Source organism: Haliotis cracherodii, unplaced genomic scaffold, assembly GCF_022045235.1.
Source record: "Haliotis cracherodii isolate W230 unplaced genomic scaffold, xgHalCrac1.p SCAF_23, whole genome shotgun sequence".
Taxonomy (NCBI): domain Eukaryota; kingdom Metazoa; phylum Mollusca; class Gastropoda; order Lepetellida; family Haliotidae; genus Haliotis; species Haliotis cracherodii.
In genome coordinates this window covers 1,801,340-1,863,828 of record NW_027266279.1, presented here as the reverse complement: position 1 = coordinate 1,863,828, position 62,489 = coordinate 1,801,340, and the positions used below count along the sequence as shown (strand labels likewise).

General features: G+C 41.7%; 3 protein-coding genes across 3 annotated transcripts; 2 read left to right on the top strand and 1 right to left on the bottom strand.

The window, feature by feature from the left end:
- The first annotated feature begins 12,513 nt into the window (after positions 1–12,513).
- On the top strand, positions 12,514–22,684 carry LOC139471904 (uncharacterized). Its single transcript, XM_071254417.1, has 3 exons — positions 12,514–13,095; positions 22,207–22,364; positions 22,561–22,684. Exons 1-3 carry the CDS (start codon positions 12,535–12,537, stop codon positions 22,682–22,684), a joined length of 843 nt encoding a protein of 280 aa, XP_071110518.1. The 5' UTR covers positions 12,514–12,534.
- A 164-nt stretch (positions 22,685–22,848) lies between these two features.
- LOC139471903 (toll-like receptor 4) lies at positions 22,849–53,833 on the top strand. Its single transcript, XM_071254416.1, has 2 exons — positions 22,849–23,292; positions 51,181–53,833. The coding sequence occupies exons 1-2, from the start codon at positions 22,849–22,851 to the stop codon at positions 53,749–53,751; spliced, it is 3,015 nt and encodes a 1,004-aa protein (XP_071110517.1). The 3' UTR covers positions 53,752–53,833.
- Positions 53,834–55,802: 1,969 nt separating this feature from the next.
- Positions 55,803–57,899, bottom strand: LOC139471902 (motilin receptor-like). The gene is made up of 2 exons (XM_071254414.1): positions 57,396–57,899; positions 55,803–55,904 (listed from the first exon to the last, which is right to left on the bottom strand). Exons 1-2 carry the CDS (start codon positions 57,897–57,899, stop codon positions 55,803–55,805), a joined length of 606 nt encoding a protein of 201 aa, XP_071110515.1.
- Between the last annotated feature and the right edge of the window lie 4,590 nt (positions 57,900–62,489).

Genomic DNA, 62,489 nt, shown 5'->3' with positions numbered 1-62,489 from the left:
ATCATGTTTCCTTTACACCCACTGTTGGATTACTGCAATTCACTTTTCTTCAACATCTCATCGGCTTGTGTCTTATCCTTGTCTGCAATCCCTTCATTGGCACCCAGTCAAGCCAATCTGTTCTGCACATCTTCTTTTTGTGTAAATTGTTCTATATATTATGAGGATCGTTAAGCATCTTATTATTGATATTGGGCACTATATAAATAGTTTTATGAACAGGTATTATTAATTATTGTTATTATTTACAGAGTAAAATAAATGCAGCAAAGAGGGTTTGGGTGATCCTGGCACAGTCAGACTGGTTAGGCTCAATATCAGCTCAGGACCCTTGCCCCCTCTTCACGCAGCCCGGACAGCGAATGGGACTTCTCCCAGGAAGCGCTGCCTAGTCAAACCCACCCAGAACTTTTCGGAGAATGTGAAGACTCCCCAACAGTGCAGCCTTCTGCATTACCCAGAGTGTCAGAAGGGCTGTAGCAAACCTGGGTACTCTCCTGGTGTCAGTCAACAGATTGGGAGGTACCAAACCTAAGGCACCGAGAACAATGGGGAGTCGGACACCTTTGTACTTTGGATCCAAGCATGACATTTCAAAGGCGAGTTCCGCGTATTTGCCATGTTTTTCCTCAATCTTGTCAATCACATAAGGGTCAAAGGGGACAGAAAATTCAATGATATCAATTATTTCATTGGATTTATAAAAAAGGACAAGATCAGGTTTGTTGGCCTGGATACGTCTAAGGCTGTAAATGGGCCTATTCCAAAGAATGTTGTGTTATCATTTTCCATGACGCCCTATCCATATTCCGGGTCGTACCGTGGGTGGACCTCTGTATCAAAACCACAAGCATGGTGAAGACGGTAATAAAATGATCGAGCTACACCATCATGTCCTTTAAGATACTGTGTTTGTGCCAAAGCTGGGCATCCACTAACAATGTGTTTGACAGTCTCATTAAATTCATTACATAATCTACATTTCATATTTACATTTTGATGTAAAATCACACATTGACGGTTTCGAGTGGGAAGTGACTGGTCCTGAGCGGCAAACAGAAAGCCTTCTGTTTCACTTTTCAGGCCAGACGACTTCATCCAAGCGAAGGACTCTGCATGATTTCTCATCTTCTCAACACACTGCACATACACTCCATGCAGTGGTCATTTTTCTTCTTCTAATTATTATTATTATGATGATGATGATGATGCAACTGACAATTCAGCAAAAAATAACAGTGCACTACTGGGTCATCTAAAAGTGATCATGAAGTTCAAGCAGTTGAAGTGGTAAATGCAAGAGATTTGAGAAAATACCATAGAGCCTTTTTTATAAATCCCTCTATAATGCCGAGATGCAGGTCTTAGGCTTTTACCACTTTACTGCAGCCAAGAGTGGTGCTGACAAACCTTTTTACATAATCCAGGCGCAACTGGAATTCGAAACCGCCGTCATCGGTTTCTTTCACGCCGCGTTGACGCATCTCTGCCCGGAGTGCGGCGCCTTGTACGACTTGGTCACCCGTGCCTCCAGTTACACACCGATCTGAAGTGATTTTGACACATTTAGGAGCATGTGTAGAAACGCAAAACCACAGCCATGTACAGTATTTATTCTGCTCGAAGAGAAATAACTGACGATCGTATAACACTCTTAAATTGGTGTAATGGAGGTACGCATCAGAACAAACCATTTATAATTTTAAAATAGTTCATCTTGTACACAACGTTATCACAGATGCTGTGAATGCTGTTGACACAATGTCAGATGTGGTTGAAAACTGGGAATTCCGTCTCCCGTTTGCCGTTGTATCATCATTTAAACTAGATCTGCTGATGGTCCCAATGACACTACGCCTTGGCAGAGCACGTTTGTGGCAACACAAGATCTGTTTAAGTGCCTGTCTAAATCGTCCCCCACTTACACAGTACAGGTAGAAGTTCGCACACCTGTTAATGTAAAGCAAATAAAACGATATCCCAAATAACAGATTGCCTAACCCTTGTTGTTGTGGAGAGCTGCCAAAATCTGAAAGCGTGCTTGGGCGTGTCGTAAAAATAGAGAAGGGGACTGTGCATGCGACAATCGTAAATGAGTCTATTATCAGCATGACGGACAGTTGCCGACCGCGTGAGTCTATCTTCGTCTTGTTCCTAACACTCTTCTGACCTCTGCCGGAAACGGTACTGTTTCCCGATTTCCTCACGTTCTTGAAAATCACGAGGTTGCTCACCATGATTATCGCAAAGGAAAGAAGAAGAAACATGTTGTGGACCCATGGCCAGACACTTGAATAAAAATATTGATAATGAGGGTTGCTCAGGTCAACATAACAAAGCACATCTGTCTGATCTTTCGGGACGATAACAGACTTGAACAAGAAATGAACTTCCTTCACCACAATAACGAAGAAGAGCACGACTATCACAACCCTTGCCCGTCTCCTGCTGCACCATTTACTGGCTTGTAAAGAAAATGTAATGGCGATTGCCCTTTCAGTTGTCATAGCAACGGTCAAAATAATTCCAAAGTCACTAGATCCCCATCCAAAGAAATTGAAAAATTTGCACATATCGTCAAACTCAGGATTACGAAGAAAGATCCATGGATAATTTACGTACAGCCAATGAACGGGCAGAGCGATATCGAGGCTTGCAATGTCAGTGATTGCATTTACGCTCATGTAGAAGGAGGTCGACACATTCCTGAAATAACGACTCTGCATTACCATGACAACCAAAACGTTACAAATTGTTCCCATTACAACCAAAATTGGAGGGACATATAAGTCAATATATGAAGCTATTATATATTCGGTGGTGTTGACAACTGATGTATTTGACATCATGGCACTTGCATATAGGTCCTTGTAAAGAGTTTTTTCAATCCCTTGTATTGCTTCTAGCTAAGGGTTCTACGTGGATGATTTGTTCCTATCAATATCTGGTGTTGACCTCGACATTGCTGAACACCATTGTAGGTACGTTTCAGGCGCTGCAAAGACTCAATGGCTCAACACAGTTTACTTCTAAACCGAGTTTTTGTTACGTTGAAACTTCATTTCTAATTTAATAATATTCAGATGACAAGGTAAACAATGATGTGTCACGTTCACGACTCCGTTTGAAATTATGAGGTATAGATTGATGTCTTGGCGTGGATCGTCAGGTTTTGAACACGCATGCCTGCAAAGAAAAGCAGAAATAAGAATGTCATCTTAAAGTGATACTTTGTAAGGGAAACTGGTGCAATAAATGGTGCGGATGTTCATAGTTCACTTTCAGTGACATCATGGCGGGGGTCACCTAGGAAGGGCTTCATGTGGGTGTTGTACATGAACTTGAATTGCAATCAAATGTTTAAAAAAAATCATCTTTTACCGAAAATGCTGTAAAAGAATTTGTCCTTAGGGTTTAAACGAAATATTTCTCGTTCTCTGGACATGTTTAGTCGGTCCCAAGCAGATTGTCTGGCTCCTGTCTGGCTCATGCTTTAAAGCTCTGACTTCTCCCTTTGCTCTGCAGAGTTGCATGCCTTGGGTGTGAAATCCACATATATCATTGTCGAAAAAACCCACTTTGATCAATATTCTGTGCCAAATCCAAAACGCTTACACCACACCACATCCACATCCATATTCACACACAAATACAAACACAAACACCCACACAAAACCAACACACCACCAACACCACCAACACCAACACCAACACCAACAACACCAAACACCAACACCAACACCACACCACACCACACCACACCACACCAAAACCACACCGCACCGCACCGCACCGCACTGCACCGCACCGCACCGCACCGCACCGCACCGCACCGCACCACACCACAGATGTCGATCCCTGAGATGAACATAAGTCTTCCCAATGGATAAGGGACGCATATATTTTTCATCGTAACTAGTTCCCTTCATTTTTATGCATACCGACTAAGGGGATCGGCCGGTAAGATTCGCTGACTTGGTTGATGCATGTCATCGTACTTGCGTGGATCGGTGCTCATGATATCAGTCACTAGATTGTCTGGCCTAGACTCGATTATTTACAGACCGCCGTCATGATGATAAGGCTGCAGACAGACGAACCACGTTTTGCAGAAGAACATCATTAAAAATGGCTGATGAACAGAATATCATGGCAACAATGCCATTTGTATGCTGCCCAGGTTGCCATAACAGACCTTTTCCTTGCATGACAAAACAACCTGTTTTGATAACGGTTAGTTTGAAAGACACCAAACAATACATTGATTAGGATTGGCGATAACCTGAATCATGAGATTTGCTTGAAGCTAATATGATAAAAGAAATGAAGCCGTGCATCCACTGGGCACGTGGACACGGACACGTTTATCAATGTTTGTTAAGAACTGATATCAAGATTAAACAGAACACCGGGATTATGTTTCTCAATAAACGCAAGTATATATTGAAGTCATTTCTGATAATAAAAAGTAAAAACAAAAAGGTGACACTATGAAATCATGATCAGTGTAAGAGTTCAGCGCAATAATGCAACGCAAGCCCCGCCCTCTCTGTTATCAGCCAATCAGGTAGTCTGTCAGGGAGAATTTTTTTGGCATATGGACATCCTAAATAGCCAACCCGTGAATAGCCGGATCAGAACAGGTCAACAGCACCCCATGCGACTACGCTTGCCGTAAGAGGCGACTAATGGGATCGGGTGGTCAGGCTCGCTGACTTGGTTAATGCATGTCATCGAATCCCAATAGCGTGGAACGATGGTCATGATATCAGTCACTGGATTGTCTGGTCCAGGCTCATATAACTTGAATATTGCTGAGTGCGGCGTTAAACAACACGAAAACAAACTAACAAGATCTTAAATAGCCAATGAAATACCACGGAATCACTTGCCGATTTGAATTTTAAATATTTATCAAAATTTTCGACAGCGTGCGCAGAAAAAACATGATATTGTACATACGTGTGCTTTTGGCCACAGATGTTTCTAGTCTCTTGTCTTGGAATCACTTGCAGATCGTTTTTATCACTCCTTAACTCACTTGAATAATCAAATACCTTTTGCACATGAAAGTCAGTACGTGTATCATGTCAGATGTCCCTTCATCATTGGTTTTTGTCTGTCGACTATATCATTATTCAGTCAAACGTCTAACTAAATAAGGCGTGAGTGAGTTGGGTTTTACAGTCATAGGTTTCTGGCGTGTCCAAGGGCGGACGTCTGCACGGCCAATTGCGGCGCCTTAGAAGACAGGGCCAGCCTGCCTCCACTAATTCAGGAATAAATCAACAGCGTATTGTTGATTATTCTATAATTTCTACACATCTTGGATCAACATGTATCTTTATAAATATTAAAAAACCATAAGATTATTAGAGAAGCAATATCCATACTTAAGAGTTAAAAATGTGGAAAAAAGTGTTAAAAAGAATCATGATAGTGATACGTTAACGGTTTAATTTCACATGCAAAAATATGAATGTATTGTTTATCTATTTTTTTCTAAATTGAAAATTGATGTTATTGAAGCAATACCGCAATATTGTAGAACATCCCCGTTGGTACCCCGGAGAGGAATAAGATAAAAGCTTGCCTGACGGACATAAAACTACAATCACTCACGTATTCATTGATAAATCTGTCTTTACACACATACTAGGGGCAGTGGGGGAGCCTTTTTGTTCAAGTGTTCGCTCGTCACGCTGAAGACCTGGGTTCGATTGCCCACATGGGTCAAAGTGTGAAACCCATTTCTGGTGTCCCCCGCCGTGATATTGCTGGAATATTGCTAAAAGCGGCGTTAAACCATACTCACTCACTCACTCACTCACTACCCATGTGTTACTCAAAAATACATGGATTTGAAATTTAAAACGGGATTGGACTGAACGAGATCGAGTATGGACTAGACAATCCAGTGACTGATTTGTGAACAACGATCTACGAAAAACGACCACGAGTTTAAGAATGTTGATAAAATGTTCTAGCTTAAAAATATTTACCCAAAGTTCAATAATGAGGACTCCCTGAATAGAATCCGTCATCGGAAATGTCGGACAAGTCCTTTCTACGAGCTGTTTTGTATTTCCCGTATATTCTCACAATCTTCTCGTCGATTCTCCTGATACCGATTGTCATATCTCTCCCACTTTTGGATTCGATCGTTCGGCCACTGCGTTTATATGAGTAGCCCAGCTAGATCTGTGGGCGACAACTCTCAAGACACTTCCCTCTCAAAAATATCGTCGTCCAATATATGACGAGCGCATATTCGAATCTCCAGAATTGGCTTCATGATATAACACTGTTTTATCGTGAAATAAACTATATGCAGCTTCGTTCTTCATTCCTTTTTGCGATTTATAGCAGTGTTTAAAATAAATATATTGCAAGTGATTCCTTGGCATATTAGTGGCTAACCAAACAAGTATTTTTGCGTTTATCTTTGCTTAACCGAAAATGATGGGCCACGCCTACTATCGAACGCCCGTTTCCTGAATGGCTGACAAAAATGGGTTGGGCTTTTGCTAATTCGCGAACACCTGGTATTGCCACTATTTGACAGTGATTCATCAACACATGCTCATGATATAGTCGGAATCGTACAATCGAAAATGATTTTGTCGCTGAATTGTTTGATAGGCATTACTTAGAAGTTGGGGGATGACAAAGTAGAGATAATTTATGGATAACAGCTTCTTTATTTACTGTAAAGGCGACGTCGCTTTCCTTACACAGTCAACCTCAGGTGTTTGTTTCATAATGTCGGCATCAGTTCCTTTATACATTCACATTGGTACCTTGTGTATATCTAGCTTTAGCATTGTAATTTTATTTTGTCTACGTGACATGAGCAATTATTTTGACACTGTGAGTTAAATTATCTTTACATTGTATGTGTACAATCGTTGAAGTGAAATATATGTTCGGATTCATTTGGCTTTTGAGTCCTAAGTAACTATTGTGAATTTAAGTCGAAAATACAGACCAAATACTTTTTCATTAAAGAAGATCCGTTTTGCAAAGAAATCAAAATTGATTGCTGTGATCTGAACTGATTTGACTATACAAATAGATGTAGCTGTTACTTTAGAACAATAAAATACACCTATGTTAACCAACCATGCATACACCCAACAGGCATACACCAACAACACATTCAACCAAGAATATCCACGGCTACTTTATATTATGTATTCGGTTCAATGCAGCTCTGATCACTTATTGGTCTAGTCACGAGAAATACAATGGGTACAGCTACTGCCATTGATATAAACAAACAAATGTTTCTGAAGTGATTTAAAATAATATCTGTGGTTTAATGATACATTTATAATTCAAAGAAGTGTTATAATTAGTCAACATAGATTGAATTTTAAATGGCGTTAATGATTTTGTCGTTAAAATTTGATTGACTTGAATTGAGTATGGTTCTACATTTTCGGCCTTCTGTAGGCGCTGGTGGCCTAGTCACCTTATTCGCCGCAATTCGTGGTGCAGAGTTGCGCCACTTAGGCGTGCCAGGAACCAATGGTCATGGGTTCGAAATCTGGTTCGCCCTCATTATGATTCTTGGTTTGTGAGCACCATATCTGTACTCGTGGGTTTCACTAACGAGGGAAACGTGTGAGACCTGCCTCACTTCGGGTTTTGTGGTAAACGCCAATAAATAAAGTTGACATTTGTCATGTGTACGTGTGTGTGTGTGTGTGTCTGTCTGTCTGTCTGTCTGTATAATGTGTTTGACTTTACTTTATTTCCACTGTACATAGTTCTTAAGTGGCTTTGTGTCTTCCTCATTATTATATTTTCTGGATTTTTTGTTTTACGTCGCACACAGCAATTTTAATGTGGTCTCACAAGCACAGGCTGCAGGAGATAGCTTTTATATATGCTCATAGATTTGTCCCCACCACACCTATGCTCCACAAGAATGAATGAGGGGTAGGATTTGTTTGTTTGTTGTTTAAAGCCGCAGTCAGCAGTATTCCATCTTTATGACGGCGGTGTCTGAATAATCGAGTCTGGACCTGACAAACCAGTGATTGATATTATGAGCAACGTCCCACATTATCAGGGTACGATGACACGCTTACAATTAGGTCACCTGATCACACGATCCATGTTGTCGCCTCGCACGACAAGCACGGGTTCCGGGAATCTCCACATTTCTGTTATTGATCACGAACAGGTGTTTCCACCAAGACGATCAAAGTTGGACCAATTTTTCAGTGGCGGCAGCCCTTTCACGCATTTAATTTTCGTGAATCAAATAATTATAATCAAACAGCTCGGTCGAAATGACCATTACTATTTTAATTTATTATCCTTCTTAGTCGAATGAACCTCGGTCTATATCGTCGGGAGTTGAAATAAAAGCGACAAAACCCATTCCATATTCATAAGAAATTGATGCCACCAACAGAGTTGATTGTACGATTCCGACTTTATCATAGGCATGTGTTTATGAATCACTATCAAAATAGTTATGATACGTAAGCGTATGGTTATATGGCAGTGTATTAACAATGATTGTAACTGTATAACATTGGTTCTGTTTCGATTCAGTAGAAGTTCATTAGTTATGAGGAATGTAGTACTATTTTATGTTAGCAGTGGGGAGGAAGTTATTACATTTAGATGTTACAATTATCTGTAAACATCCGCAATAGCATGGACGGATATCAAGCGTTATAGAAACATGTGGAATATTCTGTGATGTTCGAGTAAGACTGTGCTAGTCTAGCACTGTGTGGAAAGTTCTGGAAGCAAGGTAGACTATACAAGTGGAGCGGACGCGAACCTGTATCATCTCACATTTTATCTGATATTACATCAAGATCAGCTTTCGTGTGAAGATCACTTATCATCCCGGATACCCAGCCTAGGCCCATGGTGAGGTGGTGACGTGACATGTGGTTTAACGTCGCGTTCAAGATTGTTGCACTTAAATAGCGACGTGCATGCACGTGTTTGTTTAGGTGTGGCTGCTTGTACTACTCGGGACTAATGCCTTTGTTTAGTGCTAGCCCTCTGAGATACCTTTAGCACCTTTAGCGCCAGACAGGGTAACAAAAAGTGCCATCGTTTAATGTCTTTTGGTATGACGCAGCCGGGGATCAAATCGCCGACCTTCCGCTCTCCGGGCGGACGCTTGACCACTAGACCACGGTGGCGGTCCCCTAGGCCTATTTTGGAAGCTTGACCACTGTTGCGGAAAGGTGAATATTATTATCAATGAACTTTCCGCTATCACCGCTGCCATCATCTTTTGTGTTTGATATTGCCATTGAATATTGTACTACCACTCTATTGCATACTACCTTTGTAATTGCAGTGCAGTAATTTGTATTGATTTGTAAACCTAGTTAATTGTGGAATACAATTGTTGATTGTATACCATATGTTGGTTGTATGTTGGTTTCACACTAAATTATTTTACGTACAGATTTCTGGATTGACATATTGTTTCAATTTGGGAATCGACACGTAACAGTATCCTGCCCCACCGGTGGTACCCGTCATAAACAAATAAAGTTGAGTCTAGCTGGACTATAGCATTTTTAAGTGTTGATATGTCAGTAGGGTGCAGTTGGCCAAGTCCTCTAAGACTACTATTTTGCAATTCCCGGTGCAGAGAAAGCTATGATATTGGGTACGAGACACAGGTTTGTCCTCATTGTGTTCCTAGGTTTGTCAGCACCCCACCCGAGATAGTGGGTTTCACCAAAGTAGTAACTGTCTAAGACCTGCATCACTCCGGGCTTTTCTCCAACATGAAGCCGACACTCATTCTACGTTAGTCGGAACCACACAGAACATACTGGTTAAAAGGAAAATGTACATGAAGTTTATTATGCTTTAACAAATTCATAAAGTTATTTGTCTATATAAATGAACAAAGTGAGTGATTTACTTTGGGTATTGCACGAAGCTGTCAGCATTATTCAATACGCAACATGGTCGGTATTTCAGCATACATGTACTACAATATATCTCATCGTTTAAAATATAATATTTCTACTCTTACACAGACAGTAAATAATAATCAGACAGTTGTTATTGCATGATTCGTTTTTAATAAATGATATTAGTCACAATGCTCTCAGAAATATGGCAGGGTAAAGCGACACGCCATAACACTGTCTTACATTTGAAAATCAGTGAAATATCTAAATATCTCAAAATGTAATTTAAACTGCATTGTATTCTAAAAGATAATCTGCAAACGGCCAGTATGTATATCATGATGACTATGGTAAGTTTAATATGGTGACTATGGCCAGTGAGTTTATCATGATGACTATGGTAAGTTTATCATGGTGACTATGGCCAGTTAGTTTATCATGGTGACTGTGACCAGTAAGTTTATCATGGTGACTATGTCCAGTAAGTTTATCATGATGACTATGGTAAGTTTACCATGGTGACTATGGCCAGTGAGTTTATCATGATGACTATGGCCAGTGAGTTTATCATGATGACTATGGTAAGTTTATCATGGTGACTATGGCAAGTAAGTTTATCATGGCGACTAGGGCAAGTAAGTTTATCAAGGTGACTATGGCCAGTGAGTTTATCATGGTGACTATGGCCAGTGAATTTATCATGGTGACTATGTCAAGTTATTTTACCATGATAACTATGTCCAGTCAGTTTATCATGGTGACTATGTCCAGTAAGTTTATCATGGTGACTATGTCAAGTTAGTTTACCATGGTGACTATGTCCAGTAAGTTTATCATGGTGACTATGTCCAGTAAGTTTATCATGGTGACTATGACCAGTAAGTTTATCATGATGACTATGGTAAGATTACCATGGTGACTATGGCCAGTGAGTTTATCATGGTGACTATGTCCAGTGGGTTTATCATGGTGACTATGGCCAGTAAGTTTATCATGTTGACTATGGCCAGTAAGTTTATCATGGTGACTACGACCAGTTAGTTTATCATGGTGACTATGTCCAGTAAGTTTATCATGATGACTATGTCCAGTAAGTTTATCATGGTGACTATGTCCAGTAAGTTTATCATGGTGACTATGTCCAGTATGTTTATCAAGGTGACTATGGTCAGTAAGTTTATCATGGTGACTATGTCCAGTAAGTTTATCATGGTGACTATGTCCAGTAAGTTTATCATGGTGACTATGTCCAGTAAGTTTATCATGATGACTATGGTAAGTTTACCATGGTGACTATGGCCAGTGAGTTTATCATGATGACTATGGCCAGTGAGTTTATCATGATGACTATGGTAAGTTTATCATGGTGACTATGGCCAGTAAGTTTATCATGGCGACTAGGGCAAGTAAGTTTATCAAGGTGACTATGGCGAGTGAGTTTATCATGGTGACTATGGCCAGTGAATTTATCATGGTGACTATGTCAAGTTATTTTACCATGATAACTATGTCCAGTCAGTTTATCATGGTGACTATGTCCAGTAAGTTTATCATGGTGACTATGACCAGTAAGTTTATCATGATGACTATGGTAAGATTACCATGGTGACTATGGCCAGTGAGTTTATCATGGTGACTATGTCCAGTGGGTTTATCATGGTGACTATGGCCAGTAAGTTTATCATGTTGACTATGGCCAGTAAGTTTATCATGGTGACTACGGCCAGTAAGTTTATCATGGTGACTATGTCCAGTAAGTTTATCATGATGACTATGTCCAGTAAGTTTATCATGGTGACTATGTCCAGTAACTTTATCATTGTGACTATGTCCAGTATGTTTATCAAGGTGACTATGGTCAGTAAGTTTATCATGGTGACTATGTCCAGTAAGTTTATCATGGTGACTATGTCCAGTAAGTTTATCATGGTGACTATGTCCAGTAAGTTTATCATGGTGACTATGTCCAGTAAGTTTATCATGATGACTATGTCCAGTAAGTTTATCATGGGGACTACGTCCAGTAAGTTTATCATGGTGACTATGTCCAGTAAGTTTATCATGGGGACTACGTCCAGTACGTTTATCATGGTGACTATGTCCAGTAAGTTTATCATGGTGACTATGTCCAGTAAGTTTATCATGGTGACTATGGCCAGTAAGTTTATCATGGTGACTATGGCCAGTAAGTTTATCATGGTGACTATGCCCAGTATGTTTATCATGGTGACTATGGCCAGTCAGTTTATCATGGTGACTATGACCAGTAAGTTTATCATGGTGACTATGGCAAGTAAGTGTATCAAGGTGACTTTGGCCAGTAGGTTTATCATGGTGACTATGTCCAGTAAGTTTATCATGGCGACTATGTCCAGTAAGTTTATCATGGTGATTATGGCCAGTAAGTTTACCAAGGTGTCTATGTCCAGTAAGTTTATCATGGTGACTATGTCCAGTAAGTTTATCATGGTGACTATGTCCAGTAAGTTTATCATGGTGACTATGTCCAGTATGTTTATCATGGTGACTATGGCCAGTAAGTTTATCATGGTGACTATGACCAGTAAGTTTATCATGGTGACTTTGGCCAGTAAGTTTATTTCTCCAGTGCGACAACATTGGCCAGATGTACATCATCCAATGTCCGTCGGGGTTGACGTATAACTCGGCTACCACGTCGTGTCGGTCACCTGTTGTCCCCCAAGTCACACCCGCCGCTATCACCATCACGTCTGGTTTCTGCACCAAAGCCAATTACGCGGCCGGGCTGATCTATTTTGCCATCCCCAACATCAACACAAAGTTCATTGAATGTGGCCCAAATAGGGGAGCGACAATTCTCTCATGTCCGTCAATGCTAATATGGAACCAGCCCCGCCGAGCTTGTGAATACGCCACCACTGCAGGCGTTGTTGTGACGCCACCCCCGACCGTTGGCACGGTAACAGTAACAGGACCTGGAACTGGAACTGGAATGGGAACGAACCCATGCTTGTCTAAACAGGCGGCAGCTGGCAAGCTCTACTTTCCTCATCCAGATATCCATAAATTTATCCAGTGCGATAAAAATGGCGACGCCTTTGTTGGTTCGTGTCCTGGTGGACTTATTTGGAATACGGTCCTTGAAACTTGCCACTCCCCATTCGCATCAAAAGCAGCAGAAATGGGCTTCACACATTGTACCCATGTGGGTAATCGAACCAGGGTCTTCGGCATGACGAGCGAACACTTTAACCACCAGGCTACCCCGTCTCAGCAAAGGGGTTCAAAGGTGTTACCCTGTTTGGCGTTCGGCATGACGGAATAAAACACATATACAAGGACTGGTCGGCTCGGGTACAATGTTATCTGAGTGGGATATCGTGGCAAACTGCGGAATTGTTTCTCAGAAGGCTATCACTCTCAAACCGACAGAAGTCTAGAACAAGCACACACAGATGCATGCATATGTTTTTTAAAAGTTAAACCCTATTTCACTGAACGTCCTCTTACGAATATGACTTTCCTGAAATACCATGATCTGTTAACATTGCCAAAAGCCCTTGATGTTTATATACGTCTTGGGGCACGGCTTTACCACTCGTCTAAGATGTTGCAGTTCGTCGTGGAGACTCGTGTCTACATAAAATCTGTTTAGATAGGTGGGAATCACAGGTTTGCACTGATAAGGTTTCAACGTATGTCAGCACCATACCCTTGCTCGTGGTCTTACCAAATTGGATATCGTTCAAGGTCAGCATGAGTCCGGACTTGCCTCCACATCAAGCTGACACACCATCCTATAACTGCAATACAGCTTAAAACGACGTTAACCCAAACCCACTACTCAGAATAGCTTCTGTTCTTGTATCCCGACCTATTCATTCATTGGCAGGAGATGCATGTCCCTAGCACGCCAGTATGAGGAGGAGAACAACAATGAGGATTGGATGCTCTCAGTATGTGACCTGACGTCGGGCATGGTCACTCATGCTGGCAACCCAGACTCACTTTTGTTGCCTCGATTGTTCATAGGCATAGATGAGATATTGCTGCCTGAGACGGAACTAAACATTCATGTCCACACTTATGAACACATGTAAATCCCTTTGAGGCTCTGTTCCCTGGTTTGTCAGCGCAGTACCCTTGCTCAAGGATTCATATGCAATCCTGGACTTCGTAATTGATGACCTCCGTGTTGGATATGAGGGTAGGACATTCAGGCAAGGCGTGGGCACCTCGATCGTCACGAAATGTGTTCCCACTTATCCTTGCTGATATGTTTCTTTGTGCCAACAGAATGTCTGCTTGGATTGGCAAAATGAATAATGGTCAAATAGACACTTTCCACCAGGCTCGAAATAAAAGAAACCAGTTTCAAGAGATATGTTTCCTATTTATTTCTTTGCAAAAAGGGGTCACGGGTGGCCCAGTCGTCTAAGGCGCCGCGATTCGCAGTGCAGAGTTGCGTCCCTTGGGCACGATTGTGGGTTTGAATCCCGGTTCGCCCCGATTATGTTTCTAGGTTTTTCAGCACCATACCCGTGCTCGTGGGTTTCACCGAAGTGGTAAACGTCTGAGACCTGCATCACTTCGGGCTTTCCTCTCGCATTAAGCTGACACGCCACGATATAACTGGAATACTGTTAAAAGCGGCGTTAAACCCAACTCACTCACTCACTCTTTGCTAAAGATTCAGAGGCTGTATGACAAGAGGGGATGACTTCCAATTTCCAAAATTCAACTTTCCCTTTATGTCGAGGAATGTTCCCTCAGCTCCAGCCTTTGGTGTCCACATTTCACAATTTTTCAGATACAATAGAGCATGCTCTTTCTACCACGAATTCAAACGGAGGCTTGTCCAAAAGTTGTTTGATCAACATTCCAGGCCTTACTAAAGCTTTAAAGATGTTTAATGCGGGGGACATTTCCAAATTTGACACATCATAGGCAAATATGATGTCCGATGCAATTCCCTATTTTGGCTGGTTCAATATGTTCCCGTGCTTTCTTCGGGTGAACGGTTGACTTGCCTTTGCATGTGTCTATAACGGGTACCACTGGTGGGGCAGGGTACGCTCACCTTGTTCAATATCAAAATAACAGATTTCCTGGAGCTTAATCATCAGGGCGAAAAAAGGGTCAAACCCTAATTGAATGATTATTCTTCAGTTGCGTCAGATGGAAAGTTATCCGTCCTGATGCCCCATTTTCCTTGATCTAGGCTTTTGTGGAAAAATGAGCTTTTTCAAGACATGGAAAAAGTCAGTGTTTGTAAACATTTATGATCAATTTACATCAATTACATTCATCAATATGAATAATCCTAAAATGCTGTCACGTATTTCCGATGAAATAATTCATTCGTGACACGAAGGCTACAAAGTCAACTCGATTACGACAACCCAAAAACCCAGTTGACTTGCCCTTGCATGTGTTTGTAACGGGTACCACCCATGGGGCTCACCATTTCGTGAACACCTGGTATCATCACTATTTGACGGTGATTTATAAACACATGCTCATGATATTGTCGGGATCGTACAATGAACCCTGCTTTCAGCAGATATTTTTTAACATAGTAAGATTATGGAATGGATTGTGTTTTTACATGTTTTCGGACTTTCCTCACGCTTTAAGGTGACACGACATAATAAAAATCGAATTCCTATTTACATAAAGAAATTGGATATGTAATCGTCAATCCATAATATTTGGAAGCCTCAAATCCCCCGTTTTAGGGTGCAGCTTTACTTCCTGCTTGTACAACAATGTAATATTATTCCTTGTACGTCGCCTTTTCAAATCACACTTCCTGAAATCTTATTTAAATCATCACAGGTTCATATGCTACAAACATCAACTCTGTGGTGATATCTAGCTATGATGTCTGTATTACGTCTGTCTAGTATATACTTGTCAAGAGACGCGGTGGGGTAGCCTTGTGGTTGAAGAGGTCGCTCGTCACGCCGAAGTCCCTGGTCGATTATGCCCATTTTTTGGTGTCCCTTGTGATGTTACTGGAATATTGCAGAAAGAAACGTAAAGCCATACTCACTGCAGCTCACTTGTCGGTAAGGTTGTTTTATGTGAAACAAAAACGCCATTGTCTCCAGCTTTACCTTATGGCCGGATATATGTGTTGACGTCTTCGTAAAACCAGTGACACTGGGGTAGCCTAGTGGTTAATGCGATCGCTCGTTTTGGCGCAGTCTGGGTTTGATTCTATACGTGGTACAATGTCTGAACCCCACTTTTGGTTTCGAGATATTGCTGGAATATATCCAAACAAAAGCGATAATACCCTTTCCATATTCCTAAGAAAGAGTTCATTTTGGGTAAAATATTGCATTCCTTCAACACAACCGTTTCTTACAATCAGAGATATGTTCAGTGAGAAGTTTACATGTTACAACAGGATCTTGGAGATTTAATTATCAACGTTCCTTTAAATTTACATGTCTCTATGAATTCTTATCATTTTGTAAATAAGCAGTATTTATTGTGCATTATCAAACAGGAAAGCAGATTATTACTTAAGTCAACAGAGATGTCATATTATTCGATTCCCTATTTTAGTTTTAAATGTTAATCTTAATTTATCTTTGACCCGTGAAGATCCGGGGTAGAATAGGCCTTCAGCAACCCATGCATACCGTAAATGGCGATTTTGCTTGTCGTGAGAGGCGATTTATGGGATCGGGTGGTCAGGCTAGGTGACTTGGTTCATGCATGTCAGCGTATCCCAATTGCGTGAATCGACGCTCATGCTGTGAATCACTAGATTGTCTGGTCCAGACTCAATTATTAACAGACCGCCATCATATAGCTGGAATATTGCCAAGTGTGGCGCTAAACAACAAACAAACAAACAAATAATTTATCCTTATTGTTTGCTTTTTGCTCCTGTATTAGGTGTGAATGTATTGATTGGGTTCGAAGCCCTTCAAAGTCATAATCCGACTCAGATAGACAGGTGCGTGACAAGTTCTTAATTGGACTTTGAAGAGAGAACATGCCAGACCAAAATTAGACTACTCGCCTCTTACGACAAGCGCGGGTTGCTGAAGTTATCTTCTAACCCGGATCTTCACGGGTCGGCATTGAAATACGGGAGTAGCTCCCTCACTTGAAATAAAACAACATCAGGGCGAATTATTTTGACAGCAGGAACGGTTGCATTATTTTGCGCAATTTCGTTTAAAAAAATCACCGCGGGTTCCGTAAATCAAGTAAGTGATTTGGTCTGGTTTTTACGGTATTCTTGTTCACCAAAATATTCAGGCATACATTTGTATCTTTGTTTTCGTATTCTATTATCTTCCATTGACAATCAATATTCTCATTAAACTTCAATATGCTTGTATCCAAATGTACGGATTGGTCTTATTCTTGCTAACTTTTGTCATTGATTCATATGTGTCCCTTTAATATCGAACGAATCGAACAGGTACATTTAAGGGTTCCAGTGGGGATTGAGTGATAGAATTGGTTCAAGCAGCCTCTGCTGTCATAGGAGGTGACTCACTGGATGGGTTTGTCTCGCGTCAACAAACCCCGACGGTGTGGAATTTTGATCATAATATCAGTCACCGGGTTATCTGGACAACATTCGGTTATTCACAAACCGACGTCTCAAAGCTGGAATACTGAATAGCGAAGCGTTGACAAACATGTTCTGAGGGTTTGACAATTAAACGAAACGTCGTAAAATCATGTATCGTAAAGCTTGAGCTCCGATACAATCCAGCACGAAGACAAGGTGAACTTGGTGAACTCACCCGTGTTTGAGAGTGGGTAAATACTGAGACAAACACGGAAAGGTTTTTCGAGGGTGATGAATTTGATACGGGTATCACAGTTGTGTTTTGTTATATTATAGTCAGATCAAATTTTGTGTACACTTTCTTTTGCCGGGCAGTTTATATCCCAGTTGTGACGATACACTGATATAAATATTCACAGAGCTTCACGGAACTGTTTCCTCTCCGCATTGTGACACCGTGGGGACTCCGAGACTGTCATTGTTGTCAAACAGATTTCGAAGTGTGCTGATTGCACCGTTAAAACACTCCGAGTGTCCTTACTGCCGCGTCATACCAAAAGACGTTAAAAGATGGTATTTGTTGTTACCCTGTCTGGCGCTCGACATTAAGGGGCTAAAACAAGGACTGGTCGGCTAGGAGTCAGTATACTGTGTCTGAGTGGGGTATTCATGTTAAACTGAGGCATGGTATCTCAGTGTGCTAGCACTATAAATCGGCATCAGTCCGGACTAGTACAAGCAGCAACACACACACACACACACAAACGTGCATGCACGTCGCTATATAAGTGCAATAATCTTGGACGCGACGTTAAGACCATATTCACCTCACCTCAACTTACTGCACACAATCAATTTCAAGAATGTATACCAAATATATCACCTGTTTCATGTGAAGATTATACAATGTAATTTACATCGAGGATATCGTTTCACTTGCCACAATATCAACTTCCACGGGTATTCAGGCATGAGATAATAAAACACAACGATGTCAGTGGATGTCTCTTTGGAGATGGACTTGAGCACAAAAACACATCTTTTCTGATTCGAGCTAAAGTTGACTATGTGTTTTCACAGTTCAAATAAATCTTGGCCTATTTGTGATAGAAATAAAGATGTATTACTTTGCAAAATATGCCAGGAATAGGGATGTCATGATAAGCCATGGCACACATATATCGTTTGAGGCACACCTGAAAAATATCACGAGTGCCTTCAAGCACACTTGAGTGAGTGAGTGAGTATGGTTTTACGCCGCTTTTAGCAATATTCCAGCAATATCACAGCGGGGGACACCAGAAATGGTGTACCCATGTCGGGAATAGAACCCCGGTCTTCGGCGTGACGCGCGAACGCTTTAACCACTAGGCTACCCGACCGCCCCCAAGCACACTTGAAAACAGTTGCATTTCGATCGCTGTCAAATAAATGTGTCGGTGTTGGAATATATATTATGATTTGGAGTAAAGCTTTACAGATTGATCTACCGTTTGTCATTGTCCATGTATGTTTAGTGCAATATTTCTCCCAACCTTGATTCGTTAATCCGCGAATTTGTTAATCTGGAACTAAGCCGTCCAGACTAAGGATATTTTCACTGTATCTCGAACCATTCATCCAGATTAAAGAGGATGTCTCTGTTCCTGGAACCATACCCCCAGGTGAAGGAGGATATCACGGCATCCGGAACCATACCCCCAGGTGAAGGAGGATATCACGGTATCTGGAACCATACCCCCAGGTGAAGGAGGATTTCACGGCATCTGGAACCATACCCCCAGGTGAAGGAGGATTTCACGGCATCTGGAACCATTCATCAAGATTAAATAGGATTTCACGGTATCTGGAACCATACCCCCAGGTGAAGGAGGATTTCACGCCATCTGGAGCCATTCATCAAGATTAAATAGGATTTCACGGTATCTGGAACCATACCCCCAGGTGAAGGAGGATTTCACGGCATCTGGAACCATTCATCAAGATTAAATAGGATTTCACGGTATCTGGAACCATACCCCCACATGAAGTAGGATTTCACGGTATCTGGAACCATACCCCCAGGTGAAGGAGGATTTCACGGCATCTGGAACCATTCATCAAGATTAAAAAGGATTTCACGGTATCTGGAACCATACCCCCAGGTGAAGGAGATTTCACGGCATCTGGAACCAAACATCCAGGTGAAGGAGGATTTCACGGCATCTGGAACCATTCATCAAGAATAAATAGGATTTCACGGTATCTGGAACCATACCCCCAGGTGAAGGAGGATTTCACGGCATCTGGAACCATTCATCAAGATTAAATAGGATTTCACGGTATCCGGACATACCCCCAGGTGAAGGAGGATTTCACGGCATCTGGAACCATTCATCAAGATTAAATAGGATTTCACGGTATCTGGAACCATACCCCCAGGTGAAGGAGGATTTCACGGTATCTCGAACCATACCTCCAGGTGAAGGAGGATTTCACGGTATCTGAAACCATACATCCAGGTGAAGGAGGATTTCACGCCATCTGGAACCATTCATCCAGATTAAATAGGATTTCACGGTATCTGGAACCATACCCCCAGGTGAAGGAGGATTTCACGGTATCTGGAACCATTCATCAAGATTAGATAGGATTTCACGGTATCTCGAACCATACCCCCAGGTGAAGGAGGATTTCACAGTATCTCGAACCATACCTCCAGGTGAAGGAGGATTTCACGGTATCTGGAACCATACCCCCAGGTGAAGGAGGATTTCACGGTATCTGGAACCATACCCCCAGGTGAAGGAGGATTTCACGGCATCTGGAACCATTCATCAAGATTAAATAGGATTTCAAGGTATCTGGAACCATACCCCCACATGAAGTAGGATTTCACGGTATCTGGAAACCATACCCCCAGGTGAAGGAGGATTTCACGGCATCTGGAACCATTCATCAAGATTAAATAGGATTTCACGGTATCTGGAACCATACCCCCAGGTGAAGGAGGATTTCACGGCATCTGGAACCATTCATCAAGATTAAATAGGATTTCACGGTATCCGGACATACCCCCAGGTGAAGGAGGATTTCACGGCATCTGGAACCATTCATCAAGATTAAATAGGATTTCACGGTATCTGGAACCATACCCCCAGGTGAAGGAGGATTTCACGGTATCTCGAACCATACCTCCAGGTGAAGGAGGATTTCACGGTATCTGAAACCATACATCCAGGTGAAGGAGGATTTCACGCCATCTGGAACCATTCATCCAGATTAAATAGGATTTCACGGTATCTGGAACCATACCCCCAGGTGAAGGAGGATTTCACGGTATCTGGAACCATTCATCAAGATTAGATAGGATTTCACGGTATCTCGAACCATACCCCCAGGTGAAGGAGGATTTCACAGTATCTCGAACCATACCTCCAGGTGAAGGAGGATTTCACGGTATCTGGAACCATACCCCCAGGTGAAGGAGGATTTCACGGTATCTGGAACCATACCCCCAGGTGAAGGAGGATTTCACGGCATCTGGAACCATTCATCAAGATTAAATAGGATTTCAAGGTATCTGGAACCATACCCCCACATGAAGTAGGATTTCACGGTATCTGGAAACCATACCCCCAGGTGAAGGAGGATTTCACGGCATCTGGAACCATTCATCAAGATTAAATAGGATTTCACGGTATCTGGAACCATACCCCCAGGTGAAGGAGATTTCATGGTATTTGGAACCAAACATCCAGGTGAAGGAGGATTTCACGGCATCTGGAACCATTCATCAAGATTAAATAGGATTTCACGGTATCTCGAACCATACCCCCAGGTGAAGGAGGATTTCACGGCATCTGGAACCATTCATCAAGATTAAATAGGATTTCACGGTATCCGGACATACCCCCAGGTGAAGGAGGATTTCACGGCATCTGGAACCATTCATCAAGATTAAATAGGATTTCACGGTATCTGGAACCATACCCCCAGGTGAAGGAGGATTTCACGGTATCTGGAACCATACCTCCAGGTGAAGGAGGATTTCACGGTATCTGGAACCATACATCCAGGTGAAGGAGGATTTCACGCCATCTGGAACCATTCATCAAGATTAAAAAGGATTTCACGGTATCTGGAACCATACCCCCAGGTGAAGGCGGATTTCACGGTATCTGGAACCATTCAAGATTAGATAGGATTTCACGGTATCTCGAACCATACCCCCAGGTGAAGGAGGATTTCACAGTATCTCGAACCATACCTCCAGGTGAAGGAGGATTTCACGGTATCTCGAACCATACCCCCAGGTGAAGCAGGATTTCACGGCATCTGGAACCATTCATCAAGATTAAATAGGATTTCACGGTATCCGGACATACCCCCAGGTGAAGGAGGATTTCACGCCATCTGGAACCATTCATCAAGATTAAATAGGATTTCACGGTATCTGGAACCATACCCCCAGGTGAAGGAGGATTTCACTGTATCTCGAACAATACCTCCAGGTGAAGGAGGATTTCACGGTATCTGGAACCATACATCCAGGTGAAGGAGGATTTCACGCCATCTGGAACCATTCATCAAGATTAAATAGGATTTCACGGTATCTGGAACCATACCCCCAGGTGAAGGAGGATTTCACGGTATCTGGAACCATTCATCAAGATTAGATAGGATTTCACGGTATCTGGAACCATACCCCCAGGTGAAGGAGGATTTCACGGCATCTGGAACCATTCATCAAGATTAAATAGGATTTCACGGTATCTGGAACCATACCCCCAGGTGAAGGAGGATTTCACGGCATCTCGAACCACACCCCCAGGTGAAGGAGGATTTCACGGCATCTGGAACCACACCCAGATGAAGGAGGATGTCTCTGTACCTGGAACCATACCCCCAGGCGAAGGAGAATTTCACGGCATCTGGAACCATACCCCCAGGTGAAGGAGGATTTCACGGTATCTGGAACCACACCCAGATGAAGGAGGATATCACGGTATATGGAACCATACCACCAGATGAAGGAGGATTTCACGGCATCTCGAACCATTCATCCAGATTAAAAAGGATATCACGGCATCTGGAACCACACCTAGATGAAGGAGGATGTCTCTGTACCTGGAACCATACCCCCAGGCGAAGGAGAGTTTCACGGCATCTGGAACCATACATCCAGGTGAAGGAGGATTTCACGGCATCTGGAACCATACCCCCAGGCGAAGGAGGGTTTCACGGCATCTGGAACAATATCCCAAGGTGAAGGAGGATTTCACGGCATCTGGAACCATACCCCCAGGCGAAGGAGGATTTCACGGCATCTGGAACCATACCCCAAGGTGAAGGAGGATTTCACGGCATCTCGAACCACACCCCCAGGTGAAGGAGGATTTCACGGCATCTGGAACCACACCCAGATGAAGGAGGATGTCTCTGTACCTGGAACCATACCCCCAGGCGAAGGAGAATTTCACGGCATCTGGAACCATACCCCCAGGTGAAGGAGGATTTCACGGCATCTGGAACCACACCCAGATGAAGGAGGATATCACGGTATCTGGAACCATACCACCAGGTGAAGGAGGATTTCACGGCATCTCGAACCATTCATCCAGATTAAAAAGGATATCACGGCATCTGGAACCACACCCAGATGAAGGAGGATGTCTCTGTACCTGGAACCATACCCCCAGGCGAAGGAGAGTTTCACGGCATCTGGAACCATACATCCAGGTGAAGGAGGATTTCACGGCATCTGGAACCATACCCCCAGGCGAAGGAGGATTTCACGGCATCTGGAACCATACCCCCAGGCGAAGGAGGGTTTCACGGCATCTGGAACCATATCCCCAGGTGAAGGAGGATTTCACGGTATCTGGAACCATACCCCCAGGTGAAGGAGGATATCACGGTATCTGGAACCATATCCCTAGGTGAAGGAGGATATCACGGTATCTGGAACCATACCCCCAGGTGAAGGGGGATTTCAGGGCATCTGGAACCATACCCCCAGGTGAAGGAGGATTTCACGGCATCTGGAACCATACCCCCAGGCGAAGGGGGATTTCATGGTATCTGAAACCATACCCCCAGGTGAAGGGGGATTTCACTGTATCTGGAACCATACCCCCTACTACTTTCTACATCAGTATAAATGAAACGTTTGATAAACTGAAAAAAATTCCTGCAGCTCATCAGTCATTCAATTCATCATCAATACACATCGTAAAGTCGAAGGCTGTGTTACGTATTGTCGTAACTGCGTCAGGTGGGACCCTACTACAGTTACCTAAACGTATTGTCGTTCCGTGTCGTCATGGCAAGATAGGTCATGACTTTGCAGCTCGGCTGGTCAGAATCGGGTTATCTGAGTCTAGGAGTGATTTGTCTATCGATTCTTTCTCCGAAAGTCTCAAACAGCATTCATACGCATAATGACCGCAACACCAGGCTTTATACTCGCATAGTTTTACTTACTCGTCAGTCCACCTATCAAGACACGACAGGATCAGACCGGCCAGGCTCGTCACTGCGTGGGATTAGACTCAATCGATTTTTAAACCGCACTCTCCTCTCCAAATGTTTAAGGTGTCATTTTGAAGTGTTCGGGCCTGTCTTTGTCACATGTCCTCAAAGATATTTTTAAATTGGTTATGAACAATATCAGACCATGAAGTCTCGTCTGTGTCGTGATTGGAAAACTACCAGAACCTACTAACCTATTAAAGATGTCTATTGATTAATTGGCGACAACAACACAGAAGCTATCTCGAAATACCCAGTAACTGTCATTGCTCTATTGATTTCCTGCTTGTTTGCGCCAAGTCGGCAGCTCTGTGTTTCCCTCGTGTTAAAGCTATAACCATCAATTTAAAGGTTGACCTTGTTATAATTTTCTAAGGTTTGGGGATGCATTTTTACCTTATAACAATATACCAGCAATATACACGACTATCAATATACATGGTGATGTCGTAGACGGTGTTAAATATACCAGCAATATACATGACTATCAATATACATGGTGAAGTCGAAGACGGTGTTAAATACACTATCAACATACATGGTGATATCGTAGACGGTGTTAAATACACTATCAATATACATGGTGATGTCAAAGACGGTGTTAAATACACTATCAATATACATGGTGATATCGTAGACGGTGTTAAATACACTATCAATATACATGGTGAAGTCGAAGACGGTGTTAAATACACTATGAATATACATGGTGATGTCAAAGACGGGGTTAAATACACTATCAATACACATGGTGATGTAAAAAGATGGTGTTAAATACACTATCAATTTACATGGTGAAGTCGAAGACGGTGTAAAATACACTATCAATTTACATGGTGAAGTCGAAGACGGGGTTAAATACACTATCAATATACATGGTGATGTCAAAGACGGTGTTAAATACACTATCAATATACATGGTGATATCGTAGACGGTGTTAAATACACTATGAATATACATGGTGATGTCAAAGACGGGGTTAAATACACTATCAATACACATGGTGATGTAAAAAGATGGTGTTAAATACACTATCAATTTACATGGTGAAGTCCAAGACGGTGTTAAATACACTATCAATTTACATGGTGAAGTCGAAGACGGTGTTAAATACACTATCAATAAACATGGGGATGTCGAAGACGGTGTTAAAAACACTATCAACATACATGGGGGTGTCGAAGACGGTGTTAAATACACCATCAATAAACATGGTGATGTCGAAGACGGTGTTAAATACACCATCAATATGCATGGTGAAGTCGTAGAGTCTTACCACAGCAACATGACAAAATTATCTTTTGATGGGTCGACAATGCAACATGGGAACAGATTTCGACCCGGAAAAATGTCCCATGTCGCCCTTTGGTAAAATATACAAGATTATTCAAAGGGCGATAAAACGACAATGCGACAAATTGTCACATTGTCGCGTTTTGGTTAATTTTGACACTTTTTGCTTGTTTTGGTAAGGGAGAGAAGGCAACAATGCAACAAAGTCCCTTCTCGGATTCCATAGAACAGCGGGATTAACTCCCCCTAATCGCAAGTGGATTCACAACATTTATCTGTACTTAAGTGAGTGCACAGTTTCAAGTTGTATTGATTTAATATCCCAGTATGTCAGACTAACGCTTTCAACACTGCTGCCCGAACTGGGTGTGGTAGAAGGAAAAGCTTCTGTCTGACTGGCGTAGAAAGAGTTAAAGTGGGACAAGTAGCACGAGTGTGGGATTGAATCGATAGCTGTTAATACCAGGAAGTATATGTCAGTACAGACTCTTAACATCCAAAGAATACCCCCACGTTTGTAAACGGTGCCCTGACGCGAGGACGCTGATACGTGATACTCCCTCAACGATGCTTTTGCACATATATGTAAGTACTTAGGTCTGAAGTTAACAAGGGGGGCAAGGGAAAAATAACCCTTATAACGCCGTAAATGCAACTTATGTCCATTGGCAAGATGTGGTGAAAATCACTTTTCCACAGAACAGATAATTATTTCTATGATTAATTGTTAACAATAATTGTATTTAGAAGAAGGAATAATAAATAAGAACCTAACTTCAAAGTCAATTCAGATTCGTGGTATGAACACAGTGAAACAATAAATTAAGGCAGCAATATTTTGACGTCACGTGATACTTACTTTCAGATCACAACTTACTAGGTTGAGGCCGGGTTATAATATATAGAGGTTATCACGCGAGTGTGTTTGGGGATGGTCAATATTCTGCATTGGGAATAAACATTGTATTTTGCGAGCCTAATACAGGATATTTACCATCCCCAAACACACAAGCGGGATAACCTCTTTATCAAATAATGTCATTCTTTAATTCTGTGCTTGAAAATAGCTTTCCTTCTCTCACAAACATTACCGAAACATTACGAGTTTTCCTGGAATGTGCGCATTAATATTTACTACGTCACAGGGTAAATGATGTGTCAGTCTGACAGTAGCCAATATAGTCCCAACTGAAATCAGTTTCTTATACAGTGGCGAAGCAACATTGTTTTTAATTGCCTTTCGCGGCAATCCATCGGTCTGTCCGCTAGAGTAACTGCCCTTTGTCAAAGGGAAGCTACTCTAACCCTAGTCTATGAGACGTCACGGCCACGGTCAGACATTGTTGACTGTCGCTCTGTCCTGTCATAACGTTAAGTACAGTCAGATGTACACACATCGACAAAACGAAACAAGGTAACAATTCAAACATATTTCGGTCGAATCCAACTATTTTAATTTGTGGAGAAGGTTTCAAGCCGCAGAGGTCTACAAGCACAGATATGGCTACTGATCCCGCTTGACTAGGCCTCGTGCCCCTCGCAAAATTGTTTCGAAATTTATATCTCCAAAGTTGCCAAAACTTATAAAATGCCTTTGCTGCGTCACAGTAAGACACTGATTTTCAGTATATTAGACTGTCCTTTTGATAATGATAGCAATTATCCCTGTAGTTTATCCAGATTCCCGATGGTTTATTCTGACTCGATCGCCGAATGACGAGGACAACGCCATGTTTGTTTATAAACAGTGAAAGTTGTCCCTATTTGACCTTTGATATTTGCATCTCTATCCGCATATGACCCCAACGGATATCGCTTTTATCCGTTGGCTAAATCCTGCCGAGAAACCTACCCATTATATGATAAATATATATATATATATATAGGCTTTCAATAAAGGCTTAACATTTTCAACCAAAACCGACTGCTTTATGAACCGACTAAAATGCAAGAAATATCAGAAAATATAAGAAAACATCGAGATACCTTATAGTGAAACAATACAATGTATCGCGGTATAAAAGTTACAAAACTTCACACGATATGGTGGGTTGAACATTCGATTTATGTTAAACAGATATGGTGACTTTTTACCAATCATCGAACACAATTGTGGCAGGTTTATGAAACGTTAATTGTAAAACCTGATATTACAACTGAAATAAATGTATTCATCAGGTCCCGGGTATTGTTGATATTGCCTGTCTTGGAAGTTTATTAACATTTAAAGGAACCTTTTGTTACTGTCGTGTGACGTCATCAGAGGTTCATAAGTAGATATCACGACTTAATAGCTCGAGGTCAGTAGTGCTGTCTAAAGATCACGACTTTATAGCTTGAGTCCAGTACTAATATCTAAAGACAAAGACTTTATAGCTTGATTCCAGGAGTAATATCTAGAGATCACGACTTTATAGCTTGAGTCCAGGACTAACATCTAGAGATAACGACTTTATGGGTTGAGTCCACGACTGATATCTAAAGATAATGACTTTATAGCTAGAGTCCAGGACTAACATCTAGAGATCACCACTTTATAGCTTGAGTCCACGACTGATATCTAAAGATAATGACTTTATAGCTAGAGTCCAGGACTAACATCTAGAGATCACCACTTTATAGCTTGAGTCCAGGGCAAATATCCAGAGCTAACGACTTTATGTCTTGAGTCCAGGAATGCTATCTAGAGATAACGACTTTATAGTTTGAGTCCAGGACCTATATCCAGAGATAACGACTTTATGCCTTGAGTCCAGGGCTGATATCTAAAGATAATGACTTTATGTCTTGAGTCCAGGAATGCTATCTAGAGATAACGACTTTATAGCTTGAGTCCAGGACAAATATCCAGAGATCACCCCTTTATAGCTTGAGCCCAGGGCAAATATCCAGAGATAACGACTTTATGTCTTGAGTCCAGGAATGCTATCTAGAGATAACGACTTTATAGTTTGAGTCCAGGACCTATATCCAGAGATAACGACTTTATGCCTTGAGTCCAGGACTGATATCTAAAGGGTAATGACTTTATGTCTTGAGTCCAGGAATGCTATCTAGAGATAACGACTTTATAGCTTGAGTCCAGGACAAATATCCAGAGATCACCCCTTTATAGCTTGAGTCCAGGGCAAATATCCAGAGATAACGACTTTATGCCTTGAGTCCAGGAATGCTATCTAGAGATAACGACTTTATAGTTTGAGTCCAGGACCTATATCCAGAGATAACGACTTTATGCCTTGAGTCCAGGGCTGATATCTAAAGATAATGACTTTATGTCTTGAGTCCAGGAATGCTATCTAGAGATAACGACTTTATAGCTTGAGTCCAGGACAAATATCCAGAGATCACCCCTTTATAGCTTGAGCCCAGGGCAAATATCCAGAGATAACGACTTTATGTCTTGAGTCCAGGAATGCTATCTAGAGATAACGACTTTATAGTTTGAGTCCAGGACCTATATCCAGAGATAACGACTTTATGCCTTGAGTCCAGGGCTGATATCTAAAGATAATGACTTTATGTCTTGAGTCCAGGAATGCTATCTAGAGATAACGACTTTATAGCTTGAGTCCAGGACAAATATCCAGAGATCACCCCTTTATAGCTTGAGCCCAGGGCAAATATCCAGAGATAACGACTTTATGTCTTGAGTCCAGGAATGCTATCTAGAGATAACGACTTTCTAGTTTCAGTCCAGGACCTATATCCAGAGATAACGACTTTATGCCTTGAGTCCAGGACTGATATCTAAAGATAATGACTTTATGTCTTGAGTCCAGGAATGCTATCTAGAGATAACGACTTTATAGCTTGAGTCCAGGACAAATATCCAGAGATCACCCCTTTATAGCTTGAGTCCAGGGCAAATATCCAGAGCTAACGACTTTATGTCTTGAGTCCAGGAATGCTATCTAGAGATAACGACTTTATAGTTTGAGTCCAGGACCTATATCCAGAGATAACGACTTTATGCCTTGAGTCCAGGACTGATATCTAAAGATAATGACTTTATGTCTTGAGTCCAGGAATGCTATCTAGAGATAACGACTTTATAGCTTGAGTCCAGGACAAATATCCAGAGATCACCCCTTTATAGCTTGAGTCCAGGGCAAATATCCAGAGATAACGACTTTATGTCTTGAGTCCAGGAATGCTATCTAGAGATAACGACTTTATAGTTTGAGTCCAGGACAAATATCCAGAGATCACCCCTTTATAGCTTGAGCCCAGGGCAAATATCCAGAGCTAACGACTTTATGTCTTGAGTCCAGGAATGCTATCTAGAGATAACGACTTTATAGTTTGAGTCCAGGACAAATATCCAGAGATCACCCCTTTATAGCTTGAGCCCAGGGCAAATATCCAGAGATAACGACTTTATGTCTTGAGTCCAGGAATGCTATCTAGAGATAACGACTTTATAGTTTGAGTCCAGGACCTATATCCAGAGATAACGACTTTATGCCTTGAGTCCAGGACTGATATCTAAAGATAATGACTTTATGTCTTGAGTCCAGGAATGCTATCTAGAGATAACGACTTTATAGCTTGAGTCCAGGACAAATATCCAGAGATCACCCCTTTATAGCTTGAGCCCAGGGCAAATATCCAGAGCTAACGACTTTATGTCTTGAGTCCAGGAATGCTATCTAGAGATAATGACTTTATAGTTTGAGTCCAGGACCTATATCCAGAGATAACGACTTTATGCCTTGAGTCCAGGACTGATATCTAAAGATAATGACTTTATGTCTTGAGTCCAGGAATGCTATCTAGAGATAACGACTTTATAGTTTGAGTCCAGGACCTATATCCAGAGATAACGACTTTATGCCTTGAGTCCAGGACTGATATCTAAAGATAATGACTTTATGTCTTGAGTCCAGGAATGCTATCTAGAGATAACGACTTTATAGCTTGAGTCCAGGACAAATATCCAGAGATCACCCCTTTATAGCTTGAGTCCAGGGCAAATATCCAGAGCTAACGACTTTATGTCTTGAGTCCAGGAATGCTATCTAGAGATAACGACTTTATAGTTTGAGTCCAGGACAAATATCCAGAGATCACCCCTTTATAGCTTGAGTCCAGGGCAAATATCCAGAGCTAACGACTTTATGTCTTGAGTCCAGGAATGCTATCTAGAGATAACGACTTTATAGTTTCAGTCCAGGACCTATATCCAGAGATAACGACTTTATGCCTTGAGTCCAGGACTGATATCTAAAGATAATGACTTTATGTCTTGAGTCCAGGAATGCTATCTAGAGATAACGACTTTATAGCTTGAGTCCAGGACAAATATCCAGAGATCACCCCTTTATAGCTTGAGTCCAGGGCAAATATCCAGAGCTAACGACTTTATGTCTTGAGTCCAGGAATGCTATCTAGAGATAACGACTTTATAGTTTCAGTCCAGGACCTATATCCAGAGATAACGACTTTATGCCTTGAGTCCAGGACTGATATCTAAAGATAATGACTTTATGTCTTGAGTCCAGGAATGCTATCTAGAGATAACGACTTTATAGCTTGAGTCCAGGACAAATATCCAGAGATCACCCCTTTATAGCTTGAGTCCAGGGCAAATATCCAGAGCTAACGACTTTATGTCTTGAGTCCAGGAATGCTATCTAGAGATAACGACTTTATAGTTTGAGTCCAGGACAAATATCCAGAGATCACCCCTTTATAGCTTGAGTCCAGGGCAAATATCCAGAGCTAACGACTTTATGTCTTGAGTCCAGGAATGCTATCTAGAGATAACGACTTTATAGTTTCAGTCCAGGACCTATATCCAGAGATAACGACTTTATGCCTTGAGTCCAGGACTGATATCTAAAGATAATGACTTTATGTCTTGAGTCCAGGAATGCTATCTAGAGATAACGACTTTATAGCTTGAGTCCAGGACAAATATCCAGAGATCACCCCTTTATAGCTTGAGTCCAGGGCAAATATCCAGAGCTAACGACTTTATGTCTTGAGTCCAGGAATGCTATCTAGAGATAACGACTTTATAGTTTCAGTCCAGGATCTATATCCAGAGATAACGACTTTATGCCTTGAGTCCAGGACTGATATCTAAAGATAATGACTTTATGTCTTGAGTCCAGGAATGCTATCTAGAGATAACGACTTTATAGCTTGAGTCCAGGACAAATATCCAGAGATCACCCCTTTATAGCTTGAGTCCAGGGCAAATATCCAGAGCTAACGACTTTATGTCTTGAGTCCAGGAATGCTATCTAGAGATAACGACTTTATAGTTTGAGTCCAGGACCTATATCCAGAGATAACGACTTTATGCCTTGAGTCCAGGACTGATATCTAAAGATAATGACTTTATGTCTTGAGTCCAGGAATGCTATCTAGAGATAACGACTTTATAGCTTGAGTCCAGGACAAATATCCAGAGATCACCCCTTTATAGCTTGAGTCCAGGGCAAATATCCAGAGCTAACGACTTTATGCCTTGAGTCCAGGAATGCTATCTAGAGATAACGACTTTATAGTTTGAGTCCAGGACCTATATCCAGAGATAACGACTTTATGCCTTGAGTCCAGGACTGATATCTAAAGATAATGACTTTATGTCTTGAGTCCAGGAATGCTATCTAGAGATAACGACTTTATAGCTTGAGTCCAGGACAAATATCCAGAGATCACCCCTTTATAGCTTGAGTCCAGGGCAAATATCCAGAGCTAACGACTTTATGTCTTGAGTCCAGGAATGCTATCTAGAGATAACGACTTTATAGTTTGAGTCCAGGACAAATATCCAGAGATCACCCCTTTATAGCTTGAGCCCAGGGCAAATATCCAGAGCTAACGACTTTATGTCTTGAGTCCAGGAATGCTATCTAGAGATAACGACTTTATAGTTTGAGTCCAGGACCTATATCCAGAGATAACGACTTTATGCCTTGAGTCCAGGACTGATATCTAAAGATAATGACTTTATGTCTTGAGTCCAGGAATGCTATCTAGAGATAACGACTTTATAGCTTGAGTCCAGGACAAATATCCAGAGATCACCCCTTTATAGCTTGAGCCCAGGGCAAATATCCAGAGCTAACGACTTTATGTCTTGAGTCCAGGAATGCTATCTAGAGATAATGACTTTATAGTTTGAGTCCAGGACCTATATCCAGAGATAACGACTTTATGCCTTGAGTCCAGGACTGATATCTAAAGATAATGACTTTATGTCTTGAGTCCAGGAATGCTATCTAGAGATAACGACTTTATAGTTTGAGTCCAGGACCTATATCCAGAGATAACGACTTTATGCCTTGAGTCCAGGACTGATATCTAAAGATAATGACTTTATGTCTTGAGTCCAGGAATGCTATCTAGAGATAACGACTTTATAGCTTGAGTCCAGGACAAATATCCAGAGATCACCCCTTTATAGCTTGAGTCCAGGGCAAATATCCAGAGCTAACGACTTTATGCCTTGAGTCCAGGAATGCTATCTAGAGATAACGACTTTATAGTTTGAGTCCAGGACCTATATCCAGAGATAACGACTTTATGCCTTGAGTCCAGGACTGATATCTAAAGATAATGACTTTATGTCTTGAGTCCAGGAATGCTATCTAGAGATAACGACTTTATAGCTTGAGTCCAGGACAAATATCCAGAGATCACCCCTTTATAGCTTGAGTCCAGGGCAAATATCCAGAGCTAACGACTTTATGTCTTGAGTCCAGGAATGCTATCTAGAGATAACGACTTTATAGTTTGAGTCCAGGACCTATATCCAGAGATAACGACTTTATGCCTTGAGTCCAGGACTGATATCTAAAGATAATGACTTTATGTCTTGAGTCCAGGAATGCTATCTAGAGATAACGACTTTATAGCTTGAGTCCAGGACAAATATCCAGAGATCACCCCTTTATAGCTTGAGCCCAGGGCAAATATCCAGAGATAACGACTTTATGTCTTGAGTCCAGGAATGCTATCTAGAGATAACGACTTTATAGTTTCAGTCCAGGATCTATATCCAGAGATAACGACTTTATGCCTTGAGTCCAGGACTGATATCTAAAGGGTAATGACTTTATGTCTTGAGTCCAGGAATGCTATCTAGAGATAACGACTTTATAGCTTGAGTCCAGGACAAATATCCAGAGATCACCCCTTTACAGCTTGAGTCCAGGGCAAATATCCAGAGATAACGACTTTATGCCTTGAGTCCAGGAATGCTATCTAGAGATAACGACTTTATAGTTTGAGTCCAGGACCTATATCCAGAGATAACGACTTTATGCCTTGAGTCCAGGGCTGATATCTAAAGATAATGACTTTATGTCTCGAGTCCAGGAATGCTATCTAGAGATAACGACTTTATAGCTTGAGTCCAGGACAAATATCCAGAGATCACCCCTTTATAGCTTGAGCCCAGGGCAAATATCCAGAGATAACGACTTTATGTCTTGAGTCCAGGAATGCTATCTAGAGATAACGACTTTATAGTTTGAGTCCAGGACCTATATCCAGAGATAACGACTTTATGCCTTGAGTCCAGGACTGATATCTAAAAGGTAATGACTTTATGTCTTGTGTCCAGGAATGCTATCTAGAGATAACGACTTTATAGCTTGAGTCCAGGACAAATATCCAGAGATCACCCCTTTATAGCTTGAGTCCAGGGCAAATATCCAGAGCTAACGACTTTATGTCTTGAGTCCAGGAATGCTATCTAGAGATAACGACTTTATAGTTTGAGTCCAGGACAAATATCCAGAGATCACCCCTTTATAGCTTGAGTCCAGGGCAAATATCCAGAGCTAACGACTTTATGTCTTGAGTCCAGGAATGCTATCTAGAGATAACGACTTTATAGTTTGAGTCCAGGACCTATATCCAGAGATAACGACTTTATGCCTTGAGTCCAGGGCTGATATCTAAAGATAATGACTTTATGTCTTGAGTCCAGGAATGCTATCTAGAGATAACGACTTTATAGCTTGAGTCCAGGACAAATATCCAGAGATCACCCCTTTATAGCTTGAGCCCAGGGCAAATATCCAGAGATAACGACTTTATGTCTTGAGTCCAGGAATGCTATCTAGAGATAACGACTTTATAGTTTGAGTCCAGGACCTATATCCAGAGATAACGACTTTATGCCTTGAGTCCAGGACTGATATCTAAAGATAATGACTTTATGTCTTGAGTCCAGGAATGCTATCTAGAGATAACGACTTTATAGCTTGAGTCCAGGACAAATATCCAGAGATCACCCCTTTATAGCTTGAGTCCAGGGCAAATATCCAGAGCTAACGACTTTATGTCTTGAGTCCAGGAATGCTATCTAGAGATAACGACTTTATAGTTTGAGTCCAGGACCTATATCCAGAGATAACGACTTTATGCCTTGAGTCCAGGACTGATATCTAAAGATAATGACTTTATGTCTTGAGTCCAGGAATGCTATCTAGAGATAACGACTTTATAGCTTGAGTCCAGGACAAATATCCAGAGATCACCCCTTTATAGCTTGAGCCCAGGGCAAATATCCAGAGATAACGACTTTATGTCTTGAGTCCAGGAATGCTATCTAGAGATAACGACTTTATAGTTTCAGTCCAGGATCTATATCCAGAGATAACGACTTTATGCCTTGAGTCCAGGACTGATATCTAAAGATAATGACTTTATGTCTTGAGTCCAGGAATGCTATCTAGAGATAACGACTTTATAGCTTGAGTCCAGGACAAATATCCAGAGATCACCCCTTTTTAGCTTGAGCCCAGGGCAAATATCCAGAGATAACGACTTTATGTCTTGAGTCCAGGAATGCTATCTAGAGATAACGACTTTATAGTTTCAGTCCAGGACCTATATCCAGAGATAACGACTTTATGCCTTGAGTCCAGGACTGATATCTAAAAGGTAATGACTTTATGTCTTGTGTCCAGGAATGCTATCTAGAGATAACGACTTTATAGCTTGAGTCCAGGACAAATATCCAGAGATCACCCCTTTATAGCTTGAGTCCAGGGCAAATATCCAGAGCTAACGACTTTATGTCTTGAGTCCAGGAATGCTATCTAGAGATAACGACTTTATAGTTTGAGTCCAGGACCTATATCCAGAGATAACGACTTTATGCCTTGAGTCCAGGACTGATATCTAAAGATAATGACTTTATGTCTTGAGTCCAGGAATGCTATCTAGAGATAACGACTTTATAGCTTGAGTCCAGGACAAATATCCAGAGATCACCCCTTTATAGCTTGAGTCCAGGGCAAATATCCAGAGCTAACGACTTTATGTCTTGAGTCCAGGAATGCTATCTAGAGATAACGACTTTATAGTTTGAGTCCAGGACCTATATCCAGAGATAACGACTTTATGCCTTGAGTCCAGGACTGATATCTAAAGATAATGACTTTATGTCTTGAGTCCAGGAATGCTATCTAGAGATAACGACTTTATAGTTTGAGTCCAGGACAAATATCCAGAGATCACCCCTTTATAGCTTGAGTCCAGGGCAAATATCCAGAGCTAACGACTTTATGTCTTGAGTCCAGGAATGCTATCTAGAGATAACGACTTTATAGTTTGAGGCCAGGACCTATATCCAGAGATAACGACTTTATGCCTTGAGTCCAGGGCTGATATCTAAAGGGTAATGACTTTATGTCTTGAGTCCAGGAATGCTATCTAGAGATAACGACTTTATGCATTGAGTCCAGGACAAATATCCAGAGATCACCCCTTTATAGCTTGAGCCCAGGGCAAATATCCAGAGATAACGACTTTATGTCTTGAGTCCAGGAATGCTATCTAGAGATAACGACTTTATAGTTTGAGTCCAGGACCTATATCCAGAGATAACGACTTTATGCCTTGAGTCCAGGGCTGATATCTAAAGGGTAATGACTTTATGTCTTGAGTCCAGGAATGCTATCTAGAGATAACGACTTTATAGCTTGAGTCCAGGACAAATATCCAGAGATCACCCCTTTATAGCTTGAGTCCAGGGCAAATATCCAGAGCTAACGACTTTATGTCTTGAGTCCAGGAATGCTATCTAGAGATAACGACTTTATAGTTTGAGTCCAGGACCTATATCCAGAGATAACGACTTTATGCCTTGAGTCCAGGACTGATATCTAAAGATAATGACTTTATGTCTTGAGTCCAGGAATGCTATCTAGAGATAACGACTTTATAGCTTGAGTCCAGGACAAATATCCAGAGATCACCCCTTTATAGCTTGAGTCCAGGGCAAATATCCAGAGCTAACGACTTTATGTCTTGAGTCCAGGAATGCTATCTAGAGATAACGACTTTATAGTTTGAGTCCAGGACCTATATCCAGAGATAACGACTTTATGCCTTGAGTCCAGGACTGATATCTAAAGATAATGACTTTATGTCTTGAGTCCAGGAATGCTATCTAGAGATAACGACTTTATAGCTTGAGTCCAGGACAAATATCCAGAGATCACCCCTTTATAGCTTGAGCCCAGGGCAAATATCCAGAGATAACGACTTTATGTCTTGAGTCCAGGAATGCTATCTAGAGATAACGACTTTATAGTTTCAGTCCAGGATCTATATCCAGAGATAACGACTTTATGCCTTGAGTCCAGGACTGATATCTAAAGATAATGACTTTATGTCTTGAGTCCAGGAATGCTATCTAGAGATAACGACTTTATAGCTTGAGTCCAGGACAAATATCCAGAGATCACCCCTTTATAGCTTGAGCCCAGGGCAAATATCCAGAGATAACGACTTTATGTCTTGAGTCCAGGAATGCTATCTAGAGATAACGACTTTATAGTTTCAGTCCAGGACCTATATCCAGAGATAACGACTTTATGCCTTGAGTCCAGGACTGATATCTAAAAGGTAATGACTTTATGTCTTGTGTCCAGGAATGCTATCTAGAGATAACGACTTTATAGCTTGAGTCCAGGACAAATATCCAGAGATCACCCCTTTATAGCTTGAGTCCAGGGCAAATATCCAGAGCTAACGACTTTATGTCTTGAGTCCAGGAATGCTATCTAGAGATAACGACTTTATAGTTTGAGTCCAGGACAAATATCCAGAGATCACCCCTTTATAGCTTGAGTCCAGGGCAAATATCCAGAGCTAACGACTTTATGTCTTGAGTCCAGGAATGCTATCTAGAGATAACGACTTTATAGTTTGAGTCCAGGACCTATATCCAGAGATAACGACTTTATGCCTTGAGTCGAGGGCTGATATCTAAAGGGTAATGACTTTATGTCTTGAGTCCAGGAATGCTATCTAGAGATAACGACTTTATGCATTGAGTCCAGGACAAATATCCAGAGATCACCCCTTTATAGCTTGAGCCCAGGGCAAATATCCAGAGATAACGACTTTATGTCTTGAGTCCAGGAATGCTATCTAGAGATAACGACTTTATAGTTTGAGTCCAGGACCTATATCCAGAGATAACGACTTTATGCCTTGAGTCCAGGGCTGATATCTAAAGGGTAATGACTTTATGTCTTGAGTCCAGGAATGCTATCTAGAGATAACGACTTTATAGCTTGAGTCCAGGACAAATATCCAGAGATCACCCCTTTATAGCTTGAGTCCAGGGCAAATATCCAGAGATAACGACTTTATGTCTTGAGTCCAGGAATGCTATCTAGAGATAACGACTTTATAGTTTGAGTCCAGGACCTATATCCAGAGATAACGACTTTATGCCTTGAGTCCAGGGCTGATATCTAAAGATAATGACTTTATGTCTTGAGTCCAGGAATGCTATCTAGAGATAACGACTTTATAGCTTGAGTCCAGGACAAATATCCAGAGATCACCCCTTTATAGCTTGAGCCCAGGGCAAATATCCAGAGATAACGACTTTATGTCTTGAGTCCAGGAATGCTATCTAGAGATAACGACTTTATAGTTTGAGTCCAGGACCTATATCCAGAGATAACGACTTTATGCCTTGAGTCCAGGACTGATATCTAAAGATAATGACTTTATGTCTTGAGTCCAGGAATGCTATCTAGAGATAACGACTTTATAGCTTGAGTCCAGGACAAATATCCAGAGATCACCCCTTTATAGCTTGAGTCCAGGGCAAATATCCAGAGCTAACGACTTTATGTCTTGAGTCCAGGAATGCTATCTAGAGATAACGACTTTATAGTTTGAGTCCAGGACCTATATCCAGAGATAACGACTTTATGCCTTGAGTCCAGGACTGATATCTAAAGATAATGACTTTATGTCTTGAGTCCAGGAATGCTATCTAGAGATAACGACTTTATAGCTTGAGTCCAGGACAAATATCCAGAGATCACCCCTTTATAGCTTGAGCCCAGGGCAAATATCCAGAGATAACGACTTTATGTCTTGAGTCCAGGAATGCTATCTAGAGATAACGACTTTCTAGTTTCAGTCCAGGATCTATATCCAGAGATAACGACTTTATGCCTTGAGTCCAGGACTGATATCTAAAGATAATGACTTTATGTCTTGAGTCCAGGAATGCTATCTAGAGATAACGACTTTATAGCTTGAGTCCAGGACAAATATCCAGAGATCACCCCTTTATAGCTTGAGTCCAGGGCAAATATCCAGAGCTAACGACTTTATGTCTTGAGTCCAGGAATGCTATCTAGAGATAACGACTTTATAGTTTGAGTCCAGGACCTATATCCAGAGATAACGACTTTATGCCTTGAGTCCAGGACTGATATCTAAAGATAATGACTTTATGTCTTGAGTCCAGGAATGCTATCTAGAGATAACGACTTTATAGCTTGAGTCCAGGACAAATATCCAGAGATCACCCCTTTATAGCTTGAGTCCAGGGCAAATATCCAGAGCTAACGACTTTATGCCTTGAGTCCAGGAATGCTATCTAGAGATAACGACTTTATAGTTTGAGTCCAGGACCTATATCCAGAGATAACGACTTTATGCCTTGAGTCCAGGACTGATATCTAAAGATAATGACTTTATGTCTTGAGTCCAGGAATGCTATCTAGAGATAACGACTTTATAGCTTGAGTCCAGGACAAATATCCAGAGATCACCCCTTTATAGCTTGAGTCCAGGGCAAATATCCAGAGATCACCCCTTTATAGCTTGAGCCCAGGGCAAATATCCAGAGCGAACGACTTTATGTCTTGAGTCCAGGAATGCTATCTAGAGATAACGACTTTATAGTTTGAGTCCAGGACCTATATCCAGAGATAACGACTTTATGCCTTGAGTCCAGGACTGATATCTAAAGATAATGACTTTATGTCTTGAGTCCAGGAATGCTATCTAGAGATAACGACTTTATAGCTTGAGTCCAGGACAAATATCCAGAGATCGCCCCTTTATAGCTTGAGCCCAGGGCAAATATCCAGAGATAACGACTTTATGTCTTGAGTCCAGGAATGCTATCTAGAGATAACGACTTTATAGTTTGAGTCCAGGACCTATATCCAGAGATAACGACTTTATGCCTTGAGTCCAGGACTGATATCTAAAGATAATGACTTTATGTCTTGAGTCCAGGAATGCTATCTAGAGATAACGACTTCATAGTTTGAGTCCAGGACCTATATCCAGAGATAACGACTTTATGCCTTGAGTCCAGGACTGATATCTAAAGATAATGACTTTATGTCTTGAGTCCAGGAATGCTATCTAGAGATAACGACTTTATAGCTTGAGTCCAGGACAAATATCCAGAGATCACCCCTTTATAGCTTGAGTCCAGGGCAAATATCCAGAGATAACGACTTTATGCCTTGAGTCCAGGAATGCTATCTAGAGATAACGACTTTATAGTTTGAGTCCAGGACCTATATCCAGAGATAACGACTTTATGCCTTGAGTCCAGGACTGATATCTAAAGATAATGACTTTATGTCTTGAGTCCAGGAATGCTATCTAGAGATAACGACTTTATAGCTTGAGTCCAGGACAAATATCCAGAGATCACCCCTTTATAGCTTGAGTCCAGGGCAAATATCCAGAGCTAACGACTTTATGTCTTGAGTCCAGGAATGCTATCTAGAGATAACGACTTTATAGTTTGAGTCCAGGACCTATATCCAGAGATAACGACTTTATGCCTTGAGTCCAGGACTGATATCTAAAGATAATGACTTTATGTCTTGAGTCCAGGAATGCTATCTAGAGATAACGACTTTATAGCTTGAGTCCAGGACAAATATCCAGAGATCACCCCTTTATAGCTTGAGTCCAGGGCAAATATCCAGAGATCACCCCTTTATAGCTTGAGCCCAGGGCAAATATCCAGAGCTAACGACTTTATGTCTTGAGTCCAGGAATGCTATCTAGAGATAACGACTTTATAGTTTGAGTCCAGGACCTATATCCAGAGATAACGACTTTATGCCTTGAGTCCAGGACTGATATCTAAAGATAATGACTTTATGTCTTGAGTCCAGGAATGCTATCTAGAGATAACGACTTTATAGCTTGAGTCCAGGACAAATATCCAGAGATCACCCCTTTACAGCTTGAGTCCAGGGCAAATATCCAGAGATAACGACTTTATCCCTTGAGTCCAGGAATGCTATCTAGAGATAACGACTTTATAGTTTGAGTCCAGGACCTATATCCAGAGATAACGACTTTATGCCTTGAGTCCAGGGCTGATATCTAAAGATAATGACTTTATGTCTCGAGTCCAGGAATGCTATCTAGAGATAACGACTTTATAGCTTGAGTCCAGGACAAATATCCAGAGATCACCCCTTTATAGCTTGAGCCCAGGGCAAATATCCAGAGATAACGACTTTATGTCTTGAGTCCAGGAATGCTATCTGGAGATAACGACTTTATAGTTTCAGTCCAGGACCTATATCCAGAGATAACGACTTTATGCCTTGAGTCCAGGACTGATATCTAAAAGGTAATGACTTTATGTCTTGTGTCCAGGAATGCTATCTAGAGATAACGACTTTATAGCTTGAGTCCAGGACAAATATCCAGAGATCACCCCTTTATAGCTTGAGTCCAGGGCAAATATCCAGAGATAACGACTTTATGTCTTGAGTCCAGGAATGCTATCTAGAGATAACGACTTTATAGTTTGAGTCCAGGACAAATATCCAGAGATCACCCCTTTATAGCTTGAGTCCAGGGCAAATATCCAGAGCTAACGACTTTATGTCTTGAGTCCAAGAATGCTATCTAGAGATAACGACTTTATAGTTTGAGTCCAGGACCTATATCCAGAGATAACGACTTTATGCCTTGAGTCCAGGACTGATATCTAAAGATAATGACTTTATGTCTTGAGTCCAGGAATGCTATCTAGAGATAACGACTTTATAGTTTGAGTCCAGGGCAAATATCCAGAGCTAACGACTTTATGTCTTGAGTCCAGGAATGCTATCTAGAGATAACGACTTTATAGCTTGAGTCCAGGACTAACATCTAGAGATAACGACTTTATGGGTTGAGTCCAGGACTGATATCTAAAGATAATGACTTTATAGCTAGAGTCCAGGACTAACATCTAGAGATCACAACTTTATAGCTTGAGTCCACGACTGATATCTAAAGATAATGACTTTATAGCTAGAGTCCAGGACTAACATCTAGAGATCACCACTTTATAGCTTGAGTCCAGGGCAAATATCCAGAGCTAACGACTTTATGTCTTGAGTCCAGGAATGCTATCTAGAGATAACGATTTTATAGTTTGAGTCCAGGACCTATATCCAGAGATAACGACTTTATGCCTTGAGTCCAGGGCTGATATCTAAAGATAATGACTTTATGTCTTGAGTCCAGGAATGCTATCTAGAGATAACGACTTTATAGCTTGAGTCCAGGACAAATATCCAGAGATCACCCCTTTATAGCTTGAGTCCAGGGCAAATATCCAGAGATAACGACTTTATGTCTTGAGTCCAGGAATGCTATCTAGAGATAACGACTTTATAGTTTGAGTCCAGGACCTATATCCAGAGATAACGACTTTATGCCTTGAGTCCAGGACTGATATCTAAAGGGTAATGACTTTATGTCTTGAGTCCAGGAATGCTATCTAGAGATAACGACTTTATAGCTTGAGTCCAGGACAAATATCCAGAGATCACCCCTTTACAGCTTGAGTCCATGGCAAATATCCAGAGATAACGACTTTATGCCTTGAGTCCAGGAATGCTATCTAGAGATAACGACTTTATAGTTTGAGTCCAGGACCTATATCCAGAGATAACGACTTTATGCCTTGAGTCCAGGGCTGATATCTAAAGATAATGACTTTATGTCTTGAGTCCAGGAATGCTATCTAGAGATAACGACTTTATAGCTTGAGTCCAGGACAAATATCCAGAGATCACCCCTTTATAGCTTGAGCCCAGGGCAAATATCCAGAGATAACGACTTTATGTCTTGAGTCCAGGAATGCTATCTAGAGATAACGACTTTATAGTTTGAGTCCAGGACCTATATCCAGAGATAACGACTTTATGCCTTGAGTCCAGGGCTGATATCTAAAGGGTAATGACTTTATGTCTTGAGTCCAGGAATGCTATCTAGAGATAACGACTTTATAGCTTGAGTCCAGGACAAATATCCAGAGATCACCCCTTTATAGCTTGAGTCCAGGGCAAATATCCAGAGATAACGACTTTATGCCTTGAGTCCAGGAATGCTATCTAGAGATAACGACTTTATAGTTTGAGTCCAGGACCTATATCCAGAGATAACGACTTTATGCCTTGAGTCCAGGGCTGATATCTAAAGATAATGACTTTATGTCTTGAGTCCAGGAATGCTATCTAGAGATAACGACTTTATAGCTTGAGTCCAGGACAAATATCCAGAGATCGCCCCTTTATAGCTTGAGCCCAGGGCAAATATCCAGAGATAACGACTGTATGTCTTGAGTCCAGGAATGCTATCTAGAGATAACGACTTTATAGTTTGAGTCCAGGACCTATATCCAGAGATAACGACTTTATGCCTTGAGTCCAGGACTGATATCTAAAGATAATGACTTTATGTCTTGAGTCCAGGAATGCTATCTAGAGATAACGACTTTATAGCTTGAGTCCAGGACAAATATCCAGAGATCACCCCTTTATAGCTTGAGCCCAGGGCAAATATCCAGAGCTAACGACTTTATGTCTTGAGTCCAGGAATGCTATCTAGAGATAACGACTTTATAGTTTGAGTCCAGGACCTATATCCAGAGATAACGACTTTATGCCTTGAGTCCAGGACTGATATCTAAAGATAATGACTTTATGTCTTGAGTCCAGGAATGCTATCTAGAGATAACGACTTTATAGCTTGAGTCCAGGACAAATATCCAGAGATCACCCCTTTATAGCTTGAGTCCAGGGCAAATATCCAGAGATAACGACTTTATGTCTTGAGTCCAGGAATGCTATCTAGAGATAACGACTTTATAGTTTGAGTCCAGGACCTATATCCAGAGATAACGACTTTATGCCTTGAGTCCAGGACTGATATCTAAAGATAATGACTTTATGTCTTGAGTCCAGGAATGCTATCTAGAGATAACGACTTTATAGCTTGAGTCCAGGACAAATATCCAGAGATCACCCCTTTATAGCTTGAGCCCAGGGCAAATATCCAGAGATAACGACTTTATGTCTTGAGTCCAGGAATGCTATCTAGAGATAACGACTTTATAGTTTCAGTCCAGGATCTATATCCAGAGATAACGACTTTATGCCTTGAGTCCAGGACTGATATCTAAAGATAATGACTTTATGTCTTGAGTACAGGAATGCTATCTAGAGATAACGACTTTATAGCTTGAGTCCAGGACAAATATCCAGAGATCACCCCTTTATAGCTTGAGTCCAGGGCAAATATCCAGAGCTAACGACTTTATGTCTTGAGTCCAGGAATGCTATCTAGAGATAACGACTTTATAGTTTGAGTCCAGGACCTATATCCAGAGATAACGACTTTATGCCTTGAGTCCAGGACTGATATCTAAAGATAATGACTTTATGTCTTGAGTCCAGGAATGCTATCTAGAGATAACGACTTTATAGCTTGAGTCCAGGACAAATATCCAGAGATCACCCCTTTATAGCTTGAGTCCAGGGCAAATATCCAGAGCTAACGACTTTATGCCTTGAGTCCAGGACTGATATCTAAAGATAATGACTTTATGTCTTGAGTCCAGGAATGCTATCTAGAGATAACGACTTTATAGCTTGAGTCCAGGACAAATATCCAGAGATCACCCCTTTATAGCTTGAGTCCAGGGCAAATATCCAGAGCTAACGACTTTATGCCTTGAGTCCAGGACTGATATCTAAAGATAATGACTTTATGTCTTGAGTCCAGGAATGCTATCTAGAGATAACGACTTTATAGCTTGAGTCCAGGACAAATATCCAGAGATCACCCCTTTATAGCTTGAGTCCAGGGCAAATATCCAGAGCTAACGACTTTATGTCTTGAGTCCAGGAATGCTATCTAGAGATAACGACTTTATAGTTTGAGTCCAGCACAAATATCCAGAGATCACCCCTTTATAGCTTGAGCCCAGGGCAAATATCCAGAGCTAACGACTTTATGTCTTGAGTCCAGGAATGCTATCTAGAGATAACGACTTTATAGTTTGAGTCCAGGACCTATATCCAGAGATAACGACTTTATGCCTTGAGTCCAGGACTGATATCTAAAGATAATGACTTTATGTCTTGAGTCCAGGAATGCTATCTAGAGATAACGACTTTATAGCTTGAGTCCAGGACAAATATCCAGAGATCACCCCTTTATAGCTTGAGCCCAGGGCAAATATCCAGAGCTAACGACTTTATGTCTTGAGTCCAGGAATGCTATCTAGAGATAACGACTTTATAGTTTGAGTCCAGGACCTATATCCAGAGATAACGACTTTATGCCTTGAGTCCAGGACTGATATCTAAAGATAATGACTTTATGTCTTGAGTCCAGGAATGCTATCTAGAGATAACGACTTTATAGCTTGAGTCCAGGACAAATATCCAGAGATCACCCCTTTATAGCTTGAGTCCAGGGCAAATATCCAGAGATAACGACTTTATGCCTTGAGTCCAGGAATGCTATCTAGAGATAACGACTTTATAGTTTGAGTCCAGGACCTATATCCAGAGATAACGACTTTATGCCTTGAGTCCAGGACTGATATCTAAAGATAATGACTTTATGTCTTGAGTCCAGGAATGCTATCTAGAGATAACGACTTTATAGCTTGAGTCCAGGACAAATATCCAGAGATCACCCCTTTATAGCTTGAGTCCAGGGCAAATATCCAGAGCTAACGACTTTATGTCTTGAGTCCAGGAATGCTATCTAGAGATAACGACTTTATAGTTTGAGTCCAGGACCTATATCCAGAGATAACGACTTTATGCCTTGAGTCCAGGACTGATATCTAAAGATAATGACTTTATGTCTTGAGTCCAGGAATGCTATCTAGAGATAACGACTTTATGCATTGAGTCCAGGACAAATATCCAGAGATCACCCCTTTATAGCTTGAGTCCAGGGCAAATATCCAGAGCTAACGACTTTATGTCTTGAGTCCAGGACTGATATCTAAAGATAATGACTTTATGTCTTGAGTCCAGGAATGCTATCTAGAGATAACGACTTTATAGCTTGAGTCCAGGACAAATATCCAGAGATCACCCCTTTACAGCTTGAGTCCAGGGCAAATATCCAGAGATAACGACTTTATGTCTTGAGTCCAGGAATGCTATCTAGAGATAACGACTTTATAGTTTGAGTCCAGGACCTATATCCAGAGATAACGACTTTATGCCTTGAGTCCAGGACTGATATCTAGAGATAACGACTTCATAGCTAGAGCCCAGGACTAATATCTAGAGATAACGACTTTATAGCTTGAGTCCAGGACTAATATCTAGAGATAACGACTTCATAGCTTGATTCCAGGACTAACATCTAGAGATCACCACTTAATAGCTCGTAGCCTTCGGATATTATTTAGAGATGACCGCTTAATAGCTCGAGGCCTTGGGATAATATCAAGAGATCACCACTTAATAGCTCGAGGCCTTGGGATAATATCAAGAGATCACCACTTAATAGCTCGAGGCCTTGGGATACTATCCAGAGATCACCACTTAATAGCACGAGGCCTTGGGATACTATCCAGAGATCACCACTTAATAGCACGAGACCTTGGGATAATATCAAGAGATCACCACTTAATAGCTCGAGGCCTTGGGATAATATCAAGAGATCTTTGAGGTCATCTTTAATATCCCCAAGGCCACAGTGAAATAGCCTAAGTCCAGTATTTCGTATCTAACTAAGAAGTGCGAGATATCGGGATGCCATATCTTGAAGCCAGGATAACGGACGTCTCACCCCTAGGTCACCATTTAATACCCTGGGGCTATGAATTATAAACATATATTGACATGATGTTGAAGCCACCAAAAAGCATCTGGAATTTCTTTTATAATTCGAAGCTATGATTTATTTATCAACACAACCACTCCCCATCTGGTCACGTTGAATATTGTATAGTAGCTGTTCATAATCAACGCGAAAACTTCCCATCGGATATCGTGAAGATCCACGTTAGATCCACGTATTCAGCATCCCATGCTTGTCGTAAGAGGCAACTCACGTGACCGTGTGGTCTGGCACGGTGACTTTGTGATGGTTTACATGTAGTTGTTGTTATGGATTTGATCAACCCTGGTCTTTCTCTGTCGATACATATTGGTTACTTACACTGAATAGTTGCAAAACTAAACCCGTCATCTACTAACCACTCACCAACTTGTCCATCTCGTTACACCCAGTGACACACAACTTCACTCACCCTCTCATCAACCTCACCACACCCAGTGACAAACTACTTCACTAACCCACTAATCAACCTAACTACACCCTGTGACACACCACTTCACATACCCACTAATCAACCTCACTACACCCTGTGACACACCACTTCACACACCCACTAATCAACCTAACTATACCCTGTGACACACCACTTCACACACACACTAATCAACCTCACTACACCCTGTGACACACCACTTCACACACCCACTAATCAACCTCACTACACCCTGTGACACACCACTTCACACACACACTAATCAACCTCACTACACCCAGTGACACACCACTTCACACACCCACTTATCCACTTTTTTACACCCAGTGACACACCACTTCACACACCCACTTATCCACTTCTTTACACCCAGTGACACACCACTTCACACACCCACTTATCCACTTCTTTACAGCCAGTGACACACCACTTCACACACCCACTCATCCTCACCACTTCCATGGCATACCACTTCAAACACCCACTCATCCTCCCCACTTCCATGGCATACCACTTCACTCACCCACTCATCCTCCCCACTTCCATGGCATACCACTTCACTCACCCACTTATCCATTTCTTTACACCCAGTGACATACCACTTCACTCACCCACTCATCCACCTTTTTACACTCAGTGACATACCACTTTACTCACCCACTTATCCACTTCTTTACACCCAGTGACACACCACTTCACACACTCACTCATCCTCCCCACTTCCATGGCATACCACGTCACACCCACTCATCCTCCAGACTTCCATGGCATACCACTTCACTCAGTCACTCATCCTCCCCACTTCCATGACATACCACATCACAAACCCACTCATCCTCCCCACTTCCATGACATACCACTTCACACACTCACTCATCCTCCCCACTTCCATGGCATACCACTTCACTCACCCACTCATCCTCCCCTCTTCCATGGCATACCACTTCACACACTCACTCATCCTCCCCACTTCCATGGCATACCACTTTGCTAAGTCACTCACCCTCCCCACTTCCATGGCATACCACTTCACTCACTCACTCATCCTCCCCACTTCCATGGCATACCACTTCACACACTCACTCATCCTCCCCACTTCCATGGCATACCACTTCACACACTCACTCATCCTCCCCACTTCCATGGCATACCACTTCACTCACTCACTCATCCTCCCCACTTCCATGGCATACCACTTCACTCACTCACTCATCCTCCCCACTTCCATGGCATACCACTTCGCTAAGTCACTCATCCTCCCCACTTCCATGGCATACCACTTCACTCACTCACTAATCCTCGCCACTTCCATGGCATACCACTTCACTCACCCACTAATTCTCCCCACTTCCATGGCATACCACTTCACTCACTCAGTCACTCATCCTCCCCACTTCCATGGCATACCACTTAACTCACTCACTCATCCTCCCCACTTCCATGGCATACCACTTCACTCACCCACTAATTCTCCCCACTTCCATGGCATACCACTTCACTCACTCAGTCACTCATCCTCCCCACTTCCATGGCATACCACGTCACTCACTCACTCATCCTCCCCACTTCCATGAAATACCACTTCACACACCCACTCATCCTCCCCACTTCCATGGCATACCACTTCACACACTCACTCATCCTCCCCACTTCCATGGCATACCACTTCGCTAAGTCACTCATCCTCCCCACTTCCATGGCATACCACTTCACTCACCCACTCATCCTCCCCACTTCTATGGGATACCACTTCACTCACCCACTCATCCTCCCCACTTTTATGGCATACCACTTCACTCACTCACTCATCCTCCCCACTTCCATGGCATACCACTTCACTCACTCACTCATCCTCCCCACTTCCATGGCATACCACTTCACTCACCCACTCATCCTCCCCACTTTTATGGCATACCACTTCACTCACTCACTCATCCTCCCACTTCCATGGCATACCACTTCACTCACTCACTCATCCTCCCCACTTCTATGGCATAGCACTTCACTCACCCATCATACTCCCCACTTCCATGGCATACCACTTCACTCATCCTCCCCACTTCCATGGCATACCACTTCACTCAATCACTCATCCTCCCCACTTCTATGGCATAGCACTTCACTCACCCATCATACTCCCCACTTCCATGGCATACCACTTCACTCACCCACTCATCCTCCCCACTTCCATGGCATACCACTTCACTCACTCACTCATCCTCCCCACTACCGTGGCATACCACTTCACTCACCCACTCATCCTCCCCACTTCTATGGCATACCACTTCACTCACCCACTCATCCTCCCCACTTCCATGGCATACCACTTCACTCACCCACTCATCCTCCCCACTTCTATGGCATACCACTTCACTCACCCATCATACTCCCCACTTCCATGGCATACCACGTCACTCACCCACTCATCCTCCCCACTTCTATGGCATACCACGTCACTCACCCACTCATCTTCCCCACTTCCGTGGCATACCACTTCACATACCACGTCACATACCACGTCACATACCCCACTACCCCACTAGCAGGAGTTCCTTCAACGTTGTTGGAGGATTTGAAGGATTCGTGCCATTTTACCCAATCGATCGGTGAGCCGAGGGATCATATTAACATTGAGTCTCGTCAGTGAAAAGGATCCTTCTTAACTAACATGCTGCCCACTGCAAGTATTGTCTGAAGCACTGGTGTCGTCGACGTTGAAGCTCCGGCGTCAAGCTTTGGCCCACTGACTGGGCGCCTCGTATGGACTGCGTTATTGTGTTGTCGGACTGTCCTCATAGATATACCTTTGCATCCAGGGATGATTTTGTTCGTTGTTCAACGCCGCACTCGTCAATATTGCAGCAAAACGACGGCGGACTAAAATAATCGAATCTGGACCAGGTAATCCAATGAATGATATCATGAACATCAGTCCACCCAATACGATGACATGCATCAACCGACTCAGCGACCCTGACCACCCGATCCCGTTACTAGGCTCTCACAAGCCTACCAGCGACATTTGGTCGGTTGCGCTTCTTCGCCCTTTTTTATGTATGTTCCCGTTGTTCAAATAAACAAATCATTTAAAGGTATATATTTGTAAGTGAAAACAACTTTTGCCTTTGAGTATTTCAGAGATCACATGCCATATGATGAGAATAGAATCGGCTGACATGTCATCACTTCCCCTTTGGACCCCAGTATAAACGTCATTCCACCGAAAGGGTTCTTGCTGTATTAATGTCTACTTCAGCATAAGTGGAATCAACTAATAGGGGACGCACATTTTCACATAACGCTTTGAAAACGGAAAAGGTTTCTTATCATTTCTTGTCATACATCGTCATGTGGTTCACATGCTTGAAAGCAGGATGCTGGACTATGTGATGTTAGACAATGGATCAAGGGAATTAAAACTTTGAAAGGAAAATCACTATATTCTGCTGTGCGGCGTCAGACAACAACCAAACCCTTCTGTTATCTGCAAATACACAAGTCATTTGTATGAGAGCGCCGCCCGCCCTTGCCTTGAACTCTGACCGGGACATGAAAATGAATATCACTTGACGTAAGACAATGGGTCATGTATCTATTTAAAATACATCTTGCTTTAATCACAGTACGTTTGTTGTATACCAATTTGTCTCTTAGATTGAAGGAATGATAAACACTTGAGTTTCCTGAGACTATCATCTTTTTAGTTTCATGTCATGTCTCATAAACATCCAAGATCCTGAATAGAATACATTTATGTTGCCAGGTTTGGAATAGAAGGATCATGGAAGAATTATAGCTTTCATCACGTGAGATAGTGGGTGAGTGAGTGGGTGGGTGAGTGAGTGGGTTGGTGGGTGAGTGAGTGCTACTTTGAAGTTATATTCCAGCTTTATGTGGGAGGAAAGCCCGAAGTGATGCAGATTTCTGACGTGTACGACTTTGGTGAAACGTACAAGCACGGTATAGTGCTGACAAACCTCGAAACCGTGCCCCCCCACCACGTAATTCAGAATGACAGTGTCATTTTATCATGCATGATACCGTGTATTAATTTACAAATTATTTGCACATGTTTTATTGTTTACAGATCCTGTATTTAACAGTGGCTCTGGTAACAGGTGAATTTCGTCTTGCAAGGGATTGTCAGCTATGTCAGTGTTCAGAAACCAGTGACACAATCACTGCCGACTGTACAAACCGAAACTTGTCATCCGTTCCCAGCAAACTCCCACACAATACCACGAACTTGACACTGGCTCATAACAAAATTTGGTGCATTGGCAAGGGATTGAGAAACTACACTTTCCTAAAGCGACTTGATTTATCATTCAATAACCTGAATCAACTTGGTCGTGATGACTTTGCCGGACTTTCTGAATTGCAGGTTCTCAATCTCAGTGACAATCAATTACGTCTGTCCAAAAAGGTTTATCCATTGGGTTTGTTCCGCTCCCAGAAAAAACTACAGGTGCTGACAGTCAATAACAATCATCCACCAAGAAAGGTAGCCCCTTTGAATGATCCACTACAGTACCCAGATGGAACCTTTAAAGATTTGGTTTCCCTTGAGGAACTTCACATAGATGGGCTCAGGAATCCAGTGTTTGGAGAAGGATTTGAATACACCAATATCACAAGGCTGGTGATTGGAGGAATTTGTGACATGAGACACGTGTCAAATGTAACATTCCGCTATTTGAGTCGAATAACGCACCTCGATATTACAAATTGTGAAATAACTGATATTGACCAATCTGCATTTGAGCCTCTCCAAAACATTCACACGTTAGACTTGTCCAACAATCCCAATCTTGGGTTGGACAAGGCTTGTGCGAGTTTGTACGGTCTTCGTAATTCTTCACTGAATATTCTAAAAGCAAATAAAATTGACAGATATCAGGGAACTGGCATTCTCGTATCTGTGGAACACGTAAAATATATGTCTGATATGGTCCTTGAGGAATTACATATGGACGACAACCGGTTAGAATTACTCCATCCTCGAGTGCCCGTCCTCATGCCTCAAACCCTTAAAACTGTTTCCATGCGAAGAAACATGTTTTTGTTTGGTATTTACCTTCTAACAATGACATCAATGACCAACCTGCAGTTTTTGGATGTTTCTTCAGGTGATTGGTCTCATGCTCGTCCATTTTCGGTACAGGCAAAAGCTCAACTTGCTTCTATTCTCACAAACCCTCATATGGATTATGCTGACATCTCACGACATGACGAAAGTTGCAGTACAGTTTGCTCTGTCGCCCACTCAAATAAACATGAACTTTCTCAATTTGGAGATGTTTCTGTTGATGACATACCGTGGCCGGGAAATTTCACCATTAACATTCCACCGAATGGAACACATGCAAACGCCAGCAACTCAAAACTGAGTTACATCATCCCTAGAATTACATTTGGTGAAAACAGAGTGAAGGTTTTGGATCTGTCTTATAATTTCTTTACACAGTGGTCTGGGCCGATTATCGGGCTTCATCATCTGGAATTCATTGATGGATCGCACAATTATTGTGAATTAATAAGCACACACTTCTTTGATGATTTCATTTCCTTGAGAATACTGAACATCAGCTACAATTATCTTGGCTACTCTTTGCAGAATGAAACATTTCGTAAGCTATCCAATCTTGAACATCTGGACCTAGCAAATAATAAACTAAATACTCTTCCAGGGGACATTTTTAAGGGCTTAGAATATCTCAAATACCTGAGTGTTCGATCCAATTATTTGAATACGTGGAATGCCAATATTGGGGATCTGAGGAATCTGAAACTTTTGGACCTCTCTGAAAATCTCTTTGAGCAGCTTGATGTAACCTTTAGGAATCAGATTGATGACAATACAAGCAAAGGATTGCTTATAATGCTTCATAAGAACCGATGGAGATGTACATGTGAGACGCTGAGCTTCTTAAAGTGGCTAAACATGAAAGGCAGTAGTGTTTATGATATGGAGGAACTATCCTGTACAGAGGTAGATGGTGGCGAAAAGAACATGGCCAATCTACCAGAAATCATCATGGAACTAGAGAAGAACTGTGCATCCTACACTGGGGTGGTGATTGGGATGGTCAGTCTCATTATGCTGGTCTTGGCATTAACCGTGACAGGCGTCGTGTACAGATACAGGTGGAAACTGAGGTACCTCTACTACGTTGCCCGGAACAGACACAGAGGGTACCTGCCTGCTGTAGAGGCGGAACAGGAGTTCGAGTTTGATGCCTTCATATCCTACGCTGACGAGGACCGTGGACTTGTGGTAAGGGACATGAGGCAGAAGCTTGAAGAGATGCGAGGACTAAAGCTCTGTATCCATCACCGAGATTTCCTCGTTGGAGAGGCTATTGCAGCCAACATCCTGAACGCTGTCAAATCCAGCAGGAGGACTGTGATCATCCTGTCCAGACACTTCTTTAGGAGCTACTGGTGTAAGTACGAAGTTGAGATGGCCAAGATGGAGAGTATCTACACTGGACGGAACACACTGCTGGTTGTAGTCCTAGAGAACATCCCTGTGAAGGACCTGCCTCCCGATATTGTGGAGTTGATGCGTCAAGATTCCTATGTAGAGTACACGGATGATCAGGATGGTCAGGAAGTGTTCTGGCAGAATCTAGATCGAGCAATACGTGTTTCCTAGAACGACCTCTCTATTTGAAAAAAATGGGACCAATCATTTAATATGCTTAAGATATACATCTTTTCTCTGAAAGGAGGAGCCAAAACACATCTTTTACAGACTTCAGACATAAAACATAAGGCTAAACAAGTTTTCCCAGCATTTTGTGCAACAGTTTCAAAAATGATAAACAATCTATCTTTATGTGTTGACATGTGCCTTAAATATCAGAATCCATCAGGCACAACATAGTCAAATCTCTCTTCAAATCATGTTTCCTTTACACCCACTGTTGGATTACTGCAATTCACTTTTCTTCAACATCTCATCGCTTTGTGTCTTATCCTTGTCTGCAATCCCTTCATTGGCACCCAGTGAAGACAATCTTTTCTGCACATCTTCTTTTTGTGTAAATTGTTCTATATATTATGAGGATCGTTAAGCATCTTATAATGGATATTGGGCACTATATAAATCAGTTATTAGGGCTCCAAGCCGAATTATTTATTATTATTCATTATTTATCATTCCGCCGATTTTTTTACCAGAGCTAGCAAACTAACCACTGACTCGATTTTGTTCAAATTTTGTATGTGTGTGTAGACCAAAATCCAAAGCCGTAGGCCAAAAGGCCAAGGGCAGATAACTAAGAAACAAGAATTTTTGAAGATGTATCTGATTACTCTGAAACCTTAATGTATCTGCTGCTGAGCTCCTTGGCATTTTTTTGTTCTTTGACTTTGGTCATTGGTCACGTGGTTTGGCAGCCATATTGGATTCAAGGTTTTCACAGTGTCTTTTGGGTACCTGTCTTCAAACGCAAACAACTTCGAATCCACTGCAGGAAATGCTTTCAAACTTTCTGAGAATGGTCTCCATACATAACACATCAAACTTTTTTAGCCGATTTTGGATATCTTTTTTAGTTGCGGCCATATTGGATTTTGATTTTGATCATTCTTTTCACCGAAATTTTACTTTGAAGATCATATCTTGTAAGGTTCTCCACAGAGACTATTGATAGTTTACATGAAGTTAGTGTGCCATATGTACCTCAGTTTTTGTTCTTTGACTTTGGTCATTGGTCACGTTGTTTGGCAGCCATATTGGATTCAAGGTTTCCACAGTGTTTTTTGGGTACCTGTCTTCAAACGCAAACAATTCCGAGTCCACTGCATCAAATGCTTTCAAACTCTCTAATTATTGTCTCCATACATAACACAGCAAACTCTTACAGCCTCTTTTGGATATCTGTTTTAGTTGCGGTTGTATTGTATTTTGATTTTGATAAAAAAAAATTACCGAAATTTTACTTTAACAATCATATCTTGTTAGTTTGTTGACAGAAACTATTGCAAGTTTACATGTAGTTAGTGTGTCATATGCATCTTATTGTCTGTTCTTGGGTGCATGAAAAAAGTAACACCACTTGGTGGTAATATTTGATTAATATTTGGGACACCCCTGGATTTCGTAGCGGTGATGTCCTGCAAACGGTTACTATCTTTTGACATTATTGGTACAAACAAACCCTTTGAGGATTCGAACATGTTTGATGTCGGAAATGGGTTTAGAACAGACTTAGCACACGCCAATTTCGTAGAGGCCATACCCTGCAAGTTGTGCCTAAATGTGATTTGGTGCTAACAAACCCTTTGAGGATTCGAACATGGACGTTTGTGCACAGTGTAACTTGGAGCCCGCCATTGCTGCTTTGCAGAAATATTTATTTATTTTTTATATTTATTATTATTACTATTATCATTATTATTATTATTATTATTATTATTATTATTATTATTATTATTATTATTTACAGAGTAAAATAAAAAATGCAGCAAAGGGGGTTAGGGTGATCAGTCAGGCTGGTTAGGCTCATTATCAGCTCATGGCTCTTGCCCCCTCTTCACGCAGCCGTGACAGCCTCGTCAAACCCACCCAGAACTTTTCGGAGAATGTGAAGACTCCCCAACAGTGCAGCCTTCTGCATTACCCAGATGGTCAGAAGGGCTGTACATAGCAAACCCGGGTACTCTCTCAATGTCAGTCAACAGATTGGGAGGTACCAAACCTTAGGCACCGAGAACAATGGAGAGTCGGACAACTTGGTACTTTGGATGCAAGCGTGACATTTCAAAGGCGAGGTCAGCATATTTGCCATGTTTTTCCTCAATCTTGTCAATCACATTAGTGTCAAAGGGGACAGAAAATTCAATGATATAAATTATTTCATTGGATTTATCAAAAAGGACAAGGCCTGGATACGTTTAAGGCTGTAAATTGGCCTATTCCAAAGAATTTTGTGTTATCATTTTCCATGACGCCCTCTCATATACCGGGTCGTACCATGGGTGGACCTGTGTGTCAGAACAACATGCATGGCGAAGACGGTAATAAAATGATCGAGCTACACAATCATGTCGTTTAGGACATGTGCCAAAGCTGGGCATCCACTCACAATGTGTTGGACAGTCTCATTAAATTCATTACATAATCTACATTTCATATTTACATTTTGATGCAAAATCACACATTGACGGTCTTGAGTGGGAACTAACTGGTCCTGAGCAGCAAACAGAAAGCCTTCTGTTTCACTTTTCAGGCCAGACGACTTCATCCAAGCGAAGGACTTTGCATGATTGCTCATCTTCTCAACACACCGCACATAAAGTCGATGGGATGCAGGTCTCAGGCGTTTACCACTTTACTGAAGCCAAGAGTGGTGCTGACAAACCTTTTTACATAATCTGGGCGAAACTGGAATTCGAAACCGCCGTCATCGGTTTCTTGCACGCCGCAATGACGCATCTCTGCACGGAGTGCGGCGCCTTATACGACTGGGTCACCCGTGCCTCCAGTTACACACCGATAGGAAGTGCTTTGGACACATTTAGGAGCATGTGTAGAAACGCAAAACCAAAGCCATGTACAGAATTTATTCTGCTCGAAGAGAAATAATAGACGATCGTATAAACTCTTAAATTGGTGTAATGGAGGTACGCATCATACCTTTGAGATTTAAAAATAGTTCATCTTGGACAACGTTATCACAGATGCTGTGAATGTTCAGGACGTGTTGACACAATGTCAGATGTGGTTGAAAACTGGGAATTCCGTCTCCCGTTTGCCGTTGTATCATCATTCAAACTAGATCTGCTGATGGTCCCAATGACACTACGCCTTGGCAGAGCACGTTTGTGGCAACACAAGATCTGTTTAAGTGCCTGTCTAAATCGTCCCCCACTTACACAGTACAGGTAGAAGTTCGCACACCTGTTAATGTAGAGCAAATAAAACGATATGCCAAATAACAGATTGCCTAACCCTTGTTGTTGTGGAGAGCTGCCAAAATCTGAAAGCGTGCTTGGGCGTGTCGTAAAAATAGAGAAGGGGACTGTGCATGCGACAATCGTAAATGAGTCTATTATCAGCATGACGGACAGTTGCCGTCCGCGTGAGTCTATCTTCGTCTTGTTCCTAACACTCTTCTGACCTCTGCCGGAAACGGTACTGTTTCCCGATTTCCTCACGTTCTTGAAAATCACGAGATTGCTCACCATGATTATCGCAAAGGAAAGAAGTAGAAACATGTTGTGGACCCATGGCCAGACACTTGAATAAAAATATTGATAATGAGGGTTGCTCAGGTCAACATAACAAAGCACATCTGTCTGATCTTTCGGGACGATAACAGACTTGAACAAGAAATGAACTTCCTTCACCACAATAACGAAGAAGAGCACGACTATCACAACCCTTGCCCGTCTCCTGCTGCACCATTTACTGGCTTGTAAAGGAAATGTAATGGCGATTGCCCTTTCAGTTGTCATTGCAACGGTCAAAATAATTCCAAAGTCACTAGATCCCCATCCAAAGAAATTGAAAAATTTGCACATATCGTCAAACTCAGGATTACGAAGAAAGATCCATGGATAATTTACGTACAGCCAATGAACGGGCAGAGCGATATCGAGGCTTGCAATGTCAGTGATTGCATTTACGCTCATGTAGAAGGAGGTCGACACATTCCTGAAATAACGACTCTGCATTACCATGACAACCAAAACGTTACAAATTGTTCCCATGACAACCAAAATTGGAGGGACATATAAGTCAATATATGAAGCTATTATATATTCGGTGGTGTTGACAACTGATGTATTTGACATCATGGCACTTGTATATAGGTCCTTGTAAAGAGTTCTTTCAATCCCTTGTATTGCTTCTAGCAAAGGGTTCTACGTGGATGATTTGTTTCCTATCAATATCTGGTGTTGACCACGACATTGCTGAACACCATTGTAGGTACGTTTCAGGCGCTGCAAAGACTCAATGGCTCAACACAGTTTACTTCCAAACCGAGTTTTTGTTTGCGTTGAACCTTCATTTCTAATTTGATAATATTCAGGTGACAAGGTAAACAATGATGTGTCAAGTTCACGAATCCGTTTGAATTTATGAGGTATAGATTGATGTTCTTGGCGTGGATCATCAGGTTTTGAACACGCATGCCTGCAAAGAAAAGCAGAAATAAGAATGTCATCTCAAAGTGATACTTTGTAAGGGAAACTGGTGCAATAAATGGTGCGGGAGGTCATAGTTCACTTTCAGTGACATCATGGCGTGGGACACCTAGGAAGGGCTTCATGCGGGTTTTGTTCATGAACTTGAATTACAATCAAATGTTTTAAAAAAAATCATCTTTTACCGAAAATGCTGTAAAAGAATTTGTCCTCAGGGTTTAAACGAAATATGTCTCGTTCTCTGGACATGTTTTGTGGGTCCCAAGCAGATTGTCTGGCTCCTGAATGATATGCTTTAAAGCTCTGACTCTCAGACATCTGCGTCTTCTCCCAAATCCAAAACGCTTACACCACACCACATCCACATCCATATTCGCACACAAACACAAACACCCACACAACACAAACACATCACCAACACCACCAACACCACCAACACCAACACCACCAACACCAACACCAACACCACCAACACCACCAACACCAACACCAACACCACCAACACCAACACCAACAGCACCAACAGCACCAACACCAACACCACCAACCAACACCACCAACACCAACACCAACACCAACACCGCACCGCACCGCACCGCACCGCACCGCACGCACCGCACCGCACCGCACCGCACCGCACCGCACCGCACCACACCACACCGCACCGCACCGCACCGCACCGCACCGCACCACACCGCACCGCACCGCACCGCACCGCACCGCACCGCACCGCACCACACCACACCACAGATGTCGATCCCTGAGATGAACATAAGTCTTTCCAATGGATAAGGGACGCATATATTTTTCATCGTAACTAGTTCCCTTCATTTTTATGCATACCGACTATGGGGATCGGGTGGTCAGGCTTGCTGACTTGGTTGATGCATGTCATCGTACTTGCGTGGATCGCCGCTCATGATATCAGTCACTAGATTGTCTGGTCTAGACTCGATTATTTACATACCGCAGTCATGAGGATAAAGCTGCAGACAGACGAACCACGTTTTGCAGAAGAACATCATTAAAAATGGCTGATGACAGGATATCATGGCAACAATGCCATTTGTATGATGCCCAGGTTGCCATAACAGACCTCTTCCTTGCATGACAAAACAACCTGTTTTGATAATGGTTAGTTTGAAAGACACCAAACAATACATTGATTAGGATTGGCGATAACCTGAATCGTGAGATTTGCTTGAAGCTAATATGATAAAAGAAATGAAGCCGTGCGTCCACTGGGCACGTGCACACGGACACGTTGATCAATGTTTGTTAAGAACTGATATCAAGATTGAACAGAACACCGCATTTTATGTTTCTCAATACACGCAAGTATATATTGAAGTCATTTCTGATAATAAAAAGTAAAAACAAAAAGGTGACACTATGAAATCATGATCAGTGTAAGAGTTCAGCACAATAATGCAACTCAAGCCCCGCCCTCTCTGTTATCAGCCAATCAGGAAATAGTAGTCCGTCAGGGAGAATGTTTTTTGGCTTATTGACATCCTTAATAGCCAACCCGTGAATAGCCTGGTCAGAACAGGTCAACAGCACCCCATGCGACTACGCTTGTCGCAAGAGGCGACTGACGGGATCGGGTGGTCAGGCTCGCTGACTGGGTTGATGCATGTCATCCTATTGCGTGGAACGATGCTCATAATATCAGTCACTGGATTGTCTGGTCCAGACTCATACAGCTTGAATATTGCTGAGTGTGGCGTTAAACAACACGAAAACAAACAAACAAGATTTAAAATAGCAAATGAAATACCACGGAATCCCGTGCCGATGTGAATTTTAAATATTTATTAAAGTTTTCGACAGTGTGCGCAGAAAAACATTATATTGTAAATACGTGTGCTTTTGGCCACAGATGTTTCTAGTCTCTTGTCTTGGAATCACTTGCAGATCGTTTTTATCACTCCTTAACTCACTTGAATAATCAAATATCTTTGTGCACATGAAAGTCAGTACGTGTATCATGTCAGATGTCCCTTCATCATTGGTTTTTGTCTGTCGACTATATCATTATTCAGTCAAACGTCTAACTAAATAAGGCGTGAGTGAGTTGGGTTTTACGCGGCTTTGAACAGTATTCCAGTTATATCACGGCGTGTCAGATTAATGTGGGAGGAAAGCCCGACGTGATGCAGGTCTCAGACGTTTACCACTTCGGTGTAACCCACGAGTTACGGGTATGGTGCTGACAAACCTAGAAACAAAATCAGGGCGAACCGAGAATCGAACACACAGTCATAGGTTTCTGGCGTGTCCAAGGGCGGACGTTTAAAAAAACATAAGATTATTAGAGAAGCAAAATCCATAGGTAAGAGTTAAAAATGTGGAAAAAAGTGTTAAAAAGGATCCTGATAGTGATACGTTAACGGTTTAATTTCACATGCAATATTAATATATGAATGTATTGTTTATCTATTTTTTTCTAAATTGAAAATTGATGCTATTGAAGCAATACCGCAATATTGTAGAACACCCCCGTTGGTACCCCGGAGAGGAATAAGATAAAAGCTTGCCTGACGGACATAAAACTACATTCACTCACGTATTCATTGATAAATCTGTCTTTACACACATACTAGGGGCGGTGGGGGAGCCTTTTGGTTAAAGTGACCTGGGTTCGATTGCCCACATGTACAATGTGTGAAACCCATTTCTGGTGTCCCCCGCCGTGATATTGCTGGAATATTGCTAAAAGCGGCGTTAAACCATACTCACTCACTCACTCACTCACTCACACACTCACTACCCATGTGTTACTCAAAAATACATGGATTTGAAATTTAAAACGGGGTTGGACTGAACGAGATCGAGTATGGACTAGACAATCAAGTGAATGATTTGTGAACAACGATCTACGAAAAACGACCACGAGTTTAAGGATGTTGATAAAATGTTCTAGCTTAAAAATATATACCCAAAGTTCAATAATGAGGACTCCCTGAATAGAATCCGACATCGGAAATGTCGGACAAGTCCTTTCTACGAGCTGTTTTTTATTTCCCGTATATTCTCACAATCTTCTCGTCGATTCTCCTGATACCGATTGTCATATCTCTCCCACTTTTGGATTCGAACGTTCGGCCACTGCGTTTACATGCATAGCCCAGCTAGATCTGTGGGCGACAACTCACAAGACACTTCCCTCTCAAAAATATCGTCGTCCAATATATGACGAGCGCATATTCGAATCTCAAGAATTGACTTCATGATATAACACTGTCTCATCGTGAAATAAACCATATACAGCTTCGTTCTTCATTGCTCTTTGTGATTAATCGCGTAGATATCATATATAATTGCATAATAGCAGTGTCTAAAATAAGTATATTGCAAGTGATTCCTTGGCATATTAGTGGCTAACCAAACAAGTATTTTTGCGTTCATCTTTGCATAAACTGAAAATGATGGGCCATGCCTACTAACGAACGCCCGTTTCCTGATTGGCTGACAATAAATGGGTTGGGCTAATTCGCGAACACCTGGTATTGCCTCTATTTGACAGTGATTCATCAACACATGCTCGTGATATAGTAGGAATCGTACAATCGAAAATATTTTTTTCTGAATATGGAAATGATTTTGTCGCTGAATTGTTTGATAGGCATTACTTAGAAGTTGGGGGATGACAAAGTAGAGATAATTTATGGGTAACAACTTCTTTATTTACAGTAAAGGCGACGTCGCTTTCCTTACAGAGTCAACCTCAGGTGTTTGTTTCATAATGTCGGCATCAGTTCCTTTATACATTTACATTGGTACCTTGTGTATATCTAGCTTTACCATTGTAATTTTATTTTGTCTACGTGACATGAGCAATTACTTTGACACTTTGAGTTAAATGTATTGTAGTGAAATATATGTTTGGATTCATTTGGCTTTTGAGTCCTAAGTAACTATTGTGAATTTAAGTCGAAAATACAGACCAAATACTTTTTCATTAAAGAAGATCCGTTTTGCAAAGAAATCAAAATTAATTGCTGTGATCTGAACTGATTTGACTATACAAATACATGTAGCTGTTATTTTAGAACAATAAAATACACCTATGTTAACCAACCATGCATACACCCAACAGGCATACACCAACAATACATTCAACCAAGAATAACCACGGCTACTTTATATTATGTATTCGGTTCAATGCAGCTCTGATCACTTATTGGTCTAGTCACGAGAAAATACAATGGGTACAGCTACTGCCATTGATAT

Excerpts from the sequence above, each read along its gene's own strand:
- LOC139471903 (XM_071254416.1), top strand. The coding sequence starts at position 22,849 with ATGTCTCTGTACCTGGAACCATACCCCCAGGCGAAGGAGAATTTCACG. Across the intron at positions 23,293-51,180 it reads AGGTGAAGGAGGATTTCACG|ATCCTGTATTTAACAGTGGC; the intron begins GTATCTGGAACC and ends TATTGTTTACAG.
- LOC139471902 (XM_071254414.1), bottom strand. The coding sequence starts at position 57,899 with ATGTCAAATACATCAGTTGTCAACACCACCGAATATATAATAGCTTCA. Across the intron at positions 55,905-57,395 it reads TCCCGAAAGATCAGACAGAT|ATTGAGGAAAAACATGGCAA; the intron begins GTGCTTTGTTAT and ends GTGATTGACAAG.
- LOC139471904 (XM_071254417.1), top strand. The coding sequence starts at position 12,535 with ATGTACATCATCCAATGTCCGTCGGGGTTGACGTATAACTCGGCTACC. Across the intron at positions 13,096-22,206 it reads GCTTCACACATTGTACCCAT|GTGAAGGAGGATTTCACGGC; the intron begins GTGGGTAATCGA and ends CCATACCCCCAG. Across the intron at positions 22,365-22,560 it reads ATCTGGAACCATACCCCCAG|GCGAAGGAGAGTTTCACGGC; the intron begins GTGAAGGAGGAT and ends CCATACCCCCAG.